The sequence below is a fragment of the Bacillus rossius genome, chromosome 16, assembly GCF_032445375.1.
Source record: "Bacillus rossius redtenbacheri isolate Brsri chromosome 16, Brsri_v3, whole genome shotgun sequence".
Lineage (NCBI taxonomy): Eukaryota > Metazoa > Arthropoda > Insecta > Phasmatodea > Bacillidae > Bacillus > Bacillus rossius.
In genome coordinates, this window is record NC_086343.1 from 4,538,668 (window position 1) to 4,610,756 (window position 72,089).

At 39.8% G+C, this 72,089-nt stretch overlaps 2 protein-coding genes across 2 annotated transcripts; one reads left to right on the forward strand and one right to left on the reverse strand.

The window, feature by feature from the left end:
• The first annotated feature begins 4,579 nt into the window (after positions 1-4,579).
• On the forward strand, positions 4,580-6,298 carry LOC134540292 (uncharacterized). The gene has a single exon (XM_063382951.1). It carries the CDS (start codon positions 4,580-4,582, stop codon positions 6,296-6,298), a length of 1,719 nt encoding a protein of 572 aa, XP_063239021.1.
• Positions 6,299-16,421: 10,123 nt separating this feature from the next.
• LOC134540293 (transmembrane protein 151B-like) lies at positions 16,422-37,552 on the reverse strand. Its single transcript, XM_063382952.1, has 5 exons — positions 36,989-37,552; positions 29,709-29,932; positions 25,330-25,547; positions 22,434-22,711; positions 16,422-18,378 (listed from the first exon to the last, which is right to left on the reverse strand). Exons 1-5 carry the CDS (start codon positions 37,550-37,552, stop codon positions 17,728-17,730), a joined length of 1,935 nt encoding a protein of 644 aa, XP_063239022.1. The 3' UTR covers positions 16,422-17,727.
• Positions 37,553-72,089: the final 34,537 nt, after the last annotated feature.

Here is a 72,089-nt window from a genome sequence, read left to right on the forward strand (position 1 = left end):
GTCCTACAATAAACTAGGATGTGGTATGCCTAGGTGTTGGTATTTTCATACTAATTACACCAAAAAAAGCTGTTCTATGCGTATCCTTGCATAACATATAAAAACATAAAAAAAAGAAGAAAAAGTTGAAACTTTTTTTTTACTTTACATATGCTTATTTCGAGGGAGGCAAGACCTAGTTACTTCGGATTGATTCCTTTTCAGAAATTCGTTAAACGAAAATGAAAAAAAGTCTTTTTTTTTTGTGGATATCTATGAAGTCATAAAGTCGAATGAGTGCTTGATAAGGCAAACCAAAGTGATCACAGTTTCTTTGTCTCTGACTCGCCTCTGGCTAATCTGGGGCCAGGTTAAATCCCCCGGGTAACAGATCACCTGAGATAACTCCCACAAAGCTTTTTTTTTAAGTGGGAAGGGGAGAGACGAAGGCTGTTGTACAGCATTAAGACTTGCTACGCCAGCCACATTGGATTCCCCTCCCCTTCCACGAATCACTTTTTTTTTATGGAGATACAGTATATTTGAAAATGGAACAGAAGAGGTACATTTGTAGGCTTTTACGAGCCGTGATAATTTAGAAAAGGTTGTCTATCGAGTGATCACAACGCAATTAGTTAAAAAAAAGGGGGGCTAACCATGGAATTTTATCTGACCTTTTATACACAACAGATAAAATGTTGAATACGAAAACAAAACGCGATAGTTATAGGGTGGAAAACCTGTATAAATGCCTAAGATAAAAAATGTAATGGCATGATGAAGCAGTAACCACACACGGCGCCTGGCGGGGGAGCGGTCTCTCCGCCCGCCGGGCCGCGCGGTGCAGCGGGTTGCAGCGCTGCCAGGCGCCCGGCGCGAGGGGGCGGGGCCTGCAAGCGAGCAGAGGAGCAGAGCCGCCCAAGAGACCGCCACGTCGAGCGGTACGTTCGCGCTCGCACGAGCATTTCCAGGATCGCTCCGCCTGGCATGAATAGCATTTACACGAGCCTAGTGATTTGCAGGTATGCGTTGAGCGATTTGAAACTGCTTCATTGTTGAAATAAAATAAAAATTCTATATCACATCAAATTCAATTTTTCTGTTCATAAAAATTCAAACACTAGTTAAATAAAGAAATGAAACTTTTCTTAAAATTATGTCAGACTAATTAATTTTTTATATATATGCTGATAACTTTACTGCTTGTGTACTCGAATGCAACACGTTCATTTATCTCCAGTTCACAGGCAGTGATTTTTTAACAGTTGATATCTAAATTGCTCAGATCAGCCTGGATGGGCTGTAGTTAAACAACACACCAAATGCCCTGCTGTCTTCGAACTCCGTGAATAAGTCAACTGAGGGTTTAATACCATGCGTGGTTATTCTCACAAAAGGCGGAGCGACATTTTGTCTACCGACTCGGTGTTCAGCTGGGGGCTCCTAAACCAACTTGACTCGTTTTTGAATGACGGTCACGCAAGGTATCCGGTTGGGGGGGATCAGTACGACTCCCGCTGTCGTTTACAGGGAAATTTCTCTCTTTTTTGACAAGTACAAACGCTCGGTAATTTCCCCGGAACGAGCGGGCGGCCGAAGCTATCAGTGATCAGTGGCGCGCCTGGCGGCAGCCCGTGGCGACTAGTAGGCTGCGCTCCAACTAGAGTAGTGGCCCAGATAAAGGTAATTCCACCGCTAATTACCCCCTCCCTTCCTTAAAACAACCACCCGACAGCTCAGCAGACACAGGTCACGTGACAATGCGGAACATCGCTGCGGCCAGCAAGCTGACGAGTGAGTAGTCGTTAGTTTTTTGTGTCATACGATACCTAAGCCGTGGGTTTTTGCAAGTCGAAACTGAAGGCTTTTGGTTTAAAACAATTCCATGGCCATACGCCATTGCTAGTTCACACTGGATGTCACAGAAAAAAAAATCTTGATGTTTTCTTATATGACATACAGCGATGGTGTATATCCATCAAATTGTTTTAAATCAATATTCACCGTCGCAAGAATCATTTAAAGAACGTTAGGTTATTGGACTTTCTTTCTCTAAATCATTATTCACCACATTAACTATTATACATGTATAATAAAGACGCAACGGGAATTTCGTCTGCAATGCTAAGATTTTCCCAAAATAATCCATTTAGACAACTGAAGAGTTTAAATGAAATCGAATTCAAATATCGTATCTATAAAAAAAAACCTTTCGTTTGCCTGAAATATAAGCGATCTAACAGCGACTAATTAGACAAACAAATTTACGGCGTTATCTATAAGCGCCTATAAGGTATAGTACACGACGTTATCGTTAAGTCATATGAAATAACATTAAGTAGTTTGATTTGTAATAAAATGCCTATTATTTCTATAATATTGTTTTAAATTTAATAATATATTATTACAACCATTTTATGGTTTATGAAGTTTATTATGAAAAACAGCATAACTTTGTTGGTTTAATTTAAAATCATTAATAAATCACAATAAAAACTTTAAAAGTGGTTTGATCGTTTTTCATCGAGGAAAAAAACTACAAGTATGTTAAAATTTCAATAAAAATTTATTTTTAATTAAAATATTTATTTAATTTTATGATTAATATGGACAATTTAAATAATTTTATTACTGCCTACAACTAAACGATAATGATTATACAATGTAAATAATTTAATTCATGGTTAAAATTTATTTTAAGATCTATGATTATTTAAAATTGATTCGTTTATTTGATTTGCTAACTATTTGTATTTATTTATAAATATTTTGTTTCTTAAATTGTCTTGTAAATTCCTTTAAAATTTTTATTGTGTTATATACTATCAAAATTCATAACTATTTTCTAACTTTGTGCTTTAAATTAATTGAGCTTATGTTAATACACCCTATTTACTACGTGCACTCATAAATTAATATTTTCGTGATTTTATCGTTACTCATATATAACATATTTTCTTTGGTTTTTTATAAAAACATTTTACCCAACTGAAAATAAGTAAAAAAACATTTTGTTACAAGTATGAAGTGTATTTATTATAGTTAGTATTGTAGTAGTTATCATAGTTACACGACAGAAGGAAAAAAAAAACAGAAAACCTTTTGTTAGAAGCACGAAGAATATTTATTATACATAATTAAAACGGACTAAAAGGTATTAAGCCAAACCTCAAAATAAAAGTGATCAACGAAAAGAACCGGTGCATAGCAATAACGCTGAAATATAAATGATATATATTTATATATTTTTTGTTTTGCTTACAATTTTTTATCTCACATAAATATTCTAAAAGATAAATTTCTGACCCCTATTTTGTTAATGACTGAGCAAATGTTCAGACTTGCTTACTTGAATAGTGATAATAAACGATGCGCATCATCGTTTACGTTTCTTAGGCTATTAATCAATAAAAAAAAGACATAATTTGTTGTTTTGAAATTATAAAGTCATTTAAAATAAAACATTTTTAATATAGCGCATTAAATGCAGTTTTTTTTAAATTCAAATGCGTTATTTTTCATACATTGGGTGAGTTGTTTATTTCAAATTTTATGAGAAAATCTGGAGTAAATATTTTTAAGGTTTAAAACATTTATTTTATTTTTAATATTTACATTATTTCAAAAAATTTGCTTCTTAATTATGATTTTTATCTATAAGAAAGTTTTTTTTCCATATTGTTTTACACTATTCATGCTGTGCAAAAACAATATTTGCAGAAGACTTAATTATTCGATCGTAGACAGGTGACAACAAATAAGTATAGCCTACTATTAAATTAGTAGATATTGAGGCAAATTTTCCTTGTAGTCTGAATAGCTACAAATCCGATATCTATGAGTGGCCCATTAGAAATTAAAATAATATTATTTATTTTTCCTATTTGATAAAATTTGTATCACCTTTCAGCCTTTTTTTTTTTACCCCTGCCGCCATCTTCGTCATCCTAGAAACCTAGAACTTTCCGCAATATTAATTATGACACCATAGCCACCATTTTGTTTTCTTGAACTTCCGCTATCTTAAATCCCGCCTCCGAAACCTCAAACGACAATCACCTGGTCACCAGAATCAAGGTCACCCGAGATAGTCACCGGGGTCAAGGTCAAATGAAGCTAAGATGGCCATGAGGGTCAATGTCAAATGTCACGGTCGTCATCCAAGATGGCTGCCATGATGTAACAATCCAAGATGGCCACCATGTTGTAACAATCCAAGATGGCCACTATGATGTAACAATCCAAGATGGTGGCAGGCTCCTCGGCTGCTCCTGCCGAACTTTGTACTACTTATGTTTAAATAATAGTTGATTCTAGTGTGTGTTTTGTGGATATATTTATTCTTAATGAATTGGTATTTCCTATTTTCAGGTTTGCACCACGGTAGTAAAAGATGGCAAAGACAATGAGAGTATTGCTTGCCATAATGTTTGGCTCAGCCTCGTGTTCAAATTTCCTGATACCACCCGACAAACCACAGTCGCAAAACATGGGCATTGTCTCGGCAGTACGGGAAATATTCGACGTTTATTTTAAAAACAAGATCAGGGACGTCGTAGTCAGAAGCGACTTAATTTCCCCAAACGCGGCTGATAAAATAATGAAGGCTATCAACTCGCTTGCATCCAGCTCCATCTACCTGATGAACAGCATGGTTATCGATTATGCCACCATCTCGAAGGGTAACACTCCTTCCATTGCAAGGGCATTCGTCATCATCTCTGACAACGACAAACGCGAGTTCTTCACCAAGTCCATGTCTGAGATCATGCAGTCGCCCTTATTCAGCTGCAAAGCTTTCTTCCTGTTCGTTCTGACCGAACAGCTGCACGGTTTCCCCGGCAACGCCGAAGAGATCTTAAGACGGTGTTGGACGAGATATGAAGCGTTGCACTGCGTTCTTCTCTCCAGCCACGGGCGTGGTGCTGAAACGAGTTCAGACGTGCAGGCGCTGAGCTTCAACCCGTTCGAACCGAATGGGTCGTTCACACAGACATCTATGAGAACTTCACAGGAAGTCGGAGGTCTTTTCAGCGAGGTCTTACCAGACGTGAACGGCTACCCGCTGGTGGTTTCTTTCCCAAACTTCCCTCCGTTCGTGAGCAGGCACGCATCGATAGACGGACACAACGAGTTCAGCGGCATGTTCTACAATTACATCAACATCTTCTTCGAGAAGTACAACTTCACGTTCACGGAGCGCTCGGGCGGGAAGCCGGAGGACGCGGGTCGCTGGTGCACTCCGGAGTCGTACGGGAGGGAGTTCGACGTGTTCGGGTTTCCGGACGTGATGTCGTCGCCGCAGCAGCTGAGGTGCTCCGCGTACCCCATGCTGATCTGTCCCTTCGCGGTGATAGTCCCCGCCGCCGAGGAGTTGCCCCGGTGGATGAACTTCGCTCTGCCGTTCACCTGGGGCACCTGGGCGGCGTACCTGGGGTTCCTGTCGTCGACGGTCGCCGTCTGCAAGCTGGTCCAGTGGTCGTGTCCCTCGCCAGCCCGGCAGCTCGACGGCTTGGAGATGTTTCGGGCGATGCAGGTGGGAAACATCCTGCACGTCCCGAAGACCAACTCCCTCAGAATCTTCCTGCTGTCCGTCATCCTCTTCAGCATCATATTCAACAACGCCTACACGGGTTCCTTCCACTCCCACATGATGCTGCCCGAGTACTCCGAAGACATAGACACCGTGGAGGAGCTCACGTCCCGGGCCGTCATGATCGGCGTGCCGCTGAGCTTCGAGGACGGCGTGCAGTTCAACTTCGGCCTGCTGGACGACGCCATCGCCGACGACGACCCCTTCATGATGAGGCTGGTGGAGCTGTTCGTGCCGGTGGACAGCACCCGAGCAGCCCTCGGCTGGGCCAAGACCTGGAGGAACGCGAGCGTGGCCAGCGCGCGGACGTACGCCGAGTACCTGGTGAGCCTGGAGGAGAACCTCAACAACCGGCAGCTCCTCCACATCATGGACGAGTACATCACGATGATCATCGTCTACGTGAAGACCCGGCTGGACTTCCCATTCGTCGACCAGCTCAGCTCCACCCTCCAGCTCATTCAGCAGATCGGCGTGGGGGTCAAGAACTACCGCGAGCTCATATCCACTTTCGGGAAACACGGCAAAAAACTGAGCTTGGGAGAGAACGACACGCCCCTCTCCTTGAAACATCTGCAGTATTTCTTTAAGATTCTATTGGCTGGCGCAGCTGTAAGCACGTCCGTGTTCCTGACCGAAAATTTTGTATCTTGGCAGCAGAAGCGCTTTCTTAGAACGAGAAATCTCCCAGTAATTTCAGTTAAAAATCATCTGCAAGTGAAATAGACTTGTTTTCAATTACTTTCAGCGTAAAAAATTTGTGATCGTGCGGGAATTTGAAATCTAAGTGGCGCATTCATGCGTCCAAAGATCAAAAAAAAAAAAAATCGTGTATATTGTGTTTGAATATACTGTAGAGGATGCATGTATGTACATGTTTACCTTTATACTCCAGTACTGCTCTTTTATTTGAATTAAACATTTTCTTCATTCTACAGTATTAAAAATTTATCATCTCAGAGCTGATAAATCTAAAATATATTACGAATAATCCAAATTTTAGAGTTATTTCAATATTACTTTAATATGTGATTTACATTAAGATTGGCTTGAGTCATTAATATAATTAATGATCTCGTATGAAAAACGATAGATTAATATTATAATATGGTCCTGCTTTGTTTGTAAGATGAAACAAATTTTAAAAAAAGTATTCAATCCAACCTCGCAACACTACAACCAAGGTCAACTGAAACTTGAAGGCCGTACAAATGATTCCAACAGTCAAAAGACTTATAGGGTGTGCACGACATAAAAACACAAAATACAAGAACAGAACACAAACATCGTACAATGGTCAAGTAAACAAATAAAACATATAAACACAATAACCATTCTACAATTATTAATTGAAAATAACAGAATAATTTAAGAACAACATAATTCTTGACAGAATAACTTTCCATATTAAAATTACAGAAAAATGAAAGTTAAGGGGTAATAAAATAATATAAATGGGAATGGTTTCCATAAGGCAAAACGTTTACATGTTTGAAACAGTAGTAAGGTCTCTTGAAAAGTAATATTTATTTTAATAAATCAACTATATCAGCTTAGTATTAATCGTTTTTATATTTTAAGTTTTATCATAATTGTTAAAATTTGAAATCAGTCTAAAAACAATTTCATTATTTTTGGTGAGTGCACACAAAGTTGAAATGAGGAGACTAAAGAACTTGGGAACATTTGAAGTCATGTATTGTCAATAATATATTTACAGTTTAAATTGGAAATATAAATATTTTTAATGAAGAGAGAATCTAAGTAAGCTCTACATTCAGAAAGTGAATCTTAATTAGGTTGGGCAATATTATTTGATTAAATAATTTGTTTTGAATATTTTCAATTTTGTCACTGTCAGAAGTATTAATACTGTTCCAAACTACTGAACAGTAATCTAATTTAGACCTTATTAATGCTAAATAAAGTTAAATATTATTGAATCAGAGTTAGTGGCATAATAACTGATCAATTTAATTAAGGCTATTGTTCTTCGAGCAAGTACTAGGCTGCCTCCAGCAGACAAAAACATGATTGCAATTATGTTATAATCCAAGATGGCGTCCTGCAGCAGACGTAAACCAGATGGCGGAATTGAAATCATACTAGCAGCCATAATATATACATTGGTATTAGTGGTGGGAGGTCAGTCTGTCAGTGGCTTCCTTGAAGGAAAGATCCATCGCTATATTTATTATGTCCTCTCTGGGTTCGAACTGGACATAAGTGCGTTTATTAATTTAATTATTTTCAAATACATTATTATTAAACTAAACATTTTTCTTAACAATTACGAATTTTCAAGATGGCGGACATAATGTCCTAATTTCAAAATGGCGGGATGGTTTTTATTAAATCTTAATTAATTTTTTATTAATTAATTTCCTGATAGTATTTACAGATATTCAAGATGGCGGCCATAACGAAAATTGTAACGATGATGGCATAATCCAATATGGTGGCCATGACATCCTATTGGTCTAGGTCAAATGTCCTCAAGAGGCTTATTGGTTGCTTGTAGATGAGGAATTTTTGTTATTTTAAAGGCAAAAAAATTTTGAGGATTTCGAATTCCAAATTTTAGAATTGTTTATGGTTTGATGTAAGCTTTTGGAAATACGCCATTGCTAAGCACATGTATGTCTGTAGAATAAAACTACAAAAAATCCAAAAGACAAAAACACAAATTAAGCAAAAAATTGCTGTTGTCAACAGGATATAAACACCACATAATAGTCCATAAAAAGAATATGGTCAACAAAGAAAAATGGACTAAGAGAACGAAAATAACCCCACAAATGATGACAGCAAAAAAATATTGAACCCAAAAAATTCAGCACAACAGTTGAAACGAGACAAAAACACGACACAGACATACATGTGCTTAGCAATGGCGTATGTCCAAAAGCTTACATCAAGTCATGCACTCCCATTGCACAAATATTTCAAAGATAATATTGTTTATGGTGTTTTTTAATTAAATTTTTTCGTAAACACAGGACATTTTAAATTTTTTTTTGGCAAATATTAAGTATTTTTTTTGTTGCAAATTTCGAAGGTCAAGGTCAATAATTGTCAAGTTCACCCAAAATGGCCTCCGTAACGTCACAATCCAAGATGGCGGATCGGCACCTTGCACCGGCACCAGTCTACGGAGGGACATTTATATACTACTACTAAGCATATAGTGTTAAAAATTGTATTTTTAAAAGTTAATTCATTTCGTCTTTTAAGGGTGTGAAATGGGAGTAAGTTTTGTTCAATCATAAAAAAAATCATTTATCCATAGCAAACAAAGCTGCATGTAAAAATCTTAGCAAAAATAAAAAAAAGATTGGCCTAACAAAAATAATTCCATATTAAAACGACCCAGGGCAATGAAAGTGGCGTACACGCCACAATGTTCACAGAGTTTTTGAAAAAAGATTGTGGATCTCTGCAGCTATATAGTTTTAAAGATCACAAATTCATTATAATAGCCAATTCATAGTTCGTATAAGTCAGAATTTCATAGAATTTCATAAACTATGAGTATATCTGCCGTATACACAAATACGTTTTCATATGCGTCCTTCAGGCTTAAATATCACCCTTCTCTATAAAACTAGACTCACATATAAATCTTATTTATGACCTATCTTCTGTATTTATATAATAAAGTCATTACGTCATGATAATAAATGTAAGGGAAATTTTTGAAGGTGGTGTACATTTTTAGTAGCATATAGAAAGATAAAATTAGGGCAAAAAGCAAAACACACTTTCAAATATATTCACAATAACAATTTAATCCATTCTTAGCAAAACTCTAGCATAAAAACAATAATGGCACTGTGTTTATGTAACACGAGTACACGAACAATACATTAGCCATATTTCAGTTACATATTTTCTCATTCCGAAACAACACTTCAAAGCGCTGACAAAATTCTTTTCGAGTCAGAATTCTGCAAATATTTATACTTTATATACATACATGGCAGACTGCAGAACTAGTCGGTAAGTATAACAGCAAAACTTGTAGTCGGCGAAATGTACAAGAAAGCTTTAAATTGAACACAGACATTTCCCCATAACCGAATGGGTTGTTTTAAGCCAATGATATTTTTAACAAGTTGTAAACATCAATAAATGGCCACGTACGAGAAGCACTTTAGTGACTACGTGCAATCCCTTAGCATTTAGTTCTAAGTCTAAGTGCTCCATTCAAGCTTAAAGCATTATAAAATAAGCTTCTGTAGAAGCATTTTTGAATAATTAAAAAAAAAAAACATCACTAGTCATATCTATTCGCAACATAATCTCCAAAAGTTCTGTCTGAAATTTCCCAGAATCTGGGTTGGTACTTCGCTGATAAACTGTGATCACGCGTAAGCATGACAAATTTTCTACTCTTGCATTAATTTATTAACAATTAATGAAACTAGTAAAAAGATATTAAAACATTGTTCAAAACTTGCACAGTTAATTTCGCGACATCTGTGTCACTAAGAGTTGGAAGCTAAATTTCCACATAGAACAATATCGTGCGAAGTGGAGTACCAACGAATACATTTGCAAGACGGGCGTGCATAGATTGGCTTGCGGGAAGCCTGCATTCCACAGACGAGAGAGCCACACCCGAAGTTCCCAGAAGGTTGCTTGGCAAATAACTTTTTTTAATATGTAGCTATCCAGGGCTAGGAAACTGTTTACGGTATCTTTAATTAAGCTATCCTAACCAAATCAACCGTCCACAATGTTTTAAAATGTTTATAATGTAGCTAACCTAACCTAATTGACCATAAGTTATCATGAGTTGTCCAAAATAAAAAAAAACCGAAGATGCACGATCGGACGTTTGGCTCTCTCGTCTGTGAATTGAAGGCATCCCAATGGCTTGCAGGCAATCAAGTACACTTAGCCAGGGTTATAAAACGAAGATGTTCTACAACTTATAGTACTTTTAGTGTTCCTTGAATAAAGGGACCAGAAAGTGTGTCGTTTAGGTGTGTTAATTTACAGCGAAATTTGGTATGTGCCTTTTAACACTAAACCATTAAGTTCATGGAGACATGGAGCGATTGGTATTGTTGCAAATACGAACCAGGCGTGGCCGCTTCGGTAATATAACTAGAGACCTGAAAAACTCGCGGTTTCAATGACCTCCAGGATAGTCTACACAGTCCTCTGTACACTCGGGAAAATAACGCCAGTTCGTTGGCTGCTGACTTGTGAGTCGTCTCAACTGGTATTGCCCCGAGATTCGTCTCTTCTTTGGTTGAGGGTTTCTCATTGGCTCAGAGTCGCCCAGACGAACAGTGAGCCAATAGCAAGAGCAGCTTAAAGGTATATGTGTATGAATTTCAGACTATCGCGAAATGAATCTGCGAATTATTTCGGTCTCTAAATATAACTAACTCAATTTTGAGAAAAGTTTTCTAAAGTGACTGGGACGAAATTCCTAGATACTACCCGTGAAATCATGGACGTAGCTGTTTTTTTTTGGGGGGGGAAGGGGGGGGGGGGTTCACCCTTAAGGTCCGGACCCCTCCCTTAGAGAATCTTAAAAAAAAAGCGAAGACTGAATAAGAAAATTACAGTAACATACCTAGTTATATAGGAGATATCAGCTTACAATAACGCATTTTTTTTGCCATTTTAGCTTCCACATGCGTATTGTTTTTTTTCTTCCAAATAGTCTATTGTTTAATGCCAGTTTGCACACGTGTCATTGTAAGCATGCCTTTCATACAAACTTGATGTGTGCGTTTCGTGCATTTAATAAACATTAATTTATAAATGATTTGTTTCAACGAACTCATAAAACAATTAACTTAAGAAAAATAGCATTATAAAAAATTAAGTACAACACAAAAAATAAAAATTAAATTTTTTTTCTGTAAACGGAGTTTTAAAAGTTTACCTGAGGATTTTAGTGTGACAACCAATTTTTTTTTTAAAAATTCAATTATAAAGAAAATTTTGCTATAAAAAATAATATAATGGTGTTCACAAAATCCTGGCCACGACCTCAGTGAAAGCCAATCTAGACACACGCCTGACTCCTTCGAGAACACAATCACTAGATACCTGCAAAATTCGCGGATTCATTCGGTGATAGGCTAGAATCCAAACACATATACCTCTTTGATAATTTTGCTATTGGCTTTCTGTTCATCTTGACGAATCTCAACCAGTTATAAACCCTCAACCAAAGAAGGTTCGAATCACAAACAAACCAGCTGAGACGACTTACAAGTCGGCAGCCAATGAGCTTGCATTATTTGCCCGAGTGTGCAGGGGTATGTGCAGTCTATCCTGAAGGCCATCGAAACACCGCGAATTTCGCAGGTCTCTGACAATCCCAAAAGTCGCCGAACACGGCGTCAGAGAAAGCTTGTAAATGGACGGAGAGAAGGGAAAGGTTTACCAGGACACGCCCTTTTGTTGTCGTGCGACTTCTTCATGAGCGATGCAGTCAGGGCTGACACCACAGCGAAACATCCTCGATCCGACGGTTTGAGGGGGGGGGGGGGGGGGGAACTAGGCCTCGCCATTTTGCCATTTAGAGAATTAATTTGACACCGCCTGCAATAAACTTCCGTGCTAGATTTCGACATGGCACAGGAGTTATCTTTGGCTACTTGCTGGAGTCAACACTTGTGTGAACTGGTGTGGTTAATCATGACAGCTGTAATAGCCCGTGTGAAATAATAAGTTATTTCCTCGCGGCTCTTACAGACTGGAGCCTGTTGGTAAATGTGTGGTTGCAACAAGGTACAGAAGGGCTGGAAGATTAGATTTATGTCTTGTCATGACAAAAATTTGGGATAAATAGTTCAAAATTTGAATCACAGCAAAATAAAAAAAAATGGAAATAATCCAGGATGGCGGGACCTAACCCCCCCCCCCTTAAGATCCGGCACCAGCGGAGCACAATTGAAAAAAATAACAGTAACAGTAGGTCGTTCACACAAGATTTGACAGCCATGTCTTCCAACCTACTGATTCACAATAGCACATAGGACGGTTGTGCAGATAGAAGGGAACTGAATTTATTTTATTTCTGTTACGGACGCATGGCGCAACGGCCAATGAGAGTAGAGCAGGAAGCCATTTTGGCGGAACTAGAAAACTATTTATATTTACCAATCATACTGTGGCAAGAAATCGTCGAGATATTGCAATGCTCAGGTGTGATTCCTGCTTTAAAAATTAATTAATGCTATTACTTATAAGTAACCAGCAAATATTGTAAATAAAAAAAATGTGTCGTGGTTAGAATGGTTAACTGAAACTTTTATATAACCCTCATTTATTTGTATCTTGAAAAAAACTGTGCTAACGAATTGCTGGCCAGATGTAACGTGACAATCATTTGGTAGTTAATATAGTCACTTACTAACACTGCCACCAGATTTCGGATACATCGCGAAATTTCACAGGCTGAAATTTAACGGTAAGTTTTCAAATATGAACTGACTTCGCACAATTATGTGCTTGGAGCATGACCTGCCGTGGGCTCGCTTAAGTTTTTTTATTTTAAATTATGAACCCAGCCTCGAGATATTCTTCAGGTGGTCTCCGACCGAAGACAATGGCCGCCAGGTCGCAGCAGCTGCGCAGTTATCGTTACTGTCCGTACAGGGGTTCTCCCTTCTTTCCCAGCAGGCCACAGTTCACATGTCAAGTTTCCACACATTTTGTATTCCTGTTGGAAACTACGTTGACAAACGATAATCACGCGAAACCAGCGACTGATCAAGAGTTCTGACCGCCCTGAGTTAATCATGAGGACGCACCCCCGCCAGGTGTGTGTATTACGGTCGGCCTAAAAAAAAAAAGGCAGTATATTAGCTTTTACTTTGTTTACTTGCGTGAAAATTTCAAAATGGTATCATACTACCTATAAAAGTTTCAAAATTTATTGTTAAAATCAGGGAGTCCCAAGCTTTTTTCCAGTTCACAGCGCATTTAGTTTTTAGTGTTTTGTCTCGGTCTAGTTTAAATATGTAGGGTAGATGCAATGATGCTAGATTAATAGCGCATGCGAAGACACGATTTCAGCCCCCCCCCCCACGGATCCTAGTGCCCTAGGCTGCAGCCTAATTAGCCTAAGGGTTAATCAGGCCCTGCGCAAAACCGCTTACCCGGCATAGCCTGTGGTGCCGAACCTTCCAGATCACAGAAAAGTACAAAAAGTACAGCTGGAAACAATATTCAGATGAATACAGTGCCACTCCACGTAGCTTTGTGCGTCCCAGAGACATGGTTACAAGGTGACTGGCCCAAAGAACTAGTACACATAAAAAACATGTGACAAAACAAGTAAGAGAACTTTATTCAGAGTGTAATGTTATGTGAACCGCCACAGCCATAATCCTTTTGTTTGTAGCCTCTCGAAATTCTGGGCGGGTTTTCTACCTGGAGAATGTCAAAATTGACATTGTTTTAACAACAATAGTAACAAATGACAAATTTCGTTAAGACAACCAGGCAGAGCAGCAACTACGCGAAGTGGCAGAGTCTCAATGCAACGTAACTGTTACACAAACACCAACAAAAAACACATCGATTGACATCAACCAAACATCTACACCCAACAGAAACGAGTTTTAAATTATGACTCCGATGACACCAGGCGGTACAGACATTGGTCCGAGCGATTCTTGACATGGAAGTACATACGAGACGATCATTAACGCATAGAACATTTTTTTTCTTCAAATACCAACTGTACAATAAATGCACATTTAAATCTGTGCTTGTTGCATAAAAGGGGTTTAAGTACAAAATCATAGTTTTGAGGAAATCGCGATTGAAAATTATCAGGTTTCTTGAAGTCATTTTTTTAGCTTTAATAACTGCTTTATAACTTTGGAAACACATTGTTTTAAAATAATGTCTCTAATCTCCCTTATCAATTTCATAAGTAAATAATTCAATTTTTTAACCATTTGTGACTTAACCCCCTTACGCAACAAGCACAGAAATATGAACCGAATGAAAGCGTCAAAACTAAAACACGGAAAAGACATCTGTGCACACGGACTGGTTGGTGCTTCCAGACTCGCGGAAGTAAGAGAGATTGTGCAGTATCATGGACGGCAAGAAGTGCATACGAGTACGTGAAGGATTATGCAGAGATTTGTCGAGCCACCAGTACACAGATGAACTTTCTTTTCTCTTCTTATTTTTACAAAATATTCTGTGGAAACCAGTTGCCAAGAAATGGTCCGTTTTCACTTTAAGAAATACATATTGTAAATTTGTACAGCACATTGCTATGGTTATTTTTTTTGCACGTGTATGACATACAATTTGGAATCATTTCTCCAACATTTCTTGTCAAGCTTACAAAAATTGGCACATTATTTTAAACTTTGGATGACGTTTTACACAAGCATACATGTTAATTCGAATATTCATCAATTATTGAACGGTTTACAAATAACTTTAAGCATGACTCAAATTAAGTGTAGAGAGGGAGAGATAGAAAGAATAATGTTAGGATTACTGAATCAAAACAACTTTGGATTGACTGAATTCAAAATTACTGACTCGGAACCAGTATTATTACACTACTTACATGTTTTAAGCTGTAAAGTACGTTTCTTACATTCTGTAAAATCTAAGCGATGTTTTGATCATAAAATGAAAGTAGACTATTTATTTTTTCATTGTTGTAGCAAATAATTTTAACATAAATACCCTATTTAGTATTTTTTTTACAAAAATTTCAAAATATTAACAATAAAACATGCTAATTTTATAAGCATGATATACAAGAAGGGTCAAATTCATACAAAAATATCCAATATTTTCTTGGAGGAAATTCAAAATTAATATGGGTCCACCTCCCCCCTTTCAAAAAGCTCGTACACAATTTACAGCGCTAGTGTTAGTCTACCTACCACCGCCACTACATTCAGACACAGTTGGCATCACTGCTTTAACGACTTAGCCTGAGCTAGGCCAAGGGCATGCCATTTATAAATTTTTGTTAGGTTTGAGAAATAGCTACCAATGCTTGCGAAGTGGCTATGAAATTAAAAATGAGAATGAGTGGACCCTGATTAATATGCCTAAAATCTTGTATACTAAGAGATGTTTTACTTATCTTACAATTAATTTTTTAAGCACCTGTGGCAAACAACAGAAAAAAAACAATGCATCAGTCAGAAAAGAGGCTTCATACTGCATGGCTCGCTCCAGTTTATCATACATTTTAAAATGAAATTAATATTAAAATATACAGTGGTTTTAACTACAAAATGTGTTTTATAAATTGAGAATATTCAATTGATATAATGAACATCTAATAAAGCAAAATGTAACAAAAAAATCAACCTTTTATAAATAAGCAAGTGTAAACATAGTACCCCTAAACCAAATGGTTGATATAGTTAGCACATTGAAATTTTGAAATATTCCAATGTCACTAAATCTGTTTTTTTTTTTTAATGGGGAAAACATTTGTAATAATTGCACATCATACTTAATATATATGTCAACAAATGCTTGCGTACAACATTAGCGATTTTATACTAATTACTAACATATTTTTAGAGTCTTTTTAATATGCTGGATGGAAGAACTCTCGCAATAACATAAATATCATGTCAGAAACCATGACAAACATGCATGAAACACTTGCGTAATACGAATGTGGCTATTGACGGACAATAACAGTATCTGTAAAAATAGCAAATGGGAGTATTTAGAAAAAACAATTATATATATCAAAATGCTGGTGCATACACAAATATATTTCAAATCTTGTTCTTCGCATATCTTAACTACTATATTTTAAGCTTCATAACGAACTGTGGACACAAAATTAGCAGTTAGCAGTTCTTAGCACAACATTAATAAGTCACTAATGCATTGTGTCTCATTCCGAATGTTCCTGTTAACAATATTGACGGCTCTATGGAAACACCCCGAAAGTAAAGCCCAAAAAACTGCTGCAGTACCATTTTTGAGATCATATACCTACTTCTTTAACATGGCCATAGCGAAAATTGTGGTGGCTTTTAGTGAGGTAGCATTCTAGTTTAGAGACTTATTAAAAAAAGTATTCTTTTTGGTTCTAATTACTTTGTGGTGTTAATTTAGTGACAGGAGATTGTTACATTGTAATGATTTGCAAAACATTTATATGTGAAATGGTGGATTCATGTCAGCTTATCATCAGCACTACTTGTGTGAAGTCTGGTATTTTAATAATGAAAACAGTTTCGTACATAATCTAATGGGTGTTCGCGATTGCAACTGTATCAACAGGTATCAAGTGAGCTAACAATGATACTTGCTGCAATTTTCAAATAAATATTTTTCTCGTTTTTTTGATGGCCTTTACCCCACATCACTGGATACCTGCCACATTCCTTCGAATGTACAGTCCCTGTCATTGCTGAAGCAAGCTGTTTGAAAGTACAGTAACACACATGCACCGTGGCACCCGCATTACTTAACAAGCTACCAACATTAACCTGTCTGTACTGTTGCACACACGAAAAAAAAAAAAAAAACACCCGTTAGTTTAAATACGAAACTATCTTCATTATTTATAACGTAGTACCAGAACACAAAAACTCACACACAACTTGGCGATAATGATATATATTGACATCAATAAATTTTTTTTAAACGATCGAACTGCAATAAAATCAGTAGCTCGGCTTCTGGGATTGTAACCGCGTCCTTGGCGAATGATTCGCCGACGTTTCGGTCGAAATCGCCCGATATGACGGCGACTGCATTCTCGAACCGAAACGCCGCGGTGAATCATTCCGCCAAAGAACGCGGCTACAACAACCCAGAAAGCCAAGCTACTTCAAGACAAAATGGCCCGCGAAAGCCTGCGAACATTTATTGCAATAAAAAATTAGTTTTCTGTCGTAAAAAAAAACAACCCCAGAAGGAAGATCTAGAATGTCTTGAGTTTTTTTTTCTTTTTGGCAGAAGCCTGTAAACTAGAATTTTGCCAATTTGAAAAGGAACGTTGTTGCAACGGGGAGCAATAGGCGGAGGTTCCTCGGAGCGGAGACCAGACGCGGGGTCAACACAGCCCGGCCTGGGGCAGCTGTCCTTTTTTGAAATGTAACTGCGAGCATCGGAGGCAAGTGGAGGGGGGGCAGCTGTCCAGGGGAAGCAGCGGGCCAGCTCTGCTATAAGCTGGTCTCCATGGTGACGAGCTGTCTGCAGAGGCGGCCGGACCTGGGCTGCAGCCTCACGCGCTCCGGGTCAGACACGACCACCACCTCGGTGGTGTCGGCGGACTCCCGCCGGCAGATGTCTCCGCGGGCCGTCAGCGAGCGGCGCAGGCGGGTCAGCGCCGGGAGACGCAGGGCGTCCTCGTAGGCGGGCGGATCGTCGGCGGGGGTGGTGGCTCCGCGACCCCGCAAGGGGTCCCGGGGAGAGCTGTCCGCCAGCGGGCCGGGCAGGAACACCAGTCGGGCGCCCTGCGCCGACACGCGCGACGAGGAGGACCCGCCCCAGGAGCGCCTGGCCCCCGCCCCCGCCGCCGCCGCACGCACGCTGTACGAAGACTCCGCCGACGGAAGGTTGGCGTTGCCGTCGGTATCCCCGGGCCAGCGCGCCGCCTCCATCAGCAGCGACTCGGAGTAGCTGGGCGCGACGGCGTGGTTGTCGTCGCGGATGCAGGCCTCCAGGTCGCCGCTGTCTATGGTGCTGTCGTGCGACAGCTCGCCGCGCGACGAGTCGCAGTTCGTCTGGGCGGGAGCCGTGGCCGTCGTCGTCGCGGCGTCCGGGGTGCGGGGCGACGAGGCGTCGTAGTTCACGCCGAACAGCTTCGTCACCTGCGGGCGAAGGTCGCGCGCGCACATGGGGCGCAACAACTAAATTTCCAAAAAAAAGGGGAGGGGGGCGGCAATATACCTTTTTTTATAAAAAAAAATCATCAATCCCCCCACCCCTCCCTATTGAAGCCCCCTTTCCCCCCGGGAAAATTTGTATTTCAAGGTGGCAAAATGGTGCTATTTAAGCAGTTTTATTATCTAAAAATTGATTACGCAGCACTTTCTTTTCCCCCGTTTGCCCCCATTTAAAGGTTTCAGAAAAGGGGGGGGGGAGGAGGCAAAATACCCTTGCCACCCCCCTTGTTGTTGCGCCCCTGCACGCACGCACGCACGCACACACACACACACACACACACACTCCCCCTCTCCTTTCTGCCGCTAACACTCGCGTCGCACGTGTGTCAACTGCTCTTGACTTGCAACACTCACTCAGGCAATGTCACGTCACGCAACTTCAAGCATCAACAATTTAATTCACTCAGGCAATGTCCCGTCACCCGACTTCAAGCATCATCAATTTAATTCACTCAAGCAATGTCACGCCACCAAACTTCAAGCATCATCAATTTAATTCACTCAAGCAATGTCCCGTCACACAACTTCAAGCATCAACAATTTAATTCACTCAAGCAATGTCACGTCACACAACATCAAGCATCAACAATTTAATTCACTCAAGCAATGTAACGTCACCCGACTTCAAGCAACAATTTAATTCACTCAAGCAATGTCACGTCACACAACTTCAAGCATCAACAATTTAATTCACTCAAGCAATGTCACGTCACACAACTTCAAGCATCAACAATTTAATTCACTCAAGCAATGTCACGTCACCCGAATTAAAGCATCAACAATTTAATTCACTCAAGCAATGTCACGCCACCAAACTTCAAGCATCATCAATTTAATTCACTCAAGCAATGTCCCGTCACACAACTTCAAGCATCAACAATTTAATTCACTCAAGCAATGTCACGTCACACAACATCAAGCATCAACAATTTAATTCACTCAAGCAATGTAACGTCACCCGACTTCAAGCAACAATTTAATTCACTCAAGCAATGTCACGTCACACAACTTCAAGCATCAACAATTTAATTCACTCAAGCAATGTCACGTCACACAACTTCAAGCATCAACAATTTAATTCACTCAAGCAATGTCACGTCACCCGAATTAAAGCATCAACAATTTAATTCACTCAAGCAATGTCACGCCACCAAACTTCAAGCATCAACAATTTAATTCACTCAAGCAATGTCACGTTCCCGACTTCAAGCAACAACAATTTAATCCACTCAAGCAATGTCATAACACTTCCTTGCATTAATAAAAAACGAAAATATTTGATAAAAAATACTTTACACGTGTTTCGTGTATACGTATTTCCTTCAAACACCGTATAATTTTCTTAGTTTTGTCGTTAGTGAAACAATGATAAACCTATATTTAGCATTACAATTTAAAAAAAAAAGTGCACGAACACCTGATACGGCCTCCTGTTTCCCTGCTCATGTAACTAAGCTCGTGGGTAATGATAGCGAGCCCAGAGAGAAGAATGCAGAGCAGTTGTAATTGGTGCGTTCAGACCGGCGCAGTTGAAAGAGCGATCAGTGGTAATTTAATCCTATCACATCGACCGGTAACTCCACCCAGTGGGAGGGGGGGTGTTTGCCGGCTAATTAGCGGACATCAAAAGCGGTTAATTTCAGCAGAGTTGCAGCGAATGCGGGCTGCGCAGCGAGTGGAAAGGGAGGGGGGGGGGAAGTGGAGAAGTGAGTCCTTACTTTGCTTCATTTAAGCCTCGTATAAGAGCCCCTCCCCCCCTTATCAACGGATCACCCCTCCCAAGCCCCAACAAAGTGACGTGGGAAATGAACCCACACCTCAGGCTAGCTCCACTTCCACGGCTGCTACTCTTTAGTAGATGGAATTGGTAAGTTCTGCCGCAGGGATTGATAGCAAAAGTTCACTAACTCATGATTTAACCTTGAGCTTTCGAGATAGGGAGTCTAGCCCGGAAGTATTTGGCCCACAGATTTGTCCTTGAAATAAAATAATCATTTTTACATAGAGAAAGAGAAAGTTTGGTAGTACCTACTATAAAAGCCTTTATTAACTTTATCAAAAATTATTTTACCTAAAACTTTTAAACGTGCAGAAGAGGCATCTGCTGTGTTAAATTTTCGGCAATTTTAACAAAGAAAAAATGGCATTCATATTGGAATGTTCACCTTCGAAGGCACAGTTTCTGATATACTATTTATCCCTTCATCATGGCCGCAAACAAGGGGGGAGGGGCAGAAGGGGAAGATTGTCCCAGGCCATAAAATACTCAACTGTGTTTGAGTGGTCATATTTCATCTGCCCTAGACACTATTAACATGATTTACAAAAAAAAAATTGCCTAAACTGTCTTTCCTCAAATCTGCACGGCTCTTCGTATTCTCATAGTGGCTCCAACAACTGCATCATCTGGTGAGAGAGCTCTCAGTAAACTGTCATTGATCAGAAACAGCTTACGGTCAACCACAACTGAAGACAGACTTGATCACCTAATGCTATTTTAGCATCGCGCATGAGTTTGCAGACAAGCTGTCTTTCCATACGACTATGAATGACTTTGCTGCAATGAAGGCTAGGAGATAACGGTTTTAGTTTACTTGTGTGTGTTATCTTAACTGTGCCGTGTGTGTTTTTTTACTTTTCTTGCTTTTAAGTTCAATTTCTTAAGTAATAGATATTGTTTAACATTATATTTTGACAAAGTTAAGTGTCAGTAAATATAAGCACTATTGTGTTATGCTCCAATTAAATTTTAAGAGCTATCAAAACGACAATTTCAATATAATTGTTTAGTTTTATAATAATTTGTTTAAATACTAAAGTTAGTAATATACATTTTTTTAAAAAAATATCATCTTTTTTATTTGTCCTGAAACAGTATCAATAATCATTCCAATACATTTTTCTAAACTAACTACACACAGATCTGGTGGTGTAGTCCTTTAGAGAGAGGTAGAGATTAGGCTCTGGGGTTCTCTTCTTCAGTTTCAGGTGAATATTGTGTAAATGGAAAATTTGGGCCGATGGAGTACAAAAGTTATGTTTTTAAAGAGAGGGGTCACAAACCTAAACTCTGCCCCAGGCCACAAATGTCTGTGCTCAGCCCTGCCCTTCAAAAGTACAAAACTAGTAAATATTACTAATAATACTATTAAATAAGTAATTATATTAAATACCATAATAAGGCACCTAGTCGTAAAAACCAAGTCTCCAATATTATTGTATGGTTTAATTTCTATAGAAAAAATTACAAAATATGCATTTCCATAATTCTCTCATGAACACGTTGATGTAGATGATGATTATGCCTGGTCAGTTTTAGCATTGAGATACGTGATCATGTTTTCTTTTTAGTTAGGTAGGTGATATGTTGTTCTGTTAGTGAGGTAGGTGAACATGCTGGATTTGGGGGTGAGAAGATGAAGTGTTGGGTGCTGATGGCGAGGTATGTGAACATGTTGGGTGCTGGTAGTGAATTATGTGAGTGGTTTGGTGCTGGTAATGAAGTACCTCCACATGTTGCGTGCCAGTAATGAGGTATGTGGATGTGCTAGCAGTGAGAAAGATGAAAATGCTTGGTTCTGATAGTGAGGTATGTGACCATTTTGGCTGCCGGCAGTGAGAAAGGCGAAAGTGCTTTGTTCTGGTAGAGAGGTATGTGACCATTTTGGTTGCTGGCAGTGAGAAAGGCGAAAGTGCTTTGTTCTGGTAGTGAGGTATGTGACCATTTTGGTTGCTGGCAGTGAGAAAGGTGAATGTGCTTGGTTCTGGCAGTGAGGTATGTGAACGGGCTGGATGCTGGCAGTGAGGTGAGTGAACGGGCTAGGTTCTGGTAGAGAGGTAGGTGAAAGTGCTAGGTTCTGGCAGTAGGTGTGTGAACATGCCGGATGCTGGCAGTGAGGTGAGTGAACAGGCTAGGTTCTGGCAGAGAGGTGTGTGAACATGCCGGATGCCGGCATCAGGCAGGTGCACGGACGACTCACCTGGTAGTGCACGTAGGAGGTGTTGCACTCGATGACCATGCGCAGCGGCCAGGAGAGCAGCAGCAGGCTGCAGGCCCAGAACACGGCCTGCCGCGAGTACCAGGGCAGGCGGTCGGGGTCGCTGTACGCCACCACGTACTCCTTGAAGTGGCACACGTTGGACAGGTCGAGGCCCTCGCGCATCTCCATGTAGTCGTCGTAGCGCTCGTGCTCCGAGAAGAACCTGGCGCGCTGGTCCTCGAACTCCGCCGCGGCCTCCAGGTTCGAGAAGGCGAACCCTGCGCCGTGCGAGGCTCGAGTCAGGGTCCAGGCTGGGTCGTGCTGGCGCTCGTAGCCCCCTCCCCAGTCCAGCTCCCAGTTCAAGCTGCTCAGTACGAACTGATAGTGTGACTGAACCGACAGTGTGACTGAACTGATGGTGTGGACTGAACTCAAGCCTTCCCCACACTCGACCAGTCCAGCTCCCAGTTCAAGCTGCTCAGTACTAACTGATGGCGTGGACTGAACTGATAGTGTGACTGAACCGACAGTGTGACTGAACTGATGGTGTGGACTGAACTGATAGCGTGGACTGAACTGACAGTGTGGACTGAACTGATAGTGTGACTGAACTGACAGAGTGGACTGAACTCAAGCCTTCCCCACACTCGACCAGTCTAGCTCCCTTTGGTAAAAGGTCCAGGTCTAAGTCAAAGGTCAACATCAAAGATCAAGGTCAAGTTCATCAAGATGGCTGCCGTTACGACACGATCCAAGATAGTGGTCAAACACCTCGGCACTTGAACCAGAAACCAGGGCCAGCTCCGGATATTATACACTATTGATCTGTTCGTCAGTCAATCAGTTCAGACTGATCTGTCCCACCGTTCTTGCTCATATACCCCAGTCCCGAGTGTTATGTTCCGACTGATAAGTTTGGACTGAAATATGCTTCTATGGGACTTCAAAGCTACAACCATATACTTTTAACATGTAATATTGAAATACTTAGGATTTCTACTTGTTTCCATAATACTTAAAACACTAAGTACCAACTGTTTAGTTTCTAGGAACACCCGCGAAAACACCCACTGCTCAAGCAATACATATTAAAAAAAACACAGGGAAGTGCAATGACTTTACAACTCTGTTTGAAACCTCACATTTTTCTGAATTCTTATTAGGTTTTTAAAGGTCTGGTTAATACTTGTGGCTAATCGTGCTGTGACACGGCCCAGTCAATCAGCCATTTCTATGTCTTGTCAACATCCAGGGCCTAATAGTTTTTTTTGTTCGGTTGGCTGGTACATCGCATTGTAATGCATAGAGTATTACATTGGCGGGAAGTGACCTTTTCGGACACCTGTATTTAGCTAAAACATTTCGTTTATAGGTATTTCTCAAAACACTGGAGAATTTTATTCATTCTGTTGTGAAATGATGTTAAAAATATTTGAGCTATTTCAAAATATTTGAGCTATTTCCACTTATATAATGGATTTTCAGGGAAAAAAAGGGGTCCGCGTTATTATCAGCTTAGCCAAGCGTAGTAAAACACATCTCCTAGCATATAGTCAATAACAGAGCCTTAGTTTTCCGGGAAAGTATTTTTGGGAATATTTTCGGGTAATTTTGCACGAAATTTTCTGCAAAACTAGAATATTTTAGGGTCATACTTTCACAGAAACACAATTATATATATATATATATATATATATATATATATATATATATATATTTATTTATTTAAATTTAAACATAACCAAATAAAATTTAGTTAAATCTTTTTTTACTACATATTGGCTGACTTAACATTTGATAGTTGGGTAGTTGGGTGCTACTCTCTATCAACTGATAGGGATAAAGAATTGTTTGAACAGTACCTAATAATCTGTAGAAAATACATTATTGTATAAATATCTTATATTATGTAAATCTATGTCGATAACGGAAAAAAAAGGAAAATTTTCCAGAAATATTGTGGTTATTTTTTCCAGAAAACTTTCGAACTGAATATTTTCCTCGCCATCAATAATAAAAAAATGTGCGTAATATTAACACACCGTGTGGAGTCTGACGAAAAGTCAATTTTTCACTGCAAATGTAGATGGGTATACGCGACAATGACAGTCAAGGGGCAAAACAAACATAGACTGTGTCCGGGCACATGGCTTTTGGTTTTACGTGAAAGACAGTACACCAGACTTGCGTATCAATGGCTAATGGTTAAGTTGGTAAGGCGATGATACTGAATTGAATTTTTATTTCCGTTACAGCAAAAATTTGAATTCTGGTACCCGTGGGATTCGATATCTGATTTTAAGGACGTTTCAGGTGGGAAACTCTGGGGGTTATGAGAGAGGAGAGGAGAGGCGAGGCGAAGTGAGGCGAGGCGAGGAGATGCGAGGAGGGGAGAGGCGAGGAGAAGAGAGGAAAAGAGGAGAGAGGCGAAGTGAAGAGAGGCGAGGCGAAGAGAGGAGAGGTGGGGAGAGGCGAGGAGGGTAGAGGCGAGGAGGGTAGAGGCGAGGAGGGTAGGGGCGAGGCGAAGAGAGCGAGGAGAGAAGGGGAGAGGTGAGGAGAGGTGAGGAGGGTAGAGGCGAGGAGGGGAGAGGGAAGGCGAGGAGATGAGAGGCGAGGAGATGAGAGGCGAGTAGGGGAGAGGAGAGGCGAAGAGAGGCGAGGCGAAGAGAGGAAAGGAGGGGAGTGGCGAGGCGAAGAGAGGAATAGGCGAGGAGGGGAGAGGCGAGGACAGGCGAGGCGAAGAGAGGTGAGGCGAAGAGAGCGAGAAGAGGAGAGGCGAGGAGGGGAGAGGAGAGGCGAGGAGGGGAGAGGAGAGGCGAGGAGGGGAGAGGAGAGGCGAGGAGGGGAGATGAGAGACGAGGGGAGAGGCGAGGAGAGGCGGGGCGAGGCGACGCACCCTTGCTGAAGCGTATCTTGGTGATGGGGCCCTTGAGGTCGAGGGCCAGCTCCCGGGAGACGTCCTTGACGCCGCAGCAGGCGAACACGAAGCAGGACCCGGCGGCGTGCGAGTTGACCCGCTCGTAGTACACCTGGGTGGTGGTGTAGGCGTCCCCGTTGCGGTAGCGCGTCACCTGGCGCTTGCGCCGCACGTAGTGGTAGCACACCGCCTTCCACCTGCGGGCGGCCCGCGCCTCAGTTGCAGCTCCCCTGGTCCTACCTCCCATCCCCGCATCCAGAGGGACACACCTCATCAGAATCAAAATATTAAAAGAAAAAGGGGGTTGTCTGTAAAGTCGGTTTACGGACGATAATTTTACGTGATAACGTCATAAGAAAACATTGATGAAAAATTGCATCCTTTTTAATTTTCAAATATTATTTACAGTTTTTTGCAAAATTTAATTTAAATAATTTGTTTAAATATAATCACAAACAATTAGTTAAAAAGCCCGCCTCAACCTGTTTGATGTTACAGAAGATTTTCTCGCACGGTGGTTCGCCGGTTCTCGCACGCTCGGCTCAGGCGGAACGTGACAATTTTTCGTGCGTGCAGCCGGCGTTCATCGATTTTATAAGGCGTTATCACGTAAAAAAATATATGGACGCGAGTTGGAAGTCATACTTACTTGGCGTGGTAAAAAAAAATGTAATAATTTTGCATTCAAATAATTAATATCAAAATAATTGTTACGATTTATGATGTGGGGAAACTGGGTTCGTGACGGGATTTTATTACAGTTTTATTGATTACTAATAAATATTTGTACTTGAATAATGTCCGATGGCCAATCATTGGCCCTTAAAAATGTTCATTTCGTAAGTCACTCAAATGTCTTGTCAAGTTCCGCAGTTTGCACTCCCTCGCTGGAGCTGGGCGCGACAGTGGTTCGCCCCTTACCCCGCGCCTGTCCACACACACACAGTCTCGCGGCACTACCGCGGAGGCCGTAGTCGCTACTTCAGTGCCTGTGGCGCCCTCCTCGAACCGACGAGAGCGGCTGTGACGTGTCGCGTCATCCCGGACCGAGACACGGCGCCCGAAAAAGTCCAGAAAGGCGGCGCCCATTCACGCCACTCCGCGCGGAAGGTCTGCGGAATTCCGTGAAATTAAAGTGTATATCTTGAAAACAAAGTGATAAAAGAACAGCAACACAAGTGGCGCTGGCGGCTGAATTTCGCACTACGACCAACAACAACTTACTGGTAAAAGAGAATTCCGTTTTTACTTTTTAACGTTCAACATTTTCACTTTTAAGTTGTCTGGTTGAGGTTGCGTCCGTTAGTTTTTCGTGTACTCGCGGGTTTTATTGGATTGCAAAGTAAGTCGTTTATGTTTTTTCTTTGGTGCCAAGGAATAAAAAAAACAAGAATAATAATTAATTATTTTCGTTCAAATCTTTTCCAGAAGGCCAAAAACAAAAATTACCAGCAAACATATACGAAATGGGAGATCGTTCCAGAACATCAAGGATAGTAAACATGTATTCTTTAAACCGAAATTAATTTCGTACGTATATAAAATTGCAGATACTGGATGTTCTTTTTTTTTTTAATTATTATGCTCTGTTTGGGCAGAAAAATAAGGAAAATGTAAGTATGGCCGAAAATGCACAAGGTAATTTTGGTCGACAATTTGAAGTCAAGCTTTTCAAGAACCCCTCCACACACGTAATATCCAAAATGTAGCTTTCTCGGTTCATTTGCATTTCTAACCCTTTTTTTCCCCGACGTAATGACTGGACTAAAGGTTCAAGAGAAAATAATTTCAGTTCTCAAACAGGTTGCACAATGAAAACTTTAGGGTTTCATTTTTATCGAGATCTAGTGGGATTTGAAGTTGGTCCCAGGGGGGTAAACACTCTGCAGGAGTTGGCACCACTGTAGGGACTCGAGAGCCACGGGAAGCCTTCATTTCACAGACGAGAGAGCCACACCCGAAGTTCCCCGAAGGTTGCTTAGCAAATAACTTTTTTAATATGTAGCTATACAGGGCTAGGAAATCGTTTACATGATTTCACAGTATCTTTTATGTAGCTATCCTAACAAATCAAACGTCAATAATGTTTTAAAGTATTTATAATGTAGCTAACCTAACCTAATCGACCATTAGTTATCATGAGTTGTCAAAAAAAATTGGATGTTTGTAAAGTCGGTTTACGGACGATAGTTTAACGTGACAACGTCATAACAAAACATTGATGAAATGATTGCATACTTTTATGAATAAAATTGAATAATTTTTATTGAATTATCACTATTTTGTATGGCTACAAAGAAGGAGTGAAATGAAATCTACAATTTCATTGATAAATTTTATTTTATTTGCACTCATTAATTCAAATATGTTTATTACTTTAACGAAGAGATTATTTTAACTATAACTTTTATACATGTTTGCTATTTAAATTCTTCCGATCTGTGTTATTATTTTAAAAGATAGGACGATGATGGGAAAAGCAGGAAACGAATGGGAGTGTTTCAAAGTTCAATGTGCCTCGAAAAAAGTCAGATCGACGGTTGTTCCAATCGAGTGGAAGAGAGAGAAATGCGGTGCAAGCGTACAATGAGCGTAACGGGACACAGCGTAATGGGACAAAGTGCGTAACGGGACACTTTTTCCGTGCGTGCAGCTGGCGTTCATCGATTTATTAGACGTTGTCACGTCGAAAAAAAAAAAAACCGAGGATGCACGATCGGGAGTTTGGCTCTTGAGGCCTGAAGGACGTCATCATTTTTATCCCCCCCCCCCCCCCTCCACTGTAAGAGACTTATGGGACTTTGGTTTAGAATTTATTTTTCTGTAATTTTTGTTTGTAACCAAATGTCGTTTGTCTGTCAATTAAATTATAGCAATTTAAAATGCCACCTAGAGTTTACCTTATAAGGCCCATACCTTTTTTTTTTTGGTATGACTATACATTGTTTGGAAAGAATTTAATTTTCAGGATCTTTGGTTTTTTTAACTCATTATTGTACTTATCACTGTAGAGTTTTCGGGATTATCGTTAAATTTAGTTGAGTATGCTAGTACATACAGCCTTTTGCGCACTTGCCAATAGTGAAGTCAGTCTATGCGCGTCTTTTAAGCTCAAATCCGTTAGAAACTCAGGATGTTATTAGTGACGCGTACACGGGACTGGCGTGGTGGGTGCGGACGTGTACAACTACCCAGGGGCGTAGGAACCGGGGGGGGGGGGGGACGACAGGGGGCACGTGTCCCCCTGAACTTTTTGGGTGGAGGGGACTATCCCCCCCAACTTTCTACACCGTGATATTTATATTTTATAATATTATTCTGCCCAACTTTATTTGTAATTTCCTTCACTCATCAAATTTTATCTTAAGGAAACAATAAATAATTTTAACATCGATGTATCCAATGGTTAGATAAAAAAAAATGGTTAAAAAAAAGCGATATTTTGCACTTTTAAAATCAAATTTTTCCGGTGGAGGACCCCCGGACCCCCCCCCCCCCGTCTTAGCAAGACATCCAAATCATTATTTGTCCCCCTCAACCAGTGGCGTAGCCAGGATTTGTGTATGGGGGGGGGGGTGTTAAGAAGTATGCCCCCCCCCCGTATTAAAGTGGGGGGTCCGGGGGTCCTCCCCCGGGAAAAAAAATTGGATTTTAAGGTGTAAAATAGTGCTATTTTTTTAGCAGTTTTCAGTATTTAAATTTTAAATATTGTAATAGTAAAATTTTTTTTATTAATTTTTAATGTGAAATTTGTTTGAGTGATGAATAAGAAATTTAATTAAAGATTTGTGCTAAGGGGGGTGGGGGGTGGGGTTTCAACCCCTAAAACAACCTCTCCCCCTGGCTACGCCCCTGCCCTCGACTTTATGAACACAGCTACGCCAATGCGGAAACCACCCCGGCACGAGGGGAGTTGGCTAGGGTTACCAGACGTCCGGCAAAAGGAGGACATGTCCTCCTTTTTATGTATTTTTTTTTGCGTCCGGCCGGATTTTCCTTAATGCTCCAAAATGTCCGGCTTTTTTTAAAAAAATGAGATGATTCCTGCAGTTACACTCTGAGTAAAGCGCGCGGTGCGCACTAATACGCTGTCCGCAGAGTCACCTCACTAGTAAGTAGTTCTATGACAGCTTGACAGGTAGCAGCACATGCAGAAGCACGTGTTTTTAATATGCTGTACATGCGTAGTTTGTTTGATTCTTCATACTGAAACTGTATTAAATGCCAAAACATTGTAAAATATCGTAACTCCATTGTAATTAATTCATGGTTTTTTTTTAGAAAAAAATATATATTGTCCTCCTTGTTCGTTGTCGGTGTCTGGTAACCCTAGCCGCGGTAATGGAAGGAGCACTCACCACACGATGGGCAGCGCCTCGCGCATCTGGCGCACCTTCTCCAGCACGGAGCGCGCGTCCACGCGGTAGCCCAGCTCGATGCGCGCGGTGCAGTGCCAGCACTCCACCAGGTACACCAGGTACAGCATCAGCATGAAGGCCACCGGGATGTAGACGTAGCCGTCGTCGCACGGCGACATCTGGCGCGTCGACTTGATGGGGTACAGCGAGAAGTTGATCACCACCTGCGGACAGCGAAGGGGGTTCTCGCGCGCCTCCGTTCGTTCACGTCGACCCAGGTCTACCACCGTGACAAATTTTCTCATCCACCAGAACGGCAAAGGAAAAAAAAAAAAGAGCGGTTGTCTTATAAGTCGGTTTACGGACGATAATTTTACGTGATAACGTCATAACAAAACTTTTAATGAAAAATTGGATACTTTTGACGTGACAACGTCTAATAATTCGATGAACGCCGGCTGCAAGCACGAAAAAGTGTCCCGTTACGCACATTGTCCCGTTACGCTCATTGTACGCTTGCGCCGCATCTCTCTCTCTTCCACTCGATTGGAACAACCATCCATTTGACTTTTTCGAGGCACATTAAACTTGAAACACTCCAATTCGTTTCCTACTTTTCCTATCATCGTCCTATCCTTAACAGATTAACACAGGTTGGAAGAAGTTAAATAGCAAACATGTATGAAAGTTATAGTTAAAATAATGTCTTCGTTAAAGTAATAAACATTTTTGAATTTATGAGTGCAAATAAAAGTAAATTTATCAATTAAATTGTAGATTTCATTTCACCCCTTCTTTATATCCATATAAAATAGTGACAATTCAATAAAAATGATTCAATTTTATTCATAAAAGTATGCAATCATTTCATCAATGTTTTGTTATGACGTTGTCACGTTAAACTATCGTCCGTAAACCGACTTTACAGGCAACCTATTTTTTTTAATTTTCAAATATTATTTACAGTTTTTGCAAAATTTAATTTAAATCATTTAATGAATATAATCACGAACAATTAGTTAAATAGCCCGCCTTAACCTGTTCGATATTATAGAAGATTTTCTCGCACGGTGGTTTGGCCGGTTCTTGTACGCTCGGCTCAGGCGGAACGTGACACTTTTTTTCCGTGCGTGCAGCCGGCGTTCGTCGATTTACAAGACGTTATCATGTCAAAATGTCTGACTCATGCGCTTCTGCTGCTTTCAGGGTCATGCCGTATTCACGGTATGAACCGCGAAATTCGAAAACCAGCATTCGAACAACATCTCCATTTACTGACGTGGCTCGGAAATCTTTTAAGTTAAGTTTTTTCAAATAGCACGTGGATTTGTAAAGTGAAGATCTTGCACACCGTTTTGTTAGCTCCGGCAAAATAGGTCACTTAAGATGTTACTTAATACCAGCAGGCCATTTAAAAACCGGGCTACAGACAAAATAGAATATTCTGAAATATTGCCATCGCCTTTGCTCGCAATTATTTGGTAAAATGGAAATATGTTTTAGAAGGTTTCAGATGATCAGTTCTCGTCTGTAGATTTCTGATAGGGTGTTCCAAGTCAACATTCACTGGACTGGTTTGATGAATCTTTTCGAGGTGTGCTATTATGATACAATAGATTTAGCTCGTAATAAAAAAAACTACCACATCCCACATCTGTTAAAACCTGTCTTAATTTTTTTTGTATACATTCATAGTTTAATTTTACGCACATCCATCATTCAATCATTTGACTCACCTCACATTCCCTGAAACTTGGTCATTAAATAGTGGAAGAGAAACATCCAGAAATGCGTTTCTGAATCGCTTCAATATCTAAACACCCTGCAGGAAATTACTCGCAAGCATGATCATGGAAGCTAGCTCGATTAATTATCGATTAGGGAATAAGTTGGTAACAATTGAGCACGGAACATCAGACATTGTACTTTTAATTGAAATCGCAAATACTTCAGTCACACTATTAAAAAAAAAAAAAAAAAACTGAAAGCTGCCCCAATTTTCAGTATGAAAATATTTCTGAGGGAAAAAATATGAAACCCATGTTCTAAATGTTATTATGATACGCATTTCGATATGCATCAATTAGACGGACATTAAAATGACACGTTTCACGTAATTTCTTAAGTTTAGCCAATAAATAAGTTTTTTACATTTCCACAACTTTTTAATGGAAATGTATAATTACAAACTAACAATTATTTGATTACGTAATTATGTAATTATATAATTACAAACTAACAATGTTGTCATACATCACATAGTTAGCAAAAAATATTTCCTTAGGAAATATGATTGAAAGCAGCAAAGCAAAAATAAAACTAACGGTTTATTTTAAATGTATGAGATCAATCAAAAATAATATTTTATTAGCAAGTTATGTTCACATATGTTAGAAATTTAATGTAATTTTTCATACATAGCTGAAAGTCTAGTTGAAAGAGGCGATATCTGCAGCTCAGGAAACCCATAAAAACATTAGTCAAACAAGTCCTACTTAAAATTTCCCAATAAAATATATTATATAGCTGAAACACTTCAAAAGCTTAAAAATAAAATTTCCCAATGACAGCCACTATAACGATTATGCATCGCATACATAACACACTCTTATAATCTACCGGAGAAATCTTCAGAAAAGAAAAGAGAGAGAAAAAAAATGCTTCAATACATCTATCTAATCACATCGAAAGCGTCACACAAAGTACAATACAGTTAGCTGAACTAAACAAAAGTAAGAAGAGGAAATAAAACCAGACAGAAAGAGGCTGTTCGGCAGCAGACGACTATGCTAGCGATACGGCAAGTGATGAAGTACATATTCCTGTTCTACAAGTGGAGTGTGCGGTATAGACAGGCAGCACGCAGGAAGAGAATAGCTTACATATAAATAAATTGTTTTAATTTGCAGGCAGGCTGGCTATTGGTACGTGATCACAAGAGCAGTTCTTGTTTTTTTATGTATTTATTTAATTTAATTTTTTTTTTCCGTACCTCTCCTGTTCTATTGGCAGCAGCTTTCGCTTCTTTCTGCTGGGCCAGCCAATGAACGACCGTGTTGACATGCTACAAACCATCCCACACATCCATCATCACTTTTGACTCGAAGCTCTGTTGGATTTTTCGCCCCGCCATTCTTCAAAAACAAACCCGACGACTGCCTTTTTTCATTTGCCTGCGTCGCCGTTTGCTATTGGGACACACTCGCCCACCATCACACAGGGAAACACCTCTCAAGAGTTCAGGAAATTACAGGGACTGTAGCTTACTTCTATATTAATAATACACCTACATCTATCTCTTAGCAACATAATCGGAACATGGCATCAATGGTGCTACTAAATACTAAAGGATGTTCTTCTCTCTCATTACTTTGATTCAACATGCGAAAGTCTAATAAAACTATAATAAAAGCAGATAAATTTTGGAGTGAAATGGATAAATCTCCCAATTAATTTTTTTGTTAAAATTTATGTTCCTAACCATTCCCGAGTAAAATATTTTAAAACAAATTTTGTCATTTTTTTCCCCACAGATAAAACTAGAATAATTTAAATTTTTTTAGTAACTTACTAAACAATACAACCTGTAAAGTTAAAGTAATTAAAATACATCATAGTTAATTAAAATTTTTGAATGATAGCTCCCGAAGGGCATTTTCAATGACAATGATTACTTTTTAAAAGGTCTTATTTCTGGTATCTGCGCATTTACAGCTCGCTGGTAAGATACTTAAAATAATAATAATATTGATATTATAAATGATTGATTTGTTAAATAAGTAAATTATAGCTTCTAGATACCCTGATTTTATTAATAAAAAAATTAATTGCCTACATTTATTTTTCATAAATGAAATCCATTAATAATTTTATTTCTTATATAACTGATGATTACCAAAGGCATTTAATATCAATTTTTTTTGTTTAATACCTACTTATTCATATTCATAATTCACAGGTTACTTTGAAAGGTCCTACTGAAACAGCACCATAATGCACTGACCATCAGCAAGCTAGTCAAGATATAACTGTGAAAAGTTGCTTCCACGATTCTTAATTCCTACATGGCTGCACAATAAGTTGAAAGAAGTTATAAATGCAGCTCAGGAAACCCATAAAAAAAAATAACATGAATCAAACAAGCCCCACTTAAAATTTCCCAATAAAATATTTAAACGACCCCTTTATTCTTGTTGTTAAGTCTCAGAAGGTTTTTAAGAAATTCACATTAAGAACAATCAGCAATGCTTAATTTATATTTTTGGCAGACTATCACTATACGCGGTTCACTAACTAATTTTTTTGCATGTAATATTTAACATTCGTTTACTTTCTACTGACTACACGTAAACGATTAAAAAAAAAAAAACTGATCTATGAAACGTGAAAGAAACACGACAACACAATCAGCGCTAACTGAATTCGTGGCCGGCATGCTCGTCTTACCACAACCACTGTCTTATCAGTGGAGCTAACACAACCACTGTCGTATCAGTGGAGCTACAGGCTACTATTGAACGCTACAGTGCTGGCTGGTGATTCGGTGCTCGTTTGCCGTTATCAGTAAAGCGACTCCCCCCCCCCCCCCCCAACCCACCACCGGAAGACCGGAACAGGAAATGGTGGGGAGGGTGGAAGGGGGTTGGGATAGCTGAACTTTGATGTCCGCGTGTTCCCAAACGAGCATCGGACCATCGAACCATCTACACACAACACTTCACACGGCAGAAAAAATAAACACAACACACAGAAAAACACTAAACAGTACACATGATGCCGAGAGCGTGTGTGTTCGTGTTTGCGTGTAAATATTTGCATGTCTCTTTGCGTGTGTGTGTGTATGTTAAAATGCTGTTTTTTTTTTTTGCAATGGGTCCAATGGACGTGCGTTGCTAGCTGTCTGTACAGTTTCCAGGGTGCGCAGTCCCTTTCATTGAAAACCATTTTTATAAACTGTTATAATCCCTCCCCCCCCCCCCCTCACTGACGATGTCCTAGTTCCAACCCAGACGGTTTCTGGGAATGTTCCTACTCTGACGCTACATCGGTTTAAAACCTTTCGAACGACAAATGTCACGAATTCAGATTTTTTCCCCCTTCAAAAAACTATAATATCACTATTGACAGTTGCATTTCTTGGGGGAAAAAAGTCTGAATTTTTGTTTAACTTCAGCACAATGTGTGTTTCTTTAATATTCAGTGCTTACTGGCTACAGTCAGGTTAGATTTCTGCGCATGTTCCTAAAGTCGTCGTACTGTTGCTTATTATTTTTTTTTTACAAAATATTGTAAATCTTCTCAAGAATTATTTACTCACTATCAATAGTTGCACCGAAAAAAAATAGAAAATAAGTACATTATTTCCCGCAATTTAAATACTTGGGTTACGATTAATTCAGTTCTTAAATTATTTATTTTCTAAATGATATAATTAGTTAGGAAAGCCAAATTTGTTGTGTTACAATCAAATAAAAGAAACTCAAGTTTGTTAAAATATTTTGCTCGAATACTAAACGTTCATATTATACACGACGAAAGGTAAAAATTTGTGAATGGAAATACATAAACGAAAATTAAATGTGAAATTTCAGGTACAGAAATTCATTTAAGAATTACCAAACTTCAATGTAAAAAAAATATCTGTTATGTAGGTGTATCTGTTTTGATAGAAATATAATAAACGTGTAGCTAACTGTAGCATATTCGGTTTGTAGCCAGCATCAGAATCTATTCCAGAAATCTTCAAAAAGAATGCCACTTTAAGGGGCCCGCCTACCTGGTCACACAGACGGTGCGCAGAGCTTCAGGAAAAACAACGCGATTTCAAAACTACTCATGATATCCTAGTGGGGTATGTTTACGAAAAGAATTTAATAGTTCGCTGAGGCCCGAAAAGTACTTTTGATTTTGGATCATGTTTTTAAACTGTATTTCTAGAAGAGTTAAAATGGCTAAAACGCGTGTTTTCGGAGTAATTTTTAGGCGTAAAACAACCAGTACAGATTATTAAAAGCACTTAAGGGACTTGCATTACATCTTTATCTTCATTTCTCCGCCATATAATGTTACGGTCACCGCTCAAATTTCACAGTTAAACTGTGACGACGAGAAGACTGTGCGCCAATTCAGAGACTTGCGCGTAGAGGCGATACCGCGCTAGAAATACCATTCAGCGTCGCGCTTATCATCCCGCCTCACTAACACACATACACCCCTGACGAGGCGGGCCCCTTAACAGGTTATCGTAGGGAGAAAATCATGATTCAGTTACCGCCTGACAAAAAACTACTCGTTGTGGGAATAGTGTTACAGATGTGCTTCGCTGAGAAGATCACTGCGTGTGAGATGTGTTTACATCACAAGCGTGTAGGGTGGGACGTGTGGCGCCGATGGCTCTTGGCAGAGAAGCGAAGAGTCAGATAGTCTATCGTCCAAGTGTCAAGTTGTCAAAGAGAAGGAGTGTAAAAGTCTCCAGCTGTAATTTTTCCAAAGAGCCAGTGTCCGAATGTCCAATTGTTAAGTGCCAGAGATTCTTGAGTGTCAAAGTGTTAATTGCCGGTGTGTAAAATGTAAAGTGTCGGAGTTAAAAAAAGACAAGTATCAAAAGTGCCAAGTTGTTAAAGTGCCCGAGTGTGTGACCGTCAAAGTTAAGAAGTATCGGAAAATCAGAGCGGTAGAGCATTGTAATATTTGGATTGTCAAAGTTTCAAAGCGATAAAATGTCAAGTTGTCGAAGCATCAGAAGTGTGAAAGTGTCAAGTGTAAAAATGTAAAATGTCGGATTTCAAAATGTTAAGTATTCTAAATGTCGGAACGTCAAAAATGTCAAGTTGTCAAGTTGTTAAAGTGTCCGAGTTACGGAGTATCGGAAAATCGGAGCGCTAGAGCATAGTCGTGTTGGAGTTTCAACTTTCAAAGCGATAAAATGTCAAGTTGTCGAAGCATCAGAAGTGAGAAACCGTCAAGTGTAAAATTGTAAAATGTCGGATTTAAAAATGTTAAGTATTCAACATGTCGAAACGTCAAAAATGTCAAGTTGTTAAAGTGTCCGAGTTACAGAGTATCAGAAAACCAGAGCGGTAGAGCATTGCCTTGTTGGGAGTGTCAAAGTGTGGGAGTGTCAACGTGTGGGAGTGTCAACGTGTGGGAGTGTAAAGTGTCGGAGTGTGGCGTGAGAGCAGACACACTACACAACTAAGATGCTATACTTGATATATACATACGGGCGGACAGATGGGCGAGCATAAAGACGGGCGAAGAGATGATCGAACTAGGCTGACCTTGGTCACCTCGGCCACACGGCACCAAGCGACGGCGCCCAAGCAGCCGTAGATGAGCAGGGTGAGGATAAGGCACTTCCAGTTGGTCTCCCTCTGCAGTGCCCCGCACACAGTCTGCTGTATCGGCCGCTGCTGCAACACGAGCGAGTGACACATGAGCAGGGTGAGGATAAGGCACTTCCAGTTGGTCTCCCTCTGCAGTGCCCCGCACACAGTCTGCTGTATCGGCCGCTGCTGCAACACGAGCGAGTGACACATGAGCAGGGTGAGGATAAGGCACTTCCAGTTGGTCTCCCTCTGCAGTGCCCCGCACACAGTCTGCTGTATCGGCCGCTGCTGCAACACGAGCGAGTGACACATGAGCAGGGTGAGGATAAGGCACTTCCAGTTGGTCTCCCTCTGCAGTGCCCCGCACACAGTCTGCTGTATCGGCCGCTGCTGCAACACGAGCGAGTGACACATGAGCAGGGTGAGGATAAGGCACTTCCAGTTGGTCTCCCTCTGCAGTGCCCCGCACACAGTCTGCTGTATCGGCCGCTGCTGCAACACGAGCGAGTGACACATGAGCAGGGTGAGGATAAGGCACTTCCAATTATTTGCTTGGGTCTGAGTTAGAGAAACCAAGAAACCATTTAGCATTTGAAGGAATGAATTAGGAAAACCTCTCATCATTTACATGGTCTGAATTAGGGTTACATTTTGGCATTTGAGTAGTGTGAACGGGAGTAAACTTCCAAAACATCCCAGAAATTTGTAAAGATATTAAGGAAAATAATCCCAGCTTTTCCGTTCAGTGAATTAGGGATATATTCCAGTATTTGCATGGAATAAATAAGGGATACCACTTCTAATTTGCGTGGAGTGAAATAGGGCAAACGTATTCTAGAAAGTTAAAAAATTTTAAAGAGTCAAATATATTAAAAACTAGTAACTGACTGCCATTAGTTGCAATGACTCAATATTATTTTTTTGGAATTTTATGAATTAATTACTCATATACAAAGTATCTCCCTATCTCTATAATTATGTGTTACTATCTCTCTATATCCTATCTACATTAATATCTACTTCTCTCTATTTCTCTTTATCTCTCTAGCTCTATATATTTCCCTCTATATCTCCCTCTATATCTGTATCTCCCTCTATATATATCTTCTCTATATACCTATATATTTTTTGTATCTTTTTACGTGTCATAGGTGTGACAAGTATACAAATTGTAACGTTGTGTAAAATTTCAAATCAATCGGTGAAGAATTTTAAGAGATTAAAGGTTTTATGAAAGACTGAACATTTACATGTTTATTTATATGGATTGTTATAAATAAATGTTGGTGTTTTCTGTTGGGTTAGTCCTAGCTGGAGATCCCGCCTCGCGGCTGGGACAGTACCCACAGGAAGTGTCGACATTAATGATGGTTCAGGGGCGCGGAATTCCTTCCGCTGTTTTAATTAGGTGTGGAATTAGCCACTCGCCACGTCGTCTCAATGTAACTAGACTATTTCAGGTAGGCCACTCCGGGCTTGCCTGGCTCTATCCCCTCCACTCAACCCAGACGTGACGTCACCGCGCGGACAATCGCGTCGCTTCCACGCAGCGCACCGCACTAGTGTAGCGTAGGTTACCAATGTAACTAGACCAGTGTAGGCTACAGAGGCAAAATTCTATGTAATACAATATTTAGAAGACCGAATCTTTACTTTCAGTATGGGAAGAAATAATAGTAATTGTGCCGTAGCAGAGTGTTCTAATTACGGTCGTAAAACAGTAGGTGTTATTTACCACAGCTTCCCGAAGAATGTTGACCTGCAGAAACAATGGATGATTCTATGCAAACGAGCTGACAAAATTAATGTTAACAATGCAAGAGTGTGTTCAGATCATTTTTTACCGGGGGATTATGAGAGAGACTTAAAAAATGAACTTTTAGGACTGCCTGTTAAAAAGAAATTGTTGCCAACTGCAGTCCCATCTCAGCGTTTGTCTAATTTACACGGAGAAACTTCACTCAAACTGAAGGCAGAGACAGCTGTGCAGGTAAATTTATTGACATTTTTTTTGTATATATTTAGATAAATACATTTACGCTTTTGGTACTAATTGTTTACCTACAGATTTAAATGTATCTGGAAAGCGATAAGTTGTGGTGCCTACATTCAATTATAAAGGCATGTAGGCATATAAGATAGTAGGCTAATAATGTTTTCCGTGTATTTTGTAGTTAATAATCTGTCTTAATAGTATTGCAAGTATTTTGCTTATATAGAGTGATGTATGCAAATTTTTTTTTTACATTGTCATGACACCTTTCGTTTTTTCTCGCTATAACTTAATTTCTGGCTCATTTCCTCTTAACATAAATGCTTGCATCCACTGTGTATGCTTATATTACTTTATTAGTCACAAATTTGAGTTAAATAATTATTATAGGGTACCTATTTGAGTGTTATGCAATAATTGGTTAATATTTCACATAGTGTTCATGATAAAGAGAGTTGGTGCTGTGTGTAAAAATTGGATTCGAATTTGGCTCTGCCGATTTCGATTCTCAGCCCTGCCATCGCAATGTTGGTTTTCTCACATTTTCCAAAATTATTTCACACAGTGCTGAAAATTTTAGCATGCTGATCTAATGACAAGTACCTAGTTTGTAAATTTTACCGCGATGAATGCCTTCTCAAATATCCCTCTAGACATTTAAATGTTATTTCCGAGTTTTTCTTTTTTTTCCTGACCTTATAGTTAGTATATTGTTATAGTTCCAAAATATTACACTCTGAGGTTGAAATTTTGCATATAATGGAAAACTAATTAGTTCTCTATGATTGCAGTTCACTTTCACAACAATAGAACTGCAACAAAATGGTCTAATAAAATGCAAAATAACTTATAGTTGAAAATAAAATCATAATTGTAAAGAGCTCTAAAAATTATATACACGTGACGAATGTGACAATAAATGCCATGGAGACGTATCAAATAATTAATAATTTGTTAATTTAGAATTTTATAATCCCCAGCATTTCCTCTCGTTCCAAACATTTTAACTTCAGGGTAAAATTTTATCAACTTAAATAGTTTTCAAAATACGTTCAGTGATGACGACTGGGTACCGCAAAATAATAATTTAAAAAAAAAATGGGAAAAAACACGATTTCGCTAATGATGTTTACGTTTGCCAACTAGGTTTATTAGGAATAGTAAAATGTTGGAAATGTTTTAATTCGCACATGGTGCTAACAATTGAAAGGCATTTATTATTGTTTCTTTTAGGCTGAAAGTGAACGTCAAGAGCGTTGTCAAAAAAGAGAAATAAGAAAAAGAGCACTATCAAAGCTACAGACTATTTCTCCGAAGAAGAAGAAAATTGAACAGGCAACTATTACAGCTGAAATTTGTGTGGACGAGAATGAAGAAATTAAGAGGCTAAAGAAAACTATAGATGATTTGAAGAAGAGAAACACTTTTCTAGAAATTTCTTTGAACAACTGTAAAGCATCACTGAAGAAAGCTAAAAATTTGCGTTATGTAGTGAAGAAGAAGGAACCAGCAACATCACATCATGTCAGAAATGAAACAATTTCTAAAGTCAAAACAATATTAGGAAAGTGTTTTACACCTGGTCAGATTCGCTGTTTGTTGCGCAACAATAGAAGAGTAACCTGGAGTGCCGAAGACATTGCAAGTGCTTTAGCTTTACGAGCTCTTTCGAGAAAAACATACTTTTATTTGAGGAAACGCAACATTCCCTTGCCATCTCGTTCGACACTACAAAAGTGGACCAAAAATTTCACGTGCAAAGCAGGCATATTAAAAGAAGTGTTGTGTCTTTTGAAAGCCAAATTTGAAAATGTAAGTGAATTTCAAAAAATTGCAGTGCTGTCGTTCGATGAAATGAACATTGATGGCAGAATGTGCTATGATTCTTCGGAAGACACTGTAGTTGGGCCACACAAAAATGTACAAGTAGTCATGCTCAGAGGACTGTTTCAAGGTTGGAAGCAGCCGGTGTATTATGGTTTCGATGTAACGATGACAAGTGAATTGTTGAAAAGTATAATATCACAAGTAGAGGCCTGTGGAGTGAACATTGTAGGAGTAACATGTGATATGGGAGGAAAGAACAACAAAGTATGGAGGGAACTGTATGTTAACATAGAGAAACCATACTTCATGAATCCTGTGATCACAGACCAGAAGATTTGGGTCTTTTACGATGTGCCTCATTTACTTAAACTTCTACGAAATCACCTTTTAGATGATGGCGTCACATTACCCGATGGTACAAAATTTGGGAAAGCACTAATAGAAGAACTACTTAACCATCAAAAAAGTGACATTTCCATCACACATCACATATCTGCAGCTCATGTTAATGTTGCAGGACGTACTCGTCAAAATGTGAGGATGGCTGCACAGTTGCTTTCTCGCCGCACTGCGCAGGCTTTGAATCATGTTTTGAAGAAAACAACTGAATGCAATTTCGTTGAACTAGTCAACGATGTGTTTGATATTTTAAACTCTAGAATTCCAAAAGACGTCAAAACACCTCTGCGAAGTGGTTATGGGTTGTTTAATCCCAGTCAGGAAAATACTCTGAAAAGATTTTTAGAAGTTTGTCCTGTACTGCGTTTTGGCAAAAGAAATCATCCATTGCCTTTTCAAAATGGATTTTTAATATCTATTAAGTCGCTCATTGGACTGTTCCAGGACATGAAGAAAAAAAATGCAACCTACATACTGACGTCTCGGTTGAATCAAGACTGCCTTGAAAACTTTTTTTCAAGAATCCGTGGTTTTGGTGTTTTCTACAACAACCCAACACCATTTGAAATCAGAAATAGAATACGATTACTTGTGTTAACAGGCAATGCAAGTGATATTCCATTGTCAAAAAATACACCAGTTGCTGAAGAAAACTGTGAACCTTCGACTTACTGTGACGACTTGGAAGATTTATCTACTTTCATATCTAGTGAGCTTTGCATAGGCATAACAGAAAGTAGGCCTACCTTAGAACCAAACGAGGACGAAGAGGTTCAAGAACTTTTACAACATGATGTTGAAAGTGAAGTTTTCGAAAAGGAACTTCAAACGGATGTAAGACTTGATGCTTTAAAGTACATTGCAGGTTATGTGGCATTTAAATGCCAAAACGTAGACAAATCATTGGGTGTATGTCATGAGAAGGGTGACATAACCAATGTAAAAAATGATTGGATTTCAGTCATTTCTCGTGGAGGACTTCTGCATCCATCTCCAGAATGGTTGGATAAAGTCAGGCAGTTCGAAATTTTATTTTCAGTGTTTCATGGCCCACAAATTTCTAAATGTAAAAATGTTATTACAACTCTGACGGCTCTGTTGCAAAATAAGTTTCCCGAGTGCCACAAGAAGGCCATTCATTTGTTTGTTAAAACAAGGACATTTATTCGTATAAGGCATTTAAATCATGTAATGAAAATGAGTGCAATGAAAAAGTACGCAGCAAAAAAGAACAAGCTGTGGGTACAATCTTCTTGTGCTAAACAATAAGTCTGGTAGGTTTTCTGTAAAGGCCTACTTCTGAAACACTTGCTGAAATTTTTAAATCCAACTTAAAATATCAATAGAGCATGCCTAACTATAAATGTGAACAATCATGTGGTTAAATGTACAACATTCATTCAACTTAAAAATTCACATTTTAAATTGTTTGCTAGGGAGTTAGTACAGTGTTTGACTTATAAAAAACTAAAACTTAAGTACTAAGTAGGCGTGTGCATTACTGATAAATATATAAATCATATATATATATACAGACATTCAAGAAACTAGAGAAAATGGATAACTTCCTAAACATTATAAATATTTGTTGTCTGTAGGATACCAATTTTAGAAATTGGACATTTTTATAAAGGGACGACGTGATTATTATCTTTTATTCTATTTGCAGTTAAGTTACCTAAACATTATGATGTTGAGGTTCAAAACGTAATTTGCTTTGTATATAAATATTAGAGTTGATGTAAAGTTTGTAAATTTTAACAATTACTTTCGTATCGGTATAATATATTCGTTTAAGTACATTTTGTAGTTAATTATGTATTTTCATTAGGGTACTAGTAATGGTCTGGGATAGTTTAATAGCGTGTTGAAGAAGTGATTACCTATATCTAACAGTTTACTCTTGTAAAACATAGATGTAGATAAAAGCTAAATTTTTATTTTTTTAAAAATAAGTTTTAATAAATTTTGCTTAGTTTCTATAATTTTTTCCATCAATAAATACTAAGTCATCAAGTGGTTTTGTATGTATATTATTACATTCAATGTAACAAATAACTTATGTCTTTGCAAGTGTTATTAAATTAATTTATAAGTCAAATTATTATTAGGTTTCATTCTTGTAAATTACATAATAAATGCAAGTGTCTGCTATTTATTGATAACCAACCATGCACACAAAATTTAAATATAATTATAGGCTAAATATGCGCGATAAAATGATGGCAAATTTTAATGAAGTACCCGAATATAATTAAATCGGTATGTACATATTTCTACATGCAATAGATGCAATTGGTATAACATGTATTTACTATTCTTGAAGTACAGTAAAATGTTGAAGATGGCATAAAACTACAAGTGATGCTGGCAGTTTTGGTGTTTGTGAGCAATGAGAAACGCATGGAATTGTAAAACACCTGGAGAGTAGTGCGGCTCGCGCGTGGTGACGGCAGGTGTCCGCGCAGTGACGTCACGCCAACCAATAGCGGGCGGCTAGCGGGAGTGGCCCCCCCTGACGTCGTCTGACCCGGGGGCCTGCGTGACGAGGCGGCGGGGTGGAGGGAGGGCGTGCCTTGTTGCGTGCGAGAGACGGGAAGAGACGTGGAGAGACGGGAAGAGACGGGAAGAGTCGGGGAGAGACGCGAAGAGACGGGAAGAGTCGGGTAGACTGGGGTGAGACGGGAAGAGACGGGTAGACTGGGGAGAGACGGGGTGAGACGGGAAGATACGGTTAGACTGGGAGAGACGAGGAGAGACTGGGAGAGACACGGGGATTGACGGGGAGAGACGGGGAATACGGAGGGGCGGGGAGAGACGGCAAAAGACGGGGAGTGACGGTAAAAGACGGGGAGAAATAGGTAGAGATAGGGAGAGACGGGGAGAAACAGGGGGAGAGAGATAGAGAAGTTGGGGTCGAGATGTTGGTTGCGGGCGTGGTCCGGTAAGCCACGGCAAGTTATCGCTCTGCTTCACGGTCAACGAGTCGGAAACACCACGGGAATGTTAAGCACGCTCCCCCGACACCCACGATAGTGCCTCACTCTCATTCGCCAGTACTTCCTACACCAGGAGTGGCCAGCGGGTAGTCAGCGAGGGCAAAATAAAAAAAAAAAAAGAATTTGACCTCTAACTGGCCAATTTTTACCTTGCATCTTTTGAAGAGAAACTTTTTTGGGCGCGTTGGGAGTAATATTTGAAGGCCGAATTCCAATGCAACGTTTTATTGAAACATTGATAGAGACGTTTCTGACGCGAAAATTCAAATTTCTAATAAATAAAAAAAATTAGGACCCTTAAATACTTAATTAGAAATTAAGGCCAAAATAGTTCACAGTGTGTTATTTTTAGAAAATTGTCTTATTTCTCTCTCTCTCTCTCTGCCGTTTTAACCCCTCACGATATACTTACGAATTAAAGTTTGAATTTTCAAAGAAGTTTCACCTCTATCACCTGTACTGAGCTACAAGTGTTTTTTTTAATACCAAAATAAAAAAAACCCACGTCCCACCCTTAAGTCTTGATTTTGTGTAGTTTTATTTTATTGTATAACACAAATATAAATGAAAGCAAATGATATTTTTTTATCTAACTCACGTTTACAGTTCAGTTAGAAAATGTAATGTATTAAATTTCTCAAGAATAATTTACACTTATGTTACTTTTTACGCGAAAATATTTCGAGACTAGGCAAGATATAATTCACACCCGCATTCAGTGAACATTCTTATCTTCAGTTCGCCTGCTGATGTTTTCTTTTTTTAATGTACCATCTGTGGAAATAAGAGGCATCGGAATATTTCACCGACCTCGGAACTTGCCCATCGGTTTCAAACAGGAAATTTGTACTGTGTAATTAAAATGATAAAAAAAATTATATATATATAAAAATTGGTTGTCAACAAGGTCTGTTTACGGACGATAGTTTAACGTGACGTCATAACAAAACATTGTTGAAATGATTGCATACTTTTATGAATAAAATTAAATAATTTTTATTGAATTATCACTATTTTGTATGGATACAAAGATGAAGATCTACAATTTTATTGATAAATTTAACATAACAAAGATATTGGTCAATAGTTTGTGACTAAAGTTTAACTGTTGATAATATTTCAAGAAAATAAATACCGATAAATGGTTGAACACACAACATCGGTATACAACAACTCACTGACTGATACAAACTTAATTCAAATATTTTATGTACAAAAGCAAAAAATAAAATTAATTGTTTGTTTGAGCTTTATTTATAACATGTTGGAATGATAATGCTACAGTTACTAAAAACTAAAACGCTAAAAAAAAAAAAAAAAAATTTTTTTTTTTTGCAAAACTCCGTTCCCCCGGAGAAACCCCCGGAATGGCCACCGCATGGGGAGCCCAAGAAAAGAAACGGGCTCCCCATTTGGAAGCCACCTGGAAGGTTTTTTTCTGTTCCACCCACCGTTTCTTTGGTAGCCTGACTTGTTACAAGGGATTGTATTCATACCAGAGAAAATGCCACCATTTTGTCTGGGCATTCCGCCTTGGAGGAGCCGGGGCGCGAACCCGGGTCCTACAAGTTACAAGGCAGGCGCTCTACCCCAGAACCAGAGTGGTAGAGCGGATACTTGCAGTCTTCTTAGCACTGGCATGATGTTATTCCACAAGTTTACTATAGTTTCGTGTGTCCTTAACACGTGCAACCTCGGTAACGAACAAATATATGTGTTCTTACGTTGTTCGTTCAGCATGAATTATGTAATTTCATAACAGTGAAATATGGTTGGTATAACTAGTCTGGCAATTTTTAAGTCGATTTCTTGCAAACAAACATACAACAATTATATAGAAATATAGACTTGTTAAAAAATATGTAAGAACTTGCACTGTCGATGGTAATGTTATTTTGAAATAAATGTTACATATTAAAAGAGTATGTTTAGTTAAAATACTTGTGTACTTACAAGCATGAAGTTATTGTATAATCATTCTATTTATTTGGTTTTAAAGCCACAGAAAAGTTAATTTTTTATATCACTTTTGGCTTTATTTTGTTTTATCGTGCTTAATATGCGCAGCTAATACTGGAAAGCTATTCAAACAACTGTTTGCAGATAACTTTAAATATTGGAGGTACTAAGGCAACACAAAGCATAAATGATAACACTATTTTGTAATGAACTTTAGGGCTGTTGTAATTAATGGCCATAACAATTATTTACTTTAAAATCAATAAGCCTGAGGCTAATTTTTGTTGGGCACAAGATGACGCAGTGACATTTTGTCACACGCTTCCGACACAAGTGCAATTAATATTATATTCAGCATCAAATTTATTTCTCTCACTTTTAAAAATACTTATTACACCTCTATTTATATCCCAGACGTTAGTATTTAGGTACTCACTTCGTACAAATAACTTCCAGGAATGAATTTGTATCACAAATTATGTATTAACACAATACATTTTTTAACACAACACTTAAAAAATTATTGAATTTGTATTTTATATTATACATTATTGTTTGCAACGTATTTATAACGTGTTAGTTGTCTTCTTTTTTTCTTTCTCCCTCTCTCTCTTTCTCTCTTCAAACGCCATGCAGATTTTTGCGCTCGCTGACAGCTGCAGATGCAGCACGAGCGCCATCTGCATCTGCAAGCCGCATCGCGCGCTTCTACCTGCTTCCTGTTACACATTTCCGTCACATCCACGAAATTACTCTCACCAAATAAATGAAGATGCCCTTATACCGAGAGCTAAGATGTTACACATATAAAAAATTAAAGAATGAAGAGCGATAGGAGTCGAAAAAAAAATTATAAAAAAAAATTTGGTTCGGGAAAGGAATGGGTCGGACATAAAAATTTGGGAACTTTTCCTCGTGAAACTTTTCGTGTGCAGACTGAAGTCTGCCAATATCGGAGAGAGCGAAACTCCTGTCGCCCTATCACGTTATTGGGGGAGAGAGGGGGGGGGGGTGGAAAAAGGGAGGGGGACTACCCCCCTCCTTATGAATATGCCCCGTGGCTCTGGCATCCAGGGTGGTAAGAGGGTGAGTTCGGCTCGCTATACGAGGAGACGAAAGGAAAAAAGAGGGAAAGAAGGCTGGAACATATATATTTTTCTGCCTTTCTCCTTCATGATGAACTTTGAAGAGCTCTCTGCCCCCCTCGGTATTTTCAAACACGTGCTCTTTCGAGCACGGGATGAAGTGCAGGGAGCTTCAGTTACTTCAAGAGAAGAGCATACCCGAGAGAAACTCTATAGCCTCTTCCTAGTAGCTTGTCTCGAAAGTTGACAATTTTCAAAACGTAGTACCAATGACATACGCATCCCTCTGCCACTGTCATGTCAAAAGTGTTTGTAAACAACATTTTTGGGGAGTAACTTTAATTGATGAGACTGAGACCTAGGTTTTTGAAGTCATATTGGCCCCACCCGCAAGATAGAAGCTTTAATGATACAGAATTTCCATAAAATAATGTCCCAGTTTCAACGGTATATTATAACAGTTTAATCTAGACTATTTACAATACATCATACATCAAATTGAAAGTAAACTAACCTAGCTTTTCTTACAAATGTTCAATATGTGCACCTTTAGTTATAAGGCACACATCCAACTTAAAGTCCAATTCTTCCCACACTTTTGTTAACACTTCCGGAATATTGGAAGCATTAGCCTCTTCAAATCTGGTCTCAACTCTGGCAAATCATTAGGTAGCGGCGGAACGTAGACACGATCTTTTATAAAACCCCGCTGGAAAAAAAAAATTGCATGACCTTATGTCAGGTAAATGTGGAGGCCAGCGAAAAAGAGCTCTGCCGTCTCGACCACTACGACCTATCCAACGGTCAGGGACTTCGATGATCAAACACACTCGTACAAAGAGATTCCAATGGGGAGGGGCTCCATCCTGTTATCAAATAAAGTTCATATATATATCAAATAAGGTTTATATGTATAGATTATTAAATCAAAGTATGCAATAAAATATTAATTATCTTTTAAAAAATGACCAATGAGTATTGTTATGTGAAGTATTCACGTGACTGAGGCTTGAAATGGATTTTTATTGAACCATGTTTCATTTTCGGTAATTTGAAATGAAATATTTTATTGAATCGGATGTACATATGGATATCGGAAGTACATACGGATTAAGATGTGCATATAAGTATATTTTAGGGTCTTGAAATAAGTTTTATTCTGGTCAGCAAACATACTTGCATAGAGAAGTGTGCAGTTAGAACCCTCTTACATTGGGAGACGACGCAACATTGACTTCGAATCATATAAATAATCATAATAGTAGAGATAAAAACAGAAGATGCCATCTTGGTTTCAAGAGTTTTTTTAGGTCACATTTTTCCATCGGTTAATCTCCAAAATTTTGACTTCGCTAAAACGTAGTACGTAACTTACTGGAATGCCTGAATATAATAGTAACTATCTATAACTATAAAACAGTTTCGTGACTGACTTACTGACAGGCAACGCGCAGCCTGAAAGGTGGATCTAGAGTTTTGAAATTTTGGAGCAAATATTTTTTGAGTACTCCAGGTGTACACTAATGAGGTGATTTTTTGAAATTCCATTCCTAAAGGGGCTAAAATAAGCGGTAAAGTTTGTATGTAGCGAAATACCACTCAATGGCTCACTGGTCACGAATTATCAGCAATCTATGATAAATGGAAACTTGAAGTTTGGCAAGGGAATTCCTTTTGCTACGTAGGCATCCGACAAGAAAATAAGGTTCCAAGGAGGGTTGCAGAGGTGTTAAAGATCAATATGTCTTTTGTTGACGTGACAACGTCTAATAAATCGATGAACGCCTGCTGCACGCACGAAAAAGTGTCCCGTAACGCACATTGTCCCGTTACGCTCATTGTACGCTTGCGCCGCATCCATCACTATTCCACTCGATTGGAACAACCATCGATTTGACTTTTTCGAGGCACATTAAACTTGAAACACTCCCTTTCGTTTCCTACTTTTCCTATCATCGTCATATCCTTAACAGAATAACACAGATTGGAAGAAGTTAAATAGCAAACATGTATAAAAGTTATAGTTAAAATAATCTGTTCATTAAAGTAATAAACATATTTGAATTAATCAGTGCAAATAAAAGTAAATTTATCAATAAAATTGTAGATTTCATTTCACTCCTTCTTTGTATCCATACAAAATAGTGATAATTCAATAAAATTGATTAAATTTTATTCATAAAAGTATGCAATCATTTCTTCAATGTTTCGTTATGACGTTGCCACGTTAAACTATCGTCCGTAAACCGACTTTACAGACAACCAATTTTTTTCTTTTCAATGCTGTTGCATTACTGGTGCTTTCTTCGTCTCCATGGCGACGGCTATTGCATTGTTGATGCCTTGCGCGTCTCCCGGCGGCTTCTGTTGCAAGCCCGCAGGCGGCGCTTCTAGGGTCGAAGCGCGTTTTGCGAAGGAGCAGTCCCGGTGGGAAATCAGGCGGATGGAGGAAGGGGAAAAAAAGCGCGCATCGCGGTTAGCAAAGACACCCAGAAAAACCTATTTCCTAATTCTCTTGAGCAAAGACCTCCTGACCCCCCCCCCCCAACATCTCCACAATTACAAAACAATAAAACTTCGTTCAACTACGGAAGAGGCGCGCGAGAGGTTTACCCTGCGAAAATCAAAAAAATCGAGCATGCGTGCTGAGTAGCATTTCGTCCAGGGACCGGACCCATCAGGTGAATTAGTGGGCGATTTTGAGAATTAATAATTACATGTATACATAGAGACATATACTTATTGTTTAGAGTCATGAGTAAACGATTCGCCCGTCGATAAGTGAACAAAGAGAGTAACTTTAATTGATTATAATTTGATTTTACGATGTTTAGTTTCGGAAGTACATTTTTGTGCTCTGACATTCTCGATAATATTTTTAAAAATAGCAAGTAGTAGTTTGTGTGGATCGAGTAGGAAGTCATTCAGGTCTATTCATCTTACCCATTTGCCCATTTTACTGTGTTGATCCATGAGTTATATTGTGGTTATCACTCTTGTGTGAGAAATAATAATTACGGCTGATTGTAATTGTTTCTTGTTATCATATTGATGACGCTGCGTAGAGAAATCTTGTTATTTTTCGATGCCACTTTCTCCATACCAATAAGGGGAAGACAGAGAGTTACATTTGTATTGCAGCTATCTGTCGAAAAATAGTAACGGCATGTTATGGAAATTTGTAATGCTGTCTCTCACTTCACCTCCTGCATGCTTGAAGTCCTTGCGGGGTTACTTCAGGGCAGAAGCCCACAAAAAGTGAGAGAGCTACGAGAGGCAGCAAGTCACCAACCGCGACGGGAGCGAGTGAACCAGGAGAGCGAGTGAACCAGGGGAGCGAGTGAACCAGGGGAGCGAGTGAACCAGGAGAGCGAGTAAACAGCGCGAGTGCCCACAGACTGGCGGGGGTTAAAAACCCGTGGCATTCCTACCGAGGGATCAGGACTAGAAGTAATGAACTGAAGGTTGCCCAGCAAGTGCAGACAGTAGACAACGTGAACCGTTGCTGGAGTGTTTTTTTTTTATCTTGGCGGGAGAAGGGGGCAATTTTTTCAACCAGATGAAACTACGTTCTTCTGAACGATTCTTTAAATGGAGAGGTTTGATTTAAAAGTTTTTTCATGGACCTAAAGCCATAGCTGTAATCAGCGATAACCATGAAGTAAGTACAGAGGTGGAGTACATACTGTGTGCACGAAAGGTGCCACGAGGCCCGTTCGCTAGACACAACTGAATCAAGGATAGATACCGAAAAAGATAAAAAAAAAAACATTTTCTTCATGTTCTTTTAAAAATAACTATAGCCACAGAATTTAATGCGTACATTAAAAATGCTTCGAAACTTAATTTTTAATTAACAATTCGTCTTTCCTTCCATCACCAGCAAAGAAAACTTCAAAAAATTTTACAAACGTTAATAATATCTAAATTTTACATATTATTACTTGGCTTATAATCGATTAAATGTATAATCGATCAAATAATATGAAATCGATTAAATGTATAATCGATTAGAAAACATATAATCGATTAGCTAATGTATAATCGATTAAATGGTTTGGGGTGTGGGGCAGTATTTAGCCAACAATCATGGCTCGGCGCGCTGAGGCCCGGGCGCTCCTCCGTGGCAACAACCCTTCACCATCGAGGGTCGCGAGGCGAGGACATCCCCCTCACCCCCGAGGCAGTGAAGCCAGGTGCGGTGACGTCACCCGGGGGCCAATCAGATAATGGCGCGAGCGCCGGCGGGGGCGCGGGAGAAGAAGAAGATTCGGGGGCCGGGGGGGGGCGGACATCGATCCGGGGGCAGTTTTAGACCACCGGCCCGCCCGTCGTCCGCGGGACTCGTACTCCTGCCTCGGGACACGACTTAAGACGAGCTTGACCAGTACTACACCACTTAACAAAGAGTTCGTCCAAGACACAACCAAAAAGACGAGTTGGTCCAAGACGACGACTTGAGACGAGCTGGTCCAAGACACCACTTAATAAAGAGCTTGCCTAAGACAAGACGACTTCAGACGTGATTGTTCACGAGATGACTTAAGACGAGCTTGTTCGAGACGTAACTTAATTAAGATCTTGTACAAGCTCGTATTGGGTTACCAAGACATCACTTAATAAAGAGCTTGCCTAAGACAAGACTTCAGACGTGCTTGTTCAGGAGATGACTTAAGACGAGCTTCTTTGAGACGTAACTTACTACGATCTTGTACAAGCTCGTATTGAGTTGTCAAGACATTACGAGCTTGTCCAAGACACAACTTAAACGAGCTGGTACAAGACACGATTTAAAACGAGCTGGTCCAATAAGTACACCTCTTAGGACGAGTTTGAAAAAAAAAAGACACTGTCCTAACAATGATACGACTTGACCAAGACAGTGGTGTTCAACTATATGTTTAACACCCAGCATTTGGCTGTCACACAAAGACATCACACAAAATATTTTTTTATAGAACTGGCTATTGTTTCCTGCGCACTGGGTAATCGTTGGTGAGCACTTAGAAATATGAGCCGATAAATTACAAAAGGACATTTCTGAGAGATGTTTTCAATGAAAGTGTGACCAAATAGAGGTCCCAGTATCATAATTATCTGCAAACCAAACATTCGCAACTATAGGGCTGGTTTGTGAGAGTTATGGGTGTTACAGGAACAGTGCAATGTAGATTAGGTATTGTTTAACATATTTTAACAGTTTTTTTTAAATTCCTACAACCACACAGTTTTCTCAAGGAGAATAGACAAGAACTGGAAGACGCCATCTTGGTTTCAACAATTTTTAGACCATAACAAATTCTCTATATTTTTATTTTCATAATTTAGCTTTGTTAAAACATAGTATTTATTTTTAAGGAATGCCTGAAGTTAAATTAGTTTCCCCCGTGGAGTAATAAGCGTATCTAACTTGTTCTTGGGAATGGCTACAGCTGTAATAATACTGTTCGTAAAGCCTACACCATGTTATATTTGTTAATTTCTTAATGTGCGATCTATTCGTTAACCAAGATTTATTTTCAATATTAAACGATACAAAATAATTATGGCCTAAAACCAGTTGAAACCAATATGGCGTAAAAGGTTCCTATTATTCCCCCTTAATTTATGATTTCCCCACGGAATTGTCAACTTCAACTGATGTAAAATATGTCATTTGAGTTAGTTTACAGATGCTACTCCAACACATGTTTAAAGGCACTAGTAATGAAATATCACGGAGTTACGCTGTTGAAACTCGGACATACAAAGTGCTACGGGAATACATAACCTCAATGTCCGCCATGACACGCGTTTTTGACAGTGACAGAACCTAAGCCGCTCGATTGTCACCATGGCCGCTTACTTTCCCCAACATCCTTTGGTTTCCGTCGTGTTTCGCCTCGATTAATATTATACTTCCTACAAACATATAAATGTGACACAGTGGCGGATGTAGGAATCTATTTAAATGGGGAGGGGCGTTAGGGAGGAAAAAAAAATTAAAATTTGAACACGTGCATTGAAAATAATCTTTCATTACTATTAAAACAATTTTTTTTTTAGAAATTGATCAAGTCTTTTTCGCTTTTATTGGAGCCGTTTCATTCTATTGTTTAACCCCCTCCCCCCCCTATTTTTTTTGTGCTGTCATCTGCGCGTAATGGTGGCCAACCGGCCAACCATCGTGCGAGGAAATCTTCTATAATATCAAACAGGTTAAGGCGGGCCTTTTTAACCAATATTGTTCGTGATTATATTTAAACATTATTATTTAAATCAAATATTGCAAAAAAAAACTGTAAATAATATTTGAAAATTAAAAAGAATGCAATTTTTCATCAATGTTTTCTTATGACGTTATCACGTAAAATTATCGTCCGTTAACCGACTTTACAGACAACCCCCCCATTTTTTTTTTTTTTCATGTCTTCTAAAGTCGCGCTCGGGCGACCGAAGAGGAAGCCGTTGAGTCGCGCGAGAGAACATACACACGACTAAGAGTGTGTGTGTGTGTGTGTGACCTTTACCACGGGCGTCCCTTTGGGACGGGAATAAACACCGCACGGGGCGCGTCGACGCTGGCGTCCCTCTGTGACGTCACGGCGCGTGTGGGCGTCACCCTTCCGCCTCCATGCAACCCCCCCCCCCCTCACCAATCCCCACTCCATCACCGGAAAAAACCGCCACGCGTCATCCTTCACCTCCGCACCCGCGCGTAGGGAGACCACGACCCGCCATCTTGGATTGTGACGACGCGGCGACCGTTTTTTTTATGACCTTCACCTAGGCCGCCATTTTGTACGACGTTATGTCCGCCATTTCAAATTTTATAATGTCACGTCCGCCATATTGAATTCCGCCATTTTGAAAACAAGATGTCGCATCCACAATTTTTTTTTAATTCTATTTATTTTCCGCTATTTTCCCCGCAGTTTTGAATTTTATGACGTCAGGTTGCAATTTAATGGCGTCATCTGTTAGAACCCCCTGTGAGGCCATCCGACGTATTGAAAATTCGTAATTATTATCAGAAAAAAAAATTGGTTGTGTGTAAAGTCGGTTTACGGACGATAGTTTAACGTGACAACGTCATAACAAAACATTGATGAAATGATTGCATACTTTTATGAATAAAATTGAATCATTTTTATTGAATTATCACTATTTTGTGTGGATACAAAGAAGGAATGAAATGAAATCTACAATTTAATTGATAAATTTACTTTTATTTGCACTCATTAATTCAAATATGTTTATTACTTTAAAGATAAGATTATTTTAACTATAACTTTTATACATGTTTGCTATTTAACTTCTTCCAATCTGTGTTATTCTGTTAAGGATAGGACGATGATAGGAAAAGTAGGAAACGAATGGGGGAGTGTTTCAAGTTTAATGTGCCTGGAAAAAGTCAAATCGATGGTTGTTCCAATCGAGTGTAATAGAGATAGATGCGTCGCAAGCGTACAATGAGCGTAACGGGACACTTTTTCGTGCGTGCAGCCGGCGTTCATCGATTTATTAGATGTTGTCTCGTCAAAAATTTAAAATGCTTTTTTTTAAAAAAATAAAAACACACGTCATGGAGCTCGGAGTCCTCGGTTTAGACGGTGCATTTGTAAAGAGTTGAGACGCAGGAGCGACCTGGTACAAGACGGGTCGACGGCGGAGCCCGCTAGAGTGCAGGGCGTAGCTCCCAGCGCTATACACTCCCACCCCCCCCCCCCCCCGCAGGCCCAGAAGACCCACGAGGCTGCCAGCCTTCCATTACCTCCCTCCCCCTCTCCATCCATCCCCCCGCCCCCTCCACAAGTGCTGCCCCATCCCTCAGGCCATGGGGCCGCGCCCAGCGGGGCAAACAAAAGAACACTAGAACACTCTGGAAGGAAGAGGGTTAGGAGGCGCACAGCGCCGCACTAGTTACTCCCTGCTTCCCTCGAGACTCGGATACACTCTACATTCCAGGTTCCCCCCCCCCCCCCACCCATTTTAATGACACCATACACATCTTTTTTATCTAAGAATATTTCATTCGGATTTTCAACAATACAAAGCATTAACTTCTGGAAGAAGCCTTCTTTTCACAGACGAGAGAGCCAAACGCCCGATCGTGCATCTTCGGTTTTTTTTTTTTTTGGGTTCATTGTAAATAAATATGACGGTGTTGATAAAAGGTCAATTAGGTTAGGGTTAGCTACATTATAAATACTTTAAAACATTGTGGACGGTTGATTTGGTTAGGATAGCTACATTAAAGATACGGAAAAAAAAAAACCATGAACTTCGGGGAACTTCGGGGTTTTGGCTCTCTCTCGTCTGTGAAAAGAAGGCTTCCCTTAAATTCTGTGCTAACGTGACGACTTTTGTCGCCATGTACAAAGCATTCGCGAACAACTGAGTGACACGGAATTTTTAAAAAAAAAAATATGTAGTTAGATACACACGTTAGCAGTTATACTTCTATGAGATTACTCAAATATTAACCTAAAACATTTTACTACAAATATTATAAAACTAAGTATATCTATGTATATATTTTTTCCCCGCCTTAAACGACAGAAATCAGTCTGTAAATACTTCTTAGAAATAAACTTTAACCTTATTGAGTTAATCTAACATTTGACAGTAAAATTTTAATATTAAAGTATACGATTACTGTGCAGTAAAAAGTGAGTATAAAAATATTAATATTCTCATATATAGTTTGAATAACGAAGAAAACGGAGTCTTTGTAGCAATATAACCTAAAATTTAAGAACATGATTATTTATCTTTTTAATGCCTACAATTACTATGCAATGCGTATTTAATAGTAATTTATGAGTTATTTTACTAACGTCATAAAACAAATTTGTTGTGTTTAATATTTTTTTCGTAAAAATTGAGAAAAAGTCTCTGATTTTTATCACAAAATATTTTCTTATGTTACACAATTATATTTTACTAAGTTAGTATTTCTTATTTCATATTATATTCGTATTTTCTTATATATTATTAATATTAAAAATAGTTACTTTGTTTTACAAGTTTTAATGTTAGATTAAACAATTAATTTGTATATCCAAAAAAAAACAACAGTTTGCTTATAGTTTTAAGTTTTCACTTCTGTCGGCAGTCCTCATGACTGCTTTGAATTTATTTTTTTGACGTGATAAGGCAACGTCTTATAAATCGATGAACGCCGGCTGCACGCACGAAAAATTGTCACGTTCCACCTGAGCCGGGCGTGCAAGAACCGCCCAACCACCGTGCGAGAAAATCTTATATAATATCAAACAGGTTAAGGCGGGCGTTTTAACTAATTGTTCGTGATTATATTTGAACAAATTATGTAAATTAAATTTGCAAAAAAAAAACTGTAAATAATATTTGAAAATTAAAAAAAGTATGCAATTTTTCATCGACGTTTTCTTATGACGTTATCACGTAAAATTATTGACCGCAAACCGACTTTACAGATACTTTTGTTTACGTTATTATGTTTAAGACATTTTTAATAAATTCCTCATTGTTAGAACTTCCTTTTTTTATGTTGGCATTTCTCGACCGCGCAGTTATTCCTGCGGCCGTTTTCAGCCTGCGCAGTTGCGTCCCCTGGTGCTGCTTTGTGGCTTGCCGCCACGGCCCTACTCGTGGTGGGAAGACAAGTCGTCTGCATCATGCATGTCGGCGAGCGGTAGATCCCCTTTGAGATGTGAGGGGAGTCTAGTGGGGATGGAGGGGGAAGGGGGGTAGACGCAGCTGCTAGCGACCTCAGCCCTCCAAGTCACGTGCGTCGCTTCCGTCTCACGTTCGCAGCTGGAAAACGGAAAAAAAAATTGGTTGTCTGTGAAGTCGGTTTACGGACGATGGTTTAACGTAACAACTTCATAACAAAACTTTGATGAAATGATTGCATACTTTTATGAATAAAATTGAATCATTTAATTGAATTTCATTATTTTGTATGGATACAAAGAAGTAGTGAAATGAAATCTACAATTTAATTGATAAATTTACTTTTATTTGCACTCATTAATTCAAATATGTTTATTACTTTAACGAACAGATTATTTTAACTATAACTTTTATACATGTTTGCTATTTAACTTCTTCCAATCTGTGTTATTCTGTTAAGGATAGGACGATGATAGGAAAAGTAGGAAACGAATGGGAGTGTTTCACGTTTAATGTGCCTCGAAAAAGTCAAATCGATGGTTGTTTCAATCGAGTGGAAGAGAGATAGATGCGGCGCAAGCGTACAATGAGCGTAACGGGACACGGCGTACCGGGACAATGTGCGTAACGAGACACTTTTTCGTGCGTGCAGATGGCGTTCATCGATTTCATAGACGTTGTCACGTCAAAAAAAAATCGTCAAACGTAAACGAAGCGGCAGATATACATGCAACTTTATTTTTTTTCATTCCATAGAAAATCTCTCGGAGTTTGTTTTAAAAGTGACGGTGACTCAATAGGCGCTGCAGGAGTCACGTGACAAACATCGAGGCGGTTTTAAAACTCGTCCCACACCTTGTGAAATGTGGCGGCGGTGACGGACTCAACTGTCACTGCGAGAAGCTATCTCAGATCCGGCAAAGATGGCGGCCGAAGCGGCACCAACACTTTTTCTTTGACATATGTAACCCCACAGAAAGAAATCACACGGGGTTAAGGCACCCCGCCTCGTCAGGGGTGTATGTGTGTCGGCGAGGCGGGATGATAAGCGCGACGCTCGTTGTTGCTTCTAGCGCGGTGTCTCCTCTGGACTGGCGCGCAGTCTTCTCGTCGTGCATATGAGCGGTGATCGTAACATTATATGGCCGAGAAATGAAGATAAAGGTGTAATGCAAGTACCTCAAGTGCTTTTAAGAATCTGCACTGGTTGTTTTACGCCAAAAAAATTACTTTGAATACACGCGTTTTAGCAGTTTTAACACTTCTAAAATTCCAGTTTAAAAACTTAATCCGAAATAAAAAGTACTTTCCGGCCATCAGCGAACTCTTAAATGCTTTTCGTAAGCAGACCCCGCTGGGATATCTTGAGTAGTTTAGAAATCGCGTTGTTTTACCTGAAGCTCTGCGCACCGCGTGAGTGCCCGGGTGGGCGGGGGTTGATCGCGGCGTCCATCTGCCCTACGCCTGCACGACCAAGCCATTTCCCGAGTGAGACGTGTGTTTAAGGCGCTCCCTTCACGTCGCACAACTCCCTATATGTACGCTAACTGAAGCACGTACCAACACTTCTGCGCTGTGTTAAACGCCATTATGAACAATAGCTTATTATAGCGGCGGCAACCTGCAACGAACGAATCCGAAACATTTGAAGAAAAAAACCCTTTCAGGTGTTCTCTATTCGCTGAAAGAAGTTCCTACCGTTTGGTTTTTTTTTTTTTATGATTTTTGACGTGATAACGTCTTATAAATCGATGAACGCCGGCTGCACGCAAGAAAAAAGCATGACTCATTGTCACGTTCCGCCTGAGCCTAGCGTGCAAGAACCGGCCAACCACCGTGCGAGAAAATCTTCCATGATATCAAACAGGTTAAGGCGGGCTTTTTAAAAGCATGGAATTTAAAAATTTGACGTTATCACGTAGAATTTTCGTCCGTAAAACCGAATTTACAGACAACCCCCCCCCCCCTTTTTTTTTTTTTAGAAAGTGTACTGATCACTTGTGCTCATTTCTGTGTATGATGTATTTCAGCGGTTAGCGAGCCAGCCCCTGGGAGACAGGCAACCCATCCGATCGCCCCTGAACGTGCAGGCAACCATCACGGCACAACAGCGAGGCGGGTAGGGTCGGCTGCCGGGGGCAACGTGGCGTGCAGAGAGCCGGAAACAACTCTCTCTCTCTGTCTCTCTCTCTCGTTTCACGCACCAACTCTGCGGCAGATGTTTTCCGCGACCTCGCTGTCACACAATCGACCCCTTACCCCTTTCCCCTTTCCACCTCTCCCAGGGGGGAGAACCGCGTTCAACATGTTCGCGCCGAAACCAGAGACATCCCCAGTCAACAAACCAACCCTTGCACTGAAGTTAACCCAGACGAATTTATTCATCGCAACAATACATCGTCTGCGAACAATGCAGACTGCGCTGTATTGCACGCTTAGACTTTTCGAATGTTTTGCTGTTCAAAACGACCAATTCTAAATAATAAAAGAAAAATATTTATCATTAAATAATAATTTAAATTATTTTCCAGATTTGGTAATTTCAAGTCTGCTGTGTGATACATTGCTGCTTGCTGATTTCAAAACTAAATGCTTTCCCGTGACAGTTATCGTAGAAAATTAACATATAATTTGTCTTCACTTCATAAAAAAAATACTATTATTGAAGTACGTATTTATTTATTTCTCTATTTATTCTTTGCGAACTGTATTATTTACAATCAGGTATTTATTATTATTTTTAATGTAAATTTCTATTTCGCCAAATTTTTTAACTTCTCCACGAGGATTTCACATTTCTTAGTAACGTTTTCTTTTCTTCCGTTAAATTCCTAGAATGATTTTGAAGACAGAGAAATTATACCTGACTCTAAAAGCAATTATTGAAGAGACGGAATGAATAATGTTTCACGGATTGATTCAATTCTGAACAACCATAAGAACGTCCTTTTATTTCCAGCGCGAAGTTAAGATTATACAATATTTTACCTGACGACATTTTTTGACGTGATAACGTCTTATAAATCGATGAACGCCGTGCTGCACGCACGAAAAAAAGTGTCACGTTCAGCCTGAGCCGAACGTGCAAGAACCAGCCAACTGCACCGTGCGAGAAAATCTTCTATGATATCGAACAGGTTAAGGCGGGGCTTTTTAAACTAATTGTTGGTGATTATATTTAAACAAATTATTTTAAATTAAATATTTGCAAAAAAGAAACTGTAAATAATATTTGAAAATTAAAAAAAGTATGCAATTTTTCATCAATGTTTTCTTGTGACGTTATCACGTGAAATTTTCGTCCGTAAATCGACTTTACAGACAACCCCATCTTTTTTCCCGCTCTTTATGGTTTTCTCAGAGGGGAGATGAAGCACCCGGATAAGATGCTGGTATTGGAGGAGCGTGTAAAGGGGAGGGGGTAGCCGTCAGAACGGCGGAACTTACGACCACCACGCGGCATTTTCGAAATCACGTGTGTCGTTAACGGCCTCTTTCGGAACACCCGGGGAGTGTCTGCTAGGACGCTCCCAGGCGGCGCGACCAATGGCGTGTGGATCGATGGGAGGGGCCGCGCTCGCTTTTCTCCTCCCCGCACATTCGAAAAATCGAACAGGCGATTCGAATCGCGGTGATAGCCGCCGAACCTCTCCTGCTGTTGGCCGGTACGTTGGTTCGAATCCACTTGAAAAAATTGGTTCGACGCAAAAGAACTAACTCACCGTGAAATCAGTAGTAATCGCTGATGAATCAGTAAACTTACATACTCAAATTATTATTTAAGTAATCGCCAGAGATATGTAACATATAATCTCGGCAACGAGCAAATTCACGTGTTCTCATGTTGCAAATACACTTATAATTAGGGACACCTGTATTTCGCGATTTCATTTCATGTCAAGGTATTTCACAAAACACTGTAGCTTTTTCTAAGAGTCGTGGCAAATTGTGAGGGTGCAGCAGTACGATGACCACATTTTAATTGGCCCCGTCAAGAGCGGGACGACACCTCTCACCGACCTCAGCCAATAACCACGGGAGAAAAGCTACAGTATTTTGTTAAATACCTTGACACGAAATGTATTCGCGAAATACAGGTGTCCCTAATTATAATATACGATACTCGAGCAAGAGATTTAACGCCGAAATGGTTTGGCTCTGTTTAACATTCACCGAGGTATCACAGTGTGAAGCCAACGGAATATTATCGATGAACTGGCAAACAATACTTGTCGCTTGTTTTTAGACTTAAGTATTTTTTTATTGTTAATCTATGTACCGTACCGCTATTTCTTGAACGTATCACTTCACAAGACGAAAAATTAATTTACGGGTAAAAAAAAATTGTAAAAATATTCATGACATGATGATATGCATAAGTTCAAAGATGTAATTTGCCACGTTATTAATTAGCCTAATACATGGAAGAAAACCGTCGATCACATTGGATTTTATAGAATAGGCTGTAAATATCCCCCCCCTTTCCCACTGGAACAATTTCTGCGCACGCCATTGGTTTACCTATAATTAACTATCCAAAATTGTGTTAGAAAAAAAAATCTAACGTCTATTGCGCGCACATACGTACACGCAACTTTGTTTGCATTACTATTATTATTATTACTAATTTATTTTTCGTGCGTCACTTATACACATTTTCTGGACCTTGTTTATTACAGGAACTAGGACTTGTGTGTTACCTACCATTACATAAAATCAATCACACAAATTATATTAAATATTTTAAATACTATATGTATGAAACGACCGGTTAATTTTTATATGAGATAAAGAAACACGTTGATAAATACCTATGTATAAAAAAATTAAAATTGTGACTTAAAGAGAATAAACCTACATATAGTTATCAGAGGGGGAAAAAAACCCTAAGTAAATATCAGAAAAGATCTCTTCATCAGTTAAATTAGCCAGATTGTGAACAGGTATTTCCACGAAGGCAAGAACATCTTTGGGATTAAAACGTTGATTTTCTTCTTCCTTTTATTTTCCCCAGTCTTTTTTTTTTTTTTTCCTTTTTTTCTTTTCGCCTCTGCCTCTCGCGTCATCCCACTCGTCTTTATTGCCGGCGTTAATAATTCACGCCTCGCATCCTCCCGGCTCGGGTTTATTTACGAGCGGGCGCCTCTTCCGCGTGGCGGACGCGCACCAGCCAACAGGCCCGCGGAGCCGATGTATCCTTCCGCGCGCGGCGGCCGGGAACCTGCTGTGTGGGAAGAGCCCGCGGGGTGGTTTATGTGCGTCTGGAAGGTTGGCACTAACGTAACTCTCCGGCGCTGCCAACTCTTTGTCTCCCTGGTCCACGTCGGCGTGACGTTTAAACCCGGGGGGAAGCCTACGATTCACGCCGAGTATTCGACATGCCCGAACATTACCGAATACCTGCCTTTCGGGCGACTTCGGAATTCTTTTGTTTAGCTATGTAGCTAACCTATCCTAACCAATATTCCTAATTTTAAAGAATATTAATTAAATGGACCTAACCTATCATAACCCACTGTCCACACAACCTAACCCAACTGACCATTTTCATTCTCTATATCACAGATTTGTAATACATAAACCTTACCTAATCATTTGTTAAAATGGTGAACTATTCGATCACAATGTCAGAAAAACCATATCAAAAAGTAGTTGTTTTTATTATTATTATTTTCCTTTTTATAAAAATTACTCACCTTAATAATTACAAATTTATTATTTCAGAAGAACAAACATAAATGGTGTTTTATTTCTTTTTTTCATTCATACATAACTTTCCAGTATATGTAACACTCACATTGACTAGATTTTCTCATTGGTAGCATTGGAGAAGATAGCACTAACATTTCCGGCATTTAAAACAGACGTTTTTTTTCACCTAAAAAAAAGAATTCCGAAGACACCCGAAGGCAAGTATTCGGTAATGTTCAGGCATGTCGAATACTCGGCGTGAATCGTAGGCTTCTCCTAACACTCACATTGACTAGATTTTCTCATTGGTAGCATTGGAAGTTAGCATTGACATTTCCGGCATTTAAAACAGACGTTTTTCCACCTAAAAAAAAAAAAAAAATTCCGAAGACACCCGAAGGCAAGTATTCGGTAATGTTCGGGCATGTCGAATACTCGGCGTGAATCGTAGGCTTCCCTTAAATCAGGAGGTGGCTGTGCTGGTTACCACCATGCAGACACTGCGTTCAGCGAGACACTTAAAACATAATCACTTTATGTATTTACGGAAATGACTGTGTTAGTTCCCGTCGCCTACCTGGGCACACACACAGTATGCATAGCTTCAGAAGAAACCACGCAATTTAGAAAAAAAAAACTCAAATTATTGTCTCTTCCCGAAAATCGTTTAAGAATACCCTGAGTGTAGATGAGTTATTCCGTTTCCGGGTTTAGTTTTTCAAACTGTACTTTTATAAGAGTAATCATGGCCAAAAACCGTGTTTTTTAGAATAATTTTCAGACGTGAAACATCCGGTAGAGATTTTTGAAAGTACTAAAGGAACTTGCGTCACGCCTTTATCTTCGTTTCTACGGCATATAACGCCATGTCACGGTCACCGCTCAGATCTCACAGTTGTCCTGTGACGACGAGAAGACTGCGCGCCAGTCCAGAGGAGACACCGCGCTAGAAGCACCAGCGAGCGTCGCGCTTATCATCCCGCCTCCCTAGCACACATACACCCCTGATTAGGTTAAATGGTTTCAAGTAAAAATATAAAGAAATAACGGCATAACACAAGCCGGAAAAGGCGCTACTTTGCAATGTTACTAAAGAAACTGATATAGCTGAAACCATTTACCCTTAGTGTGAGGTACCTTAATCTCTTTTATATGTGAAACACACAATCTCACAACTAATATTTTCTGTGAAAAAACGATTCTGCTGAACCTCTACACCACAACTTTCACGGCAGGTAGGCGGGCCCCTAAACGACGGAAATCCTGAGCCATGCCTATTTACCACCACCGAGCGTGATCAATGTGACCGCGACCATGTCACGGTATGCCATCTCAAGACAGTTCCCAACTCCACGGTCACAACTCCTTACCCCCGGCCCCGGGACCACTAAAAACAAGAGAACGTGGAGTAGTTTGAATAGGCACGCCATTAAAATATCTCAGGGTCGTTACCACAACGCCGAAATAGCACAACGCCGAACGTACATTAACGCCGAATACCATAACGCCGAATGCCAAATTGACCGCAACGCCGACAGCTAGAAAACTGCTGTGTACCACAACGCCGAAATACAGCAACGCAGAAAAATTTTTGCTGCCGGGTGGGGAGGGAAGGGGGCACAGGAGCAAAATGAAAAACAACTGAATGAATTTGTGTGCTAAACCTTACCTAACCTAACCTTTGTGGCAGTCCTGCAATTACATTTTTCGGCGTTAATGTATTTCGGCGTTGTGGTTCACAGCAGTTTTCTAGCTGTCGGCGTTGTAGTCAATTTGGCATTCGGCGTTATGTTATGGTTTTCGGCGTTATTGTACGTTCGGCGTTGTGGAATTTCGGCGTTGTGCGTCCCCAATTTCTCACCTTCAATCAACGAAGAACGCCGGTTTACAAATTATCCAGAGAACTCCGTCAATTCACGGCCGTCTTCGCAAATTACACGGGCACTAAGGTCCACCTACTTTTGACTTGAATCCGAAAGCGCACATTAATAAGCACGGTAAAACAAAATAGAGTCAGATTGTTGAATATTCTATTAACTGTTCCATGTTTTTTTTTTAATTATGCTTTGAAGAAACATCAATTATACTATAAAATCATGCACCGATCTTCGTAAGAATCACTCACTGTTATCTCGAAAAACGTATTTCATACATGCAGAAAATATCCATCCCCCCTGTGCTGTAAAAATTTACAATATCTTTCTTGTGGTATTACAAACTATTTTCTGGCAACTGGCTTCTACAGAAATCTTTTTTTATTAAAGTCGAGAAAATTTTTTTGACGTGACAACGTCTAATAAATCGATGAACGCCGGCTGCTCGCACGAAAGTGTCCCGTTACGCTCATGTACGCTTGCGCCGCATCTATCTCTCTTCCACTCGATTGGAACAACCATCGATTTGACTTTTTCGAGGAACATTAAACTTGAAACACGCCCATTCGTTTCCTACTTTTCCCATCATCGTCCCATCCTTAACAGAATAACACAGATTGGAAGAAGTTAAATAGCAAGCATGTATAAAAGTTATAGTTAAAATAATCTCTTCGTTAAAGTAATAAACATATTTGAATTAATGAGTGCAAAAAAAATTAAATTTATCAATAAAATTGTAGATTTCATTTCACTCCTTCTTTGTATACATACGAGATATTGATAATTCAATAAAAATTATTCAATTGTATTCATAAAATTATGCAATCATTTCATCAATGTTTTGTTATGATGTTGTCACGTTAAACTATTGTCCGTAAACCGACTTTACAGGCAACAAATTTTTTTTTCAAGGTGTTTTATTTTATTTATGCCTGCTCGGCGCGGGAAAGTGCTATGCGGCATCCAGGGAAGATAAGCCGGTGCACAACAGCGCTCTCCGCGAATGCGGGGTGTGTCGGAACGCGGTCCCGAGAGACGGTAAATAGGCCCGTGTCACGGAACACGCTTGTTCTTGCTATCTCTGCGGCGGAGGCGATGACTCCACACAGTCGAGACACAGGCGGGTTTATGTCCCTGCTGAGGAGATAAACCAAGGAGGCAGGCAAAGGAAAATAAAAAATAAAAACACACACTTTTGAATTTATTATCGTGCAACTATACTGGGTAGACTGTATCTTTCCCTAAACAGGGCTAAGAATGTTTTTCATAGGGTGCTTCTGAAAAAAAAAACACTTGATATATTTTTTATCTATTTTATCTTCTTTCCTGACAAATATCAAAGTAAATATCAACACACCATATGTGTATTTTTGTAATTTTATTTTTGTTTTAAGTTACGTTGACACTGAGGTATTGGGAAAAGCACTCAACCACGGCACATGTTAAGAATCTGTTATGGCAGTGAATTCTAGCGGCGGGTGCGGAAACTACGTGTTGATTCGCGTCAAGAAATTTGCGAGTATATTTATCGCGCTCGGCATTATTTTAAGGAGTTCCACGTTAAATTTCGTGTCCGAGTTTCGTATTATCAGAGTAAATGCAACGAGAACACACGAATTTGCTTTCTTTTTTTTTTTTTTTTTACCGAGGTTAGATGTTACAAATCTCTGGGGAGTACTGAAAGACTCACACACACACACACACACACACACACACACACACACACATATATATATATATATATAAAATTATTGTAACATTCCCCACGTCCTCAAAGCAAGTCGTGTCGGTTACGCGGTTGTTGCATCGACTCCTCGGATTACCGGTGAGTTACTGCCGGAACGTATCGGCGCAAATTAACAAGACTGATGGAGGAGGGGGAAGGGGTGAGAAGGAGTGGGGGAGGGGATGACGACAGCGACACTAGCGTGCGCAGCGGCGGCGCGCGACACTACGCCGCCCTTACCACCCATCATCACCCGCGCTGCGCGCATAAGCCCTTCGTCAGGGAACACGCCAGCCACATTTGGCAGTGGCGTGCTCACGAACCCGTTAAAGGGAAGGGGTCCCCGCAATTTTTTTTTCTTCCCATTTAAACTATTTTCTAGACGACATTTACCGTTGCCGCATAAAATCCCTCGAGTTACCTGGCTTCCGTTGCTACCACCCTGACGATGGCGACTGCGAGGTCGACCGAAACGCAAGTTGAAATCTTCGCATTTTGACTCGGCCTGCAAACCCAGAAGCCAAGCAAACTCCAGATATTTATATCAAGTGAAGATTTTCGTATCGAATTAGTATTGTAACGTCGTGTGTGCGCGTGCATTCGTGACGGGCAGTGACGGATTCATAGGGGGGGCGCAGGGGGGGGGGGCGCCCCCCCCCCTCCTTGCCCAGGGCAGCCCAGCACCAAGCATGGTTCTTGGCAAGGGGAGGGCGCGCACCCGGCCGCCGATTTTATACAATACACATTCATACACTTACCTTTAACGACTTCATGTCTTGGAAACAGTTTGAATAAAGTTTTATTAAGCTTTGCATGTGACTTGATTTGTTTTACACCAATAGCTCAAGATGTCTTTTAGCGGCGGGATAAATACGTGTGTCAACAACAGCAAATATTCGGGCGAGACGTAAATGAAACGGATAGAGCTTGGAAAAAGATCTCTGGCTGCATCCAAGCAACCAAGGTGACGTAACAAGGGAGTGTGTGGAAGAGGTAGACCTGCGGCCCCCCCACCCCCCTTGAGATTTTTCTGTATCCGCCACTGGTGACGGGACATAGCACACTTCAGTCCTGAGGCAGTCTAAACACTCGAGTGCGCTGTGTGGATGTCGGCGGTCAGCGCCGGTGAATGCCGTGGTCTGGGTGAGGGAGTGGTGGGGTGTAGGGGGGGGGGGGGAGGCGTCATGACGCGCGAGCTGCCGTCATAAGACGCTCGCTTCCAAGGCAGGACGGCTGCGGCGCCGCTACGGCGGACTACTCAACACCCCCCTTCCCCCTCCCACCAACCGCAACCCCCTGGAGACGTGCTCTGACCCCCCACACAAACACCAATTACCAGCCGCTGCTGGCCTGACGAGCTCTCCAGACTACTCAACCCCTCCCCAGCAACCACCCACCCCTTCCCCGGTAGCCTGGAGAGGGGGAGGGGGGAGAGGGGCCCTGCCTGCGGCGGAGGCACGGCAACAGCGCGACTGTAGAGCCGGCAACACCGCCTCGTTACGTCAGACGACACCGGGGGATCGAGATGCCGCCACCAGCGCGGCATCAGAGTTGGCAACAGGTTGACATTAGACATGACATCTATATAATAATAACAATAATAATAATAAAAATAATTTATTTACCATTTCTTTACACATTGATAACAATATTCACTTAATTAACCAGGAAATTTAGCACTCAGGAAAGCAAGCTTGTATGTGAGTGCATCTAGTCACTTTAAATTACATGCGGTATTTTGACGATTGTAAACATTTGTAAATGTATAATAGCTGAGAAATAAATATATAAAATATAACCTAAGAAACTTTACATTAGTTATATAAAGATGAAAGTTAAAAAGAGCAAATTATTAAACAAAAAAAAGTATAAATTATATCATTGTTACATGAATAAATGAAAATATAATTAAATAAAAATTAGTATTTAAGTAAAGTACAGGTAAAAAGTTATAACAATATATAAAACTTACTTACATTATATATATATATATATATATATATATATATATATATATATATATATATAGCAACAGTGTGGTTGAGGAGATGGCAACAGCGTGGCAGTAAATCTGGCAACATCTCGTTGTTGTGTCCGACGATATTGCGTATTCGCCTTAACTTTGCCACCAATACAGATGGTAGATAAATAAAATAATAAATATTTCTTCTATATTATTCAGAAATAGACTTTGTCTATCCGTCTGTCTGTGTGTCTGTCTGTGCGTGTGTGTGTCTGCTTCGCGAGGCGCGAGACGGCGAGGTTAAGTGCCTGGGTTCTTCTTCAAGAAATATATATTTTTTTTCGAAATTCAATTTAATTTTTATTTAAATTATTATTTTTTGTCGATTTTTGTCCCCTGGCAAACGATTATTGCACTGTCGACATCTCTTGGCAACGGATATTGCATTGTTGACACACTTTCTTCTTCTCATACCAACGGCTATTGCATTGTTGACATTTTCTTTACCTCTTGACAGTTGCATTTTTTTTTTTACGCTTTCGCCATCTCATTGCAACTGCTGTTGCAATGTTGATATATGAGTAGACTGCCGTATGGTTAGCAGGGTACGCCAGCTCGTAAATAAATACTTTTTTTTTTGTTTTTAGCCAAGTATGTACAAATATTTCAGCATCTAGCTATTCCCCCCTCCCCCTCCAACCGTAACGAAGCACACTCCAGAATGAACATCGTTAAAACAAGGACTCTTCCCCTGGTCTGAGCTGGTAATTCGCACCCACCCTCGTGTGGCGAGGTTCCGCTTGTAAGCCAGGACTGCCAACGATCCTCTCTCTTTTGTCTTGCGCTGCTAATTACTTTTTGTTATTCCGCGGCCCCCCTCCCCCCCCCTTCCTTGGACGCACACGGATTCTGACGTCACGTTCTAGGCCCCGCCTTAACCCCTCTCCGCGCGATGGTCGGAGGACCTCCTTAACTTTTCACGAGTCCTTCATCCTGCGGCTTCCTGGAAGCTGGCTTTTTGTTTTAAATTGCATTCCGTTATCAGGAACCTCGTGCATTTATAAAGATGCCGAAGGTTTTTTTTTTTCCCCGCCGGTCTGTGTAAGATACCTTGTCCCACATTCGACAGTTGTTAAAATCTGAAGATTGCGTTTTGAGCACAATCTTGGTCTTTAACAAAAAATAAATAAATAACGCAAACACTCCGTGTCCACCAGTGTTGTTTATTATATTTATTATAATATTTCACAATTATTCTCAAATAAGAAGCATATTATGCATTTTGTTTCGACCTAAAAAAAATTTATTCTTATTTATGAATTGAAACCAAAATAGATGTATTTAAATAGTCCAATTAATGCAATGTGATGACCAAATAATAGCTACTAATTAATTATTTTGATGGTTAAACTCCATTTATATTTCTATTTGTATAGTTCAAATAAAACATTACATTTTCATTGTAAAATTAAAATATATTTTTTTTATAAATATTTATGAGAAAAACTTCCTCGTTAATAATGATACGTGTATGTATTCGGGCGGTACATGGGTAGAGACCGGAAAAATTCACAGATTCGTCTCGCGATAGTCTGAAATTCATACACACATATTATACCTTTAAGTAGGCACCTGAAAAATTCGCGGTTTCGATGACCTCCAGCATAGTCTACACAGTCCTCTGTACACTCGGGGCGAATAACGCCAGTTCGTTGGCTGCTGACTTGTGAGTCGTCTCAACTGGTTTGCCCGAGATTCGTCACTTCTTTGGTTGAGGAGTTTCTCATTGGCCCAGAGTCGCCCAGACGAACAGTGAGCCAATAGCAAGAGCAGCTTAAAGGTATACGTGTATGAGTTTCAGACTATCGCGTACTGAATCTGCGAATTTTTCCGGTCTCTATTCATGACACACAGCCTGACTCTACATATTTTTCGCGAAAAAAGTAACAGGATGTCCATAAAAGAATATCCCAGTTTCGATGACACGTTATATAAAAGTTTAGTTTAAACTATCTACAACAAATCACAAATAAAAAAAAATTGAAGGGTAAACTAACATAGTTTTTCCTTACAAATGCCCGCATCTAACCTAAAGTACAATTCTACCCACACTTTGGTTTAAACGTCTGGAGTAATGGAAGCAATAGCCTCTTCAATTCTGTGTCTCGACTCTGGCAAATCATTAGGTAGCGGCGGAACGTAGACACAATATTTTATAAAGCCCCAAAAAATCGCATGGCGTTACGTCAGGTGAACGTGGAGGCCAGGGAAAAAATGAGCTACGAGTGTGACGCAAGCAAAATATTCATTAAAATTTTATTTAAATTGTAATTAATAATTGTTTAAATATTTTATTAATAAATTACATGTTTACTCTAATCGGGAATCGAACCGAGAACCGATATGGATTATTTAACTAAACATTTGATGTAGACTTTTTTTAAATATATGTTTAAGATTTTTTTTTCTCGAAATACTAACTAAATAATTACAGAATTTCAGGTTTACCATTCAACGTCAAGGTCATAACTAGGGACAGGAAAAATTCAATGACCACTAGGATGAACTCCATAGTTCTACGTACATTCGGTCAAATGTCACCCACTCATTGGCTGCTGTCTTGTGAGGCGTCCCAACGTCGCAGCCTGTGATTCGATAAAGCTTTGGTCGGGTGTTTCCCATTGGCCCAGAGTCATCCATGTGATTTGTGAGCCAATAGCAGAGAGGCAGCACTGAGGTATAACTATTTGTATTTTAGCCTTTCGCGAAATGAATTCGCGAATTTTTCCTGTCTCTAGTCATAACCTCTTGCTTTTTTACTGCTGCTAATTCTTAAGTGCTGAGTTGGGTTCCTGATTGCACAACCGTGACATAACCGTGAAGCTACTGAAATCATCTCAATACATTTGGCAACACCGTTCCGCCGTCGGCCTACCAAAGAGGACGCAGCGCGCAAAGAGACGGTCTCGCCCAGATATTCCGCCTCGCCCTTCGTCCAATTTCCGGCCGGAAGGACGTAAACAACCTTTCCGTGAAATTATTCGGTTCTTTCCTCCCTCTCTCTCTCTCTCTCTCTCCTTCTCTCTCTCACTTGCCACGTCCTAGACGTCGGGTTGTTCTCCTTCTGGAACCTCTCGTTTCACGCCCGTTGGTGCCTCGGGTCACGTCCGTTCCGTTTCCCCGCCTTCGTGCGCTTAATGCGCTTCGTGCGCTTCATGCGCTTCGTGCGGCGCCAGGAGTGACCACGGTGTCGAGGCAAAAAACCGTTGCTCACAAACAAGAGCGCACGAAAATTTGGTGATGGGGAAAGGGACATATCCCCATTCCCTCCCCCGAACCCGAAATACTAAAATAATCTTTAATAATCCCCCAGGTGTGCCCCCACCCCAATATTGATGGCACATTACCCCCTTCACCACCTAATACAACAATATTCTCCCCCCCCCCCCACAAAAAAAAAGATGCATAACTAGGACTTTGAACTTGATAGTGCCCAATCAGGAGGTCCGGGAATCTAACCGAGTTTTTGAAAATTAGTTTATCATTACCGTGTTTTAGTGCAAATGAAATCCTAAGATATTAAACGAAAAATATGCACTTTAGGAGAAATTTAACGTCAATTCATATATATATATATATATATATATATATATATATATTGGATTTAGGGTTTTGCTTATTTTTTTATTCCTCCCATAAGTGTTTGAAATTCCCTCCTCACCCCCACACCCCTCAAATTTTTCTGAATAGCGCAACCCGCTCCATACATCACCCCGTCTGGGCGGTTTTGAGTCCCGCCAACAAAAGGCAAGCACGTGAAAGCAAATTGCGAGCAAAGTGGTTCTATCTCCCTCCTACCTTCCTGGAAATGAAGTTCCATGTACGCCCCTGGCCATAA

Excerpts from the sequence above, each read along its gene's own strand:
- LOC134540292 (XM_063382951.1), top strand. The coding sequence starts at position 4,580 with ATGAAGGCTATCAACTCGCTTGCATCCAGCTCCATCTACCTGATGAAC.
- LOC134540293 (XM_063382952.1), bottom strand. The coding sequence starts at position 37,552 with ATGTGTCACTCGCTCGTGTTGCAGCAGCGGCCGATACAGCAGACTGTG. Across the intron at positions 29,933-36,988 it reads GTGTGGCCGAGGTGACCAAG|GTGGTGATCAACTTCTCGCT; the intron begins GTCAGCCTAGTT and ends CGCTGTCCGCAG. Across the intron at positions 25,548-29,708 it reads GAGGCGCTGCCCATCGTGTG|GTGGAAGGCGGTGTGCTACC; the intron begins GTGAGTGCTCCT and ends GGCCGCCCGCAG.